At 42.2% G+C, this 53,578-nt stretch overlaps 1 protein-coding gene, 1 long non-coding RNA gene and 2 other non-coding genes across 16 annotated transcripts; all 4 read left to right on the top strand.

Moving 5' to 3' along the window:
• The first annotated feature begins 6,751 nt into the window (after positions 1 to 6,751).
• Positions 6,752 to 26,733, top strand: LOC107306885 (uncharacterized). 13 transcript variants are annotated; one of them, XR_014943750.1, is made up of 7 exons: positions 6,752 to 6,847; positions 8,164 to 8,340; positions 9,771 to 11,699; positions 13,849 to 14,154; positions 20,657 to 20,762; positions 22,404 to 22,509; positions 23,504 to 26,733. XR_014943750.1 is itself a non-coding variant. In XM_085540926.1 (6 exons), the coding sequence occupies exons 3-6, from the start codon at positions 13,944 to 13,946 to the stop codon at positions 23,523 to 23,525; spliced, it is 396 nt and encodes a 131-aa protein (XP_085397052.1). In that variant the 5' UTR covers positions 6,752 to 6,847; positions 8,164 to 8,340; positions 13,849 to 13,943; the 3' UTR covers positions 23,526 to 26,733. The 13 variants fall into 13 exon arrangements, 5 of the variants coding, with proteins under 5 accessions (XP_085397052.1, XP_085397049.1, XP_085397048.1 ...); XR_014943744.1 differs by adding an exon at positions 7,783 to 7,985 and having other exon boundaries at positions 8,164 to 11,699; XR_014943745.1 differs by lacking the exon at positions 6,752 to 6,847 and adding exons at positions 6,930 to 7,563; positions 7,783 to 7,985 and having other exon boundaries at positions 8,164 to 11,699.
• LOC116652593 (U2 spliceosomal RNA) lies at positions 6,961 to 7,151 on the top strand. The gene has a single exon (XR_004305750.2). It is a non-coding gene; the product is annotated as a U2 spliceosomal RNA (small nuclear RNA).
• LOC116653558 (U2 spliceosomal RNA) lies at positions 11,813 to 12,003 on the top strand. The gene has a single exon (XR_004307657.2). It is a non-coding gene; the product is annotated as a U2 spliceosomal RNA (small nuclear RNA).
• Positions 26,734 to 28,811: 2,078 nt separating the features above from the next.
• On the top strand, positions 28,812 to 35,225 carry LOC146761221 (uncharacterized). Its single transcript, XR_014943742.1, has 2 exons — positions 28,812 to 30,078; positions 30,929 to 35,225. It is a non-coding gene; the product is annotated as an uncharacterized LOC146761221 (long non-coding RNA).
• The last annotated feature ends 18,353 nt before the right edge of the window (positions 35,226 to 53,578 follow it).

Raw genomic sequence — 53,578 nt, 5'->3', positions numbered from 1 at the left:
GGCTTATTTCGGCCTCCAACATAGTCAATTCTTGGGAACCCCCAGTCACTCCATGGATATATATTGGTTGTGTCCCTTGGTGACTTGAGGGCATTAGGGTGCATTGTGCACCAGTGTCCACCAAGGCTTTATATTTCTGTGGTCGAGATGTGCCAGACCACTTAATCCACACAGTCCAGTATACTCTATTGTCCCTTTCCCCCCCTGGCTGGGGGCAGGGCCCCTCTATTGTTTACCTCAGTGGCTTGCAGCAACTGGAACTTTCCCTTTCTTGGAAGAGTTCACCTTGGTGGTTGTTTCACCTTGTAATTCTTTCACTCGTGCCTGAAGTGCAGAAGTGGATGAATTACAACACTTCTTCATGTCCTCCCCATGACTACAGAGGAAAAACAACAAGGCAAGACGTGTAGTCTTATCATTGTCATTTGCTTGAATACGAGGTGTCTTATCGTTGTCATTTGTTTGAATACGAGGACGTCTCTTTTTTATGGTTGAGATTTTCGATGATACAGGTTGAGAGGAACTCATGTTGTTTAGCTTTCTCAATAGGCGATCGTGGAAATCCTGGTTTCCATCATCTTGTACCACCGTGGATTCATCTACATCAGGCACATTAGCCAATTTGTCAATAATATCACTTTGTGTTCCCTCCATTTTGTTTAATCTTTCCACTATTTTGACAATGGCTGAAGTATACAGATTAACTTTTGTAGAGCTTATAAATATTTCAAGTTCCTGAAGTCTGCTAATTAGTTCATTCACAAAGGGTTTCCTTTCCCCTTTGCCATATACCAATGCAAGTGCACTGGCATGCTTTTCTGGAACTGCCTTTGTAAAGTCACACCACATTTGTCGTGGAACGCGGACTGCTTCAGGATCATTGGTTTGGATCATTACGATTGAATTGGGGGCTGTATAGCATTTCCACCAGAGCACTTTCTCTCAAAAATTGGATACCTTTCTCTATATCAGTCCATTTCTTTTTCTCAGGCTCCAAGTCCCGTTTAAAGGGGAATCTATCTCTTACCGCTATCAACATCCGCTTCCAGAGGGTGTAGGACCGATTTTGGCATGTGCCAATACCTCTGTCCACACGTGAGTCCTTGGAAATGCTACCCAGTTGGCGAGCTTCACTGCCATCGAGCCACGCACTGTTGGCACCATTGTCCCAGCAGCGAAGTAACCAAGTGACCATATGTTCTTTTGGCTGACGTGTGAAATCCTTTCTTAGATCTCGAATTTCACTCATTTTAAAAGATCGATCAATAATGGTCATAATACTTTGCTCGCCTTTTGCTCTATCAAGAGTCCCAGGTGTTGATGGTGGTAACTGTGTTGATGAGGCTGCCCCATCTAGAAGTTTGGACTCGAGAAATTCTCGTAAAGAAAATCTAACTTTTGGCTCCTCTTCTTCTGACTCTGACTCTTGTATTATTTCCTCCAGGTAACCCTCCTTCTTTTTCCTCTCTCCTAACTTTCTCTCTCCTAACTTCCTCTGCTCCTCTAACTTCTTCTGCTCCTCTAACATCTTCTTAAACTCCTCTAACATCCTCTGCTCCTCCAACTTCCTCTGGTCTTCTGACTCCCCCTGCTCTCCTGAGTCCCCCTGCTCTCCTGAGTCCTGCTCTCCTAACTCCCTCCGCTCTTCTAACTCCTTCTGCATTTTCTCTAACTGAGTTGAAACTCGTTTTGTCTTTCGCCCTCTTACAGGGGCAACCAACATTGTATCTGGTGTCCCCAATGGTTGGTCCAATTGGACTACATGTGCCCCCGGTGGCCGGTCAGATTGGACTACATGTGCCCCTGGTAGTTGGTTAAATACATTCAGCTCACCCCGGAGGGCACATAGCTGGTTTCGGAGAGTGTTCCGCTCGAACTGGACGGCACCGAGCTCTGTCTGGAGGCTGTCGTAGTTGGACTGGAGAGTGTTGTACCCGAACCAGAGGACGTTATGTTCGGCCCAGAGGGCATTGTGCTCAATCTGGAGAGTGTTGTGCTCGGTCCGGAGGGCATTGTGCTCAGTCTGGAGAGTGTTGTACCCAGACCGGAGGGCGTTGTGCTCAGTCTAGAGAGTGTTGTACCCAGACCGGAGGGCATTGTGCTCAGTCTGGAGAGTGTTGTACCCAGACCGGAGGGCGTTGTGCTCAGTCTAGAGAGTGTTGTACCCAGACCGGAGGGCATTGTGCTCAGTCTGGAGAGTGTTGTGCTCGGTCCGGAGGGCATTGTGCTCAGTCTGGAGAGTGTTGTGCTCGGACCGGAGGGCGTTATGCTCGGACTGAAGAGTGTTGTACTCGGACTGGAGGGTGTCGCAATTGGGTTGGAAGGTGTTGCAGAACGGCGGGAGAAAAGCAGACGACCACACCTGTCATTGACATATGATCAGCTATTCTCGTTTATTCCTTGGCTGCGTGTACCTTTATAATACGGATAATTAGCTCATACATATTGCAAAAGTGGAGCTCATCATTGGTTCCCAATTACATACCATCCCCGAGTATCTTTGCAGCTTGTTGTTATCATCCCGAAAGTTACTCCCTTGCCGAGTTCACAAAACCATGGTTAGTTTCTCACCATCCCAGGGCATCCTGTTGATCTCACTGTCCTTTCAGGTGGCATGGCTGCTTGATTAACTGCACCGTGTTTACGACCCTTCTCAGCTAGCTGTAAAAAACACTCTCTACATTTCCCCCGTTTTCTTTTAGGATGAAAAACGGTTTGATTTAACGACCGATTAATCATATTAAACAAGCAGTTCAGTTCATTTGTTCAGTCAGTTCTCATGTAGTTTTATCCTGCTTCATAGCTGCTGTTCTGTGAACTTCTCATCTGGATCCATGACTGACGCTCTGTAGAATTCTTCTTACAAAACTGCCTATAGAATAGCAACACTACTTAAATTAATAACATAATTATTATAACTCAATCAAGGCCTCGATTGACAATACTCTAAAAATGAAAAAGAGACAAGTCAAATACAAGATAACAACATTACTATTAAATCCACTAAAAAGAACAAACATGTTTGTACTGCAACCTAAGTTTCTGCAACCTGAAAATAAATCCGTGAGGGTCCCATTGTGTTAATCTGTAACTGATCAGGAAAAGTCTTCAATTTTCATATACTCTAATATATTGATTTTAATGACCACTAAAATTTGTGCAATAAATGCTTTTAGGATGCTCATAACCATGCTCTACCAACTGAGTTATCCGGGCTAATAATTGATTAATGATCGCACAATTTAATGGAATAACATGTCAAATAGAACCAATTTTAGAGGACAAATGTACTAGAGTATCACTAGGGGCATTAATACTTATTGACCCTTGAGAAACAACAAGCCATGTTGGTGGTGGATGTGACAGGTAGTGATAGCAGGGCGTCCCCTGCTTCAAGGTGCACATTTCCTCTCTCACCCATCACAGATTCTCTCCTGCATTCAGGGTCTGAAGGATTTCTTCCAGTTGTACACCATATCCGCATGGCCAGTGCATGATATAGAGCCCAAGTGGAACACCTGCTTGGAAAACAAAATAAACTATCAAATTTAGTTCTATTAGCATGCACTTTTGTCTAAAATGATGCTTGGTTATATTTTCAGATCCCAATTAATTGGGTGTAAAAGAGGTATCCGTTCTATGATACAGGGTCATCTCTTTGCCTGGGTTTCCTTTCCAGGTTTGTCTTTGCAAATTAAGAAAAGCTAACTAATAGGCTAATAACATCATAACCAAACAGTACTAAAACATTAAAAGAGCTATTCCTGTAGATTCTAGCATTGATTAGATCAAATCCTGTTTAATACACATCTGATCTATTACTAAAATAGAAGAAGCACACAACATCCTAGCTAATGCTTTAAACTCTAAATCTTGAGACTGCATTGGTAAAACAGAAAATCACAGAATCACAGAATTATCAAGGTTGGAAAAGACCTAGAAGATCATCTAGTCCAACCATTAGCAATACTTCCTGGCTAAATCATATTCCTCAGTGCCACATCCAAGCGTTTCTTGAACACTCCCATGGTCGGTGACTCCACCACCTCCCTGGGCAGTGCATTCCAATGCCTGACTACTCTTTCCGAAAAGTAATACTTCCTAATGTCCAGCCTGAATCTCCCCTGATGCAGCTTAAAACCATTCCCTCTAGTTCTATCACTATCACACACTATGTCAAACTATTACTAATATTATCTATAACACAGCAAGTTACAAAGCAATACCACTAAGTAAGAAACACACAATTACAATAGTACATTTCTGTACTATTAGTTGCATTAGTTGCTCCCTCTGGAGCTGCATGCAAATACTAAGTAAGCGTTGCTAACCATGCTTTCAATCTATTATATATTCCTATAACTTCACAGGAAAAAAGGGCTAGCTTAAACATGGTCCAATATGTTTGGAGCATCATAAAAGAGGAACTAATGACATGCAGTACCTTGTAAAGCAAACTTACTAGGGAAAACATTTTTTTTCTTTTCTCTTTTCTTTTCTTTTCTTTTCTTTTCTTTTCTTTTCTTTTCTTTTCTTTTCTTTTCTTTTCTTTTCTTTTCTTTTCTTTTCTTTTCTTTTCTTTTCTTTTCTTTTCTTTTCTTTTCTTTTCTTCTCTTCTCTTCTCTTCTCTTTTCTTATCTTTTCTTTTCTTTTCTTTTCTTTTCTTTTCTTTTCTTTTCTTTTCTTTTCTTTTCTTTTCTTTCTTTTTTTTTTTTCAATAGAGAGGGAAAAAAAGTAAAAAAGCAAAACTCAGCAGTGTTTATAAAATAAACCGGGGTATTGGCAGTCCGCCTGGACTTCCAAGGTCAAGCTCACAGGTGCAGAATCGCAAACCTAAGATAGCTCCTTAACAGGGAAAAAAAAACTTGTAGCTCTGTTAAAAGCTAAAAGAGCAACAGAAGAAAACACAGAAAAACAGCAACTCAATTTGCCCGCATTCTCCACCAAAATCTGTCACGGTTTGAATGGAAAATCCACCTGGGTCTGTGACAGGGGGCCGTGGGCCCCACAGGGGCCCTAGGCTGAAAGGAAAAAGTTAATTAGGAAAAGAAAACAGTGGCAACGATCTAAGGAGGCACACTTATTTACTAAATACTATATCGAAATACAGGATAACACAATATAATACAATATAATTGAAAATTGAGCTAACGAATCAAGCAAAATAGGAGAGAGAATGAGTCCCGTAACCGAGAGGCCTACTGTGAAATTTAGGCGAAACGGTGAAGGCTCCCACACACTCCCCTGAACACCAGAACTCGAAAGACGTCAGTCTAGTCTGCGACTGAGTTAATATAGAGTCCAGGTCCCATGACCTATCGTGTTGTTCTCTGGGAGATGTAGTCTTCTTCTGTAAGTTGCAGATTCAGTAAAATTATTCATGCTTTATATGATGTTATGATGTGGAATACTGATAGCAAAATTACCAAATTATTAAACCATGACAACTTTGTACTATGGTGTGATGTTATGCATTCTGCCAGCATGGTCAGTTGGAAGCAATTAAAACGGAAAGTGGAAACCAACAAAGTCTGTTTCTACATGGAGGCATTAAGACATGTCTCTCTTGCCTTTAAAAACACAAATGTTCACCAGGTCTTGCTTCTTGTAACTTGGCCTATCTGTGACTCCCTTAAAATCCTCTCAGTAAGTTTGCAAGCTTTGGAGAGGCAATTTCATTCTTGTATCCCAGAGCCAGGCCAACCCTGTCCAAGCCGTGCTTTGTCAATGGCAGTGACTACTCAAGCTGCTTGGACACGTCTATTTTGGTGCTCAACTATCCGTGTGATTACAGAATGAAGTCCTGGTATCTAACCTGAGCCATGTCTACTTTGAAGGATTAGTTGCGGAGTTACCTTTCTTCTTCTCATTTCTAAACTCTGTATCAGTTTCCTGAAACACACCAGCATGTTTCGTGTATGCTCAGTGCTGGTGAGGCCGCACCTCAAGTACTGTGTTCAGTTTTGGGCCCCTCACTGCAAGAAAGACATTGTGACCCTGGAACGTGTTCAGAGGAGGGCTACGAAGCTGGTGAGGGGTCTGAAGCACAGGCCTTAGGAGGAGCGGCTGAGGAAGCTAGGATTGTTCAGCCTGGAGAAGAGGAGGCTCAGGGGAGACCTTATAGCTCTCTATAACTTCCTGAAGGGAGGTTGCAGTGAGCTGGGGGTTGGACTCTTCTCTTTCATAGTTTCATAGTTTCGTGCGGGTTGGAAGGGACCTTAGAGATCATCGACTCTTGTGTCATTATTGATAGAACCAGAGGGAATGGTTTCAAGCTGCAGCAGGGGAGGTTCAGGCTGGACATAAGGAGATATTACTTCTCAGAAAGGGTGTGACGTTCAGGGAGCCAGGGTCCAGCCAAGGGAGATCGTGCCCAGTCTCCCCATTGGACTTCCCCAGTTTTCTCTGCTTTTCACTTGGTTTTCCCTGCTTTCCCGTTGCAATCCCTTGTTATCCCTGCCTTGGATTTGCCCACGGCGCTACCGCCCAGGCCGATGATCTGCACGGCCTCATCCCGGGGCTGCTCCGCCGCCTCCGCCATCGCTCCAACGCTGTGTCCCCGCTGCACGACGCATCGAGTCATCCCCTGCGGGACGTCGCACTCTGATGACGTCACCACCAGCGCGACGTCTCGTGGAGTTGAACGGCGGAGTCAGAGCTGGGGGCGGAGCCTGCGAAGTAGCGACCCAATGAGAGGGAGGGACGGTTGGTGGGCGGGGCTTGACTGGAGGGGCGGGTCTATGCTAATCAGAGCCGCGGGGGTCGCCGGGATTGCTCCGCCACGATGAACCGGGGCCCGGCGGAGCCGCTGTCGGGGACGGAGCGGGAGCGGCACCGGCGGAGCGGGGTGGGAGCAGGGCTGGGGAGGAGGCGGAGGGGTCGGGGCGGGCGTTGGGTGCGCGACCGTGATGTGTCGGGGGTGCGCGTGGGGGCGGGTGCTGTGCGGCCGGTGAGCCAGGTATCGCTTCTCGGCCTTTTGGCTAAGATCAAGTGTAGTATCTGTTCTTATCAGTTTAATATCTGATACGTCCTCGATTTGAGGACTTTATATTAAACGGATTTTTGGGTGTGGGAGTTGGACCCGGAGCTTGCTCCCTCCGCTCCGCGCATCGTCCCGGTATGGCAGTATCTCCGGGTACGGTGCACCTCCTCCGGGAGGAGCGTGGTGGTGAAAGGCAGAGCTGTGTCCTGTGCTGTGCGGGGTGTGGCGCCTTGGCTTGGCTGAGGGCAGGGAGGGCACTTCAGTCAGTTCCAGGTGGCACCGAATTGCTGCGAGTGTGGATCTGCCTGGGCGGAGCGAGGCCCTGCACAGGGATCTGGACAGGCTGCAGAGCTGGGCTGAACCAACGGGGTGGTTCAACAAGAGCAAATGCCGGGTCCTGCACTTTAGCCACAACAACCCCGGGCAGCGCTATAGGCTTGGGGTGGAGTGGCTGGAGGATTGTGTGGAGGAAACGGACCTGGGGGTATTGATGGATTCTGACCTGAACATGAGCCGAAAGTGTGCATCTCGTTGGCAGCGTGTGTAGTGATGTGCTGAGGGTGAAGGCTTTGGGCTGAAGGGTGAGCATCTATCATGGAATAGCTCCAGTGTGATAGCAGAGGACTCGGTGGGATGGCATCCCAGCATATTGAGGGTGCCATCACCTAGATGGAGGTCATGCAGATGCTTTGTTCTCAAGCTGTCACTGTCTACTGTGAGCTTGTCATATATGTAAGAATGAAGAATCTGTACCCTGTTATAACCTTACCTACTTCTGCTCTTCCCTGGTACTTTTTCAGTGGCCCCATTTGGGTTTATATCTTTGCCCATGAGAATGCCATCTCCCTCTGGAGATCACTGATGGGACCCACCAAAGTGTTCCGAGCTCTAAACTGTGTCCCAGACTCCATCTGAGGAGCTTATGGCCTCACTGACAGCAGAAACACCACCCATGGTTCAGGTCAGCCTTCTTGGCTGACCATTGGGCAGGAACTGGAGCTCGGTGAGAGTTGATCTATGCTATTTTGTCTGCCTTTGCTTTCTGTTCACAATTTTCTGGCTTCTGCAGACTCCACATGCAGCCAGGCCTGGCACTTTACATCCTCAACTTCTGCCTTTCCTTTTGATGTAGTGCATGTTTTAGGTGCAAGATTAACATCCCACCTCTTTCCTCTCTACAGATTCTCCAGCATCAGCCAGCAGAGAAATTGCCGCCTTCTTCCCATAGTTCAATGAACAGCTCTGGTACCAGCAGGAGGAGCCACGTCTGCGCTGTGGGCAGTTGTGTTACAATGCAGAGAAGCGTGTTCACTGTGTGATCAGGGATGAAGAAGCAGATTTGACATGAGTTACCCGGGGTATGGTCTGCTGAGCTGGACATAGCTGCCAGCCAAACTGTTTGGGTCAGCCCCATAACAAGACACAGAATCATGACGTGTCTTAAGGACTGTGGGGAAAGGAAAAACAGATGAGCATTGTGCTGGGCTGCTTGGGACTGTTGTTTGTGTAGCATTCAGGTGCTGGGACCAACTTCTTCAGTAGCGGTACTCAAGGTCAGTGTAGAGATAAAGCTGTGCACTTCCCCAGCCCTTGTCTGCTTATTTGTGTATGAGCAGTGCAGGTGAATTCCTCCAAGGACTTGGCAGCTGGGGGTGACTGGCTTTGCTGATAATAGGCCCAGATTCTTACTGTCTGCTCTGTTCCCTCTTTCCCTTATGAAGGAAGGAGTTAATGGGATGAAAATGGAAAAAATGCACTGGTGAGCAGTGCAATAGTAACTCTTCTGTTACTGCTTCCCTGGATCCAAGCTGAGAGGAAAGGTGGCCTTCAGACTCATCCCAATTCTTATATTAAGCATCTGGTGGAAGGCACAGTTGGAACTTGTTCTCAGTAGGAAAGCAGTTCCTTCTAGTCTGGACTGACAACCCTATGGCAGATCTTCTAGAAGTGATTGCAGAAAGGTGTGAAGCAGCCCAGTGCCTGTGCAGGATCCTATGTGTTTTGCTTTGGTTGGTGGCTCTGATGGAACCTGATAGTGGCTGTTAGAGCTACGAATATTGTGAGTGTGTAATAAAGGCAAAAAATGTATAATTCAGTGCAGGTACACAGACACCACAGGAGCTCTGTCTGGAGCTCTTTTACATTCAGCCTCGTAACAAAATACCCAGTGGTGGCTCAGAGGCTGAATTGTTTCTGGGTTTGCTGTGAGCCAAAGCATAGAGCTCCACCTCCTTTGTACATTTGTGTTCCAAGTGTTTCAGCTGTCCAGATCATTGGTAGGTTGCTGCGTGATGAGGCACGAGGCCTTGGGTTTGAGTTACTGTGCAAAGTTCTGTGCTCACTTATGTTCTCCTGTCATTTCAAGATCTGCCCATGTGTGGGTTTTTAATCCATTTAAACTGTCCCTTAATTGTTTTTTCCAATACTGATGGTTTCCTTTTTAATCAGAGTGCTGAGAGAGCTTTTTTCATGGAATTCCAAATGCACTGAATCAGGGAATGGACCCTGGGAATGTACTTAGAACAAGTCTGTTTGCCTGACTCTCCCTTCTGACGTTAAGCACGAGTGTCAGTGATACTGAAGCTCTGTTGACTGAGTCCCAAGTTAATTAGCGAGCTGTTCTGTGGATCACAGACAAGTTGCTCTTTGGTTAGTTTAAGACAGACGTGTTTGAGAAAATGTAAGTTGTCAAAGTGCAGCCGTCCAGATTCCTTGGTTCAGTGCACTAATGCTCTTGTTCTTTCCTTGCTATTATAGGAGATTAAACCCAACCATTATTTTGTTTCAGGTACAGATCAAAAGAGTCTGCTGAATATGGCTGCATTTCTGCCTTGCTGCTTTTGTTTTCACCAGCAGTACCCAAAGGTGGATCTGTTCATGACATGAACTTACCCAGACCCAAATTCTTGCTTTCATTAATGACTGATACACTATTGGTTCCCCAAATGCCTTTACCTTGTGTGCTTGTTCTGGTAACTGCTGATCTTTACTATTTTTCTCCACCTTCCTTCTTTACATTGTTTTCTTTTATGATGTTAATTGGGGATGTCATTACATGGTAACTCCTATCTCTTTGTTCATCTGAAATGTTTATTTTTTGTAATCCCTTGAAGGAAACCTTGAATTTCAAGTACTGATCCTCCATCCCAGCATCATGTTTTCATATGCTGTTACAGATCCTGGTTGGCATTGCTCAGGTAGCTGTCAAGTTAGTGCTGATGTGGATAAGGTATTGGTCGAAAGGCTGCAGACAGAGGGTGGTGATCAGTGGTTTTTTGTCAAGGTGGAGGCTGGTGATGAGTGGTGTCCCCAGTGATCTGTCTGAAGACACCAGGGACTGGTGCTCTTCAACATCTTCCTCAATAACATCAGTGATGGAATCAAGTGCACCCTCAGCTGTTTGCTGAGGACACCAAGCTGAGTGGTGCAGTTGATGGAGTGGAAGGAAGGGATGCCATTCAGAGAGGTCTCAACAGACTTGAAAGGTAGGTCTGGGTGAATCTAATGAGGTTCAACACAGCAAAGTGCAAGGTTTTGCACTTGGGCTGGAGGAATCCCAGGCATTTATACAGACTGGGAGGAGCAGTCCTTAAGAGAAGCCCTGCAGAGAAGGACCTGGGGGTCCTGGTGGATAAAAACAGAACATGAGCCAGCAGTGTGCTCTTACAGCTCGGAAAGCAAATGGGATCATGGGCTCCATCAGCAGAGGGGTGGCCAGCAGGGACAGGGAGGGGATTGTCCCTCTCTGCTCTGCCCTCATGAGGCCCTGTCTGCAGCACTGCATCCAAGTGTGGGGCCCCCAGTACACGAAAGACAGGGAGCTGTTGGATAGGGTCCAGAGGAGACCACAAAGATGCTCAGAGGGCTGCAGTATCTCCCATACAAATACAGGCTGAGGGAGCTGGGCTTGTTCAGCATGGAGAAGAGAAGGCTTCGGGGTGACCTCATTGCAGCCTGCCAGGACCTGAAGGGAGCCTCCAAACAGGAGGGGAGTCAGCTCTGTGAAAGGGCAGATAATGGCTGGACAAGGGGAAATGGTTTGGAGCTGAAGGAGAGCAGATTGAGGCTGAATGTCAGGGGGAGACACTATTCACTGTGAGAGTGGTGAGGTGCTGGAACAGCTGCCCAGAGAGGCTGTGGATGCCCCGTCCATCCCTGGAGGTGTTCAAGGCCAGGTTGGATGGGGCTCTGGGCAGACTGGGCTGGTATTCAATGTGGAGGTTGGTGGCCCTGCCTGTGGTGGGGGGTTGGAGTTCCGTGATCCTGGAGGTCCTCTCCAACCTGGGCCATTCTATGATGATTCTATGACTGTATGTCCTTGGTCCACCTGAGTGGGGGAGCTCAGTCCCGTTTCCCCTATCAAGGTCTTTAACCCCCCGCACCCGGAGCTCCCGGCAGCTTTACAGCTCCATCCGTAGGAACCCACGGGATGAAGGGAATCACCGCCTGGGGCTGACGGGACACCCCTGGCACAGCTGCACCGCGGCTGTCAATGAGGGACGGGCAGAGCACGGGGCTGAGGTCAGAGCTGGGGGCGGAGCCTGCGAAGTAGCGACCCAATGAGAGGGAGGGACGGTTGGTGGGCGGGGCTTGACTGGAGGGGCGGGTCTATGCTAATCAGAGCCGCGGGGGTCGCCGGGATTGCTCCGCCACGATGAACCGGGGCCCGGCGGAGCCGCTGTCGGGGACGGAGCGGGAGCGGCACCGGCGGAGCGGGGTGGGAGCAGGGCTGGGGAGGAGGCGGAGGGGTCGGGGCAGGCGTTGGGTGTGCGACCGTGATGTGTCGGGGGTGCGCGTGGGGGCGGGTGCTGTGCGGCCGGTGAGCCAGGTATCGCTTCTCGGCCTTTTGGCTAAGATCAAGTGTAGTATCTGTTCTTATCAGTTTAATATCTGATACGTCCTCGATTTGAGGACTTTATATTAAACGGATTTTTGGGTGTGGGAGTTGGACCCGGAGCTTGCTCCCTCCGCTCCGCGCATCGTCCCGGTATGGCAGTATCTCCGGGTACGGTGCACCTCCTCCGGGAGGAGCGTGGTGGTGAAAGGCAGAGCTGTGTCCTGTGCTGTGCGGGGTGTGGCGCCTTGGCTTGGCTGAGGGCAGGGAGGGCACTTCAGTCAGTTCCAGGTGGCACCGAATTGCTGCGAGTGTGGATCTGCCTGGGCGGAGCGAGGCCCTGCACAGGGATCTGGACAGGCTGCAGAGCTGGGCTGAACCAACGGGGTGGTTCAACAAGAGCAAATGCCGGGTCCTGCACTTTGGCCACAACAACCCCGGGCAGCGCTATAGGCTTGGGGTGGAGTGGCTGGAGGATTGTGTGGAGGAAACGGACCTGGGGTATTGATGGATTCTGACCTGAACATGAGCAGAAAGTGTGCCCTAGTGGCCAAGATGGACGACGGCATCCTGCCCTGTATAGAAATAGTGCTGCCAGCAGGAGCAGAGAGGTGATTGTCCCCCTGTACTCAGCACTGGTGCGGCCGCACCTTGAATTCTGTCTCCAGTTGTGGGCCCCTCACTGCAAGATACTGAGGGCCTGGAACATGTTCAGAGGAGGGCTACAAAGCTGATGAGGGGTCTGGAGCACAATGGGGCCATATGAGGAGAGGCTGCAGGAGCTGGGAATGTCCAGCCTGGAGGAGAGATGGCTCAGGGGAGACCTCATTGCTCTCTATAACTTCCTGAAGGGAGGTTGCAGTGAGCTGGGGGTCGGCCTCTTCTCTTGTATTACTTTTCGGAAAGGGTGGTCAGGCATTGGAATGGACTGGACAGGGAGGTGGTGGAGTCACCGACCATGGGAGTGTTCAAGAAACGTCTAGATGTTGTGTTGATGAATATGATTTAGCCAGGAAGTATTGGTGATGGTTGGACTAGATGATCTCCTAGGTCTTTTCCAACCTTGATAATTCTGTGATTCTGTGATTCATATATAAAAAACTGTGTATGTGCGTGTATGTGTGTGTTTGTATATCTGTGTTTGTGTATATATCTGTATCTGTGTGTATGTGTATATATCTATATGTGTCTGTGTGTATATATGTATGTGTATATGTGTGATGGTGGTTGTGTCTGTGTGTGTATATATATATGTATGTGTGTATATGTTTGTATTTATGTGTGTGTGTAGATATATGTGTGTATATATATGCACACATCTATGTGTGTGTGTGTATATATATGTGCGCGTATATACATATATGTGTGTGTGTATATGAGTGTGTGTATATAAGTGTATTTGTATAAGTGTGTGTATATGTATTTGTGTATATGGGGCTGTATTTGTGTGTGTATTGGGGTGTATATGGGTGGCTGTGGGTGTATATAAGTGTGTGTGTATGTGTGTGCATAAAACTGTATGTGTGTATATGAGTGTATGAGTGTATATGTGTCCATATGAGTGTATGTGTGTCTATATGAGTCTATATGAGTGTATGTGTGTCTATATGTGTGTACGTGGGGGTGTACATGGCGTTGTATATGGGGGTCTATATGTGTGTGTATATGGGTGTATATATGGGGGTGTATATGTGTGTGCGTATGGGGGTTTATATGGGTGTGTATGGGGGTGTGCATTATTGTGTATGTGTGTGTGTATAAGTGTGTATATATAAAGTATATGTGTGCTGCTCCCCCTGCAGTTCCCATATCTGCCACTAGGTGGCAGCACCAGTAGTGGAATCTTCAGTCCCAATCAGTGATGGACAGGATGGGGGAACCGTTTTGTTAATGGGGTGTGGGCATGGAATCGATATGGAACCTAATGGGGGGACCCTATTGATTATGGATTACTTCAGCCTGTATCTATAAGGTAGTTTGTATTTATGGTGCTGCTGCCTTTATTAACCCTACCTGCTTTCCATCCCTGTAGGTTGAGGTTGGATTCCTGTTGTCAGTACGCCCATTCCAGATCCATTTCAGCTCTGAATTCAACATCTGTGTACATAGAACAAAGACAAGGACCCAATGTGTGCAGGATGGATCCCAATGTGTGCTCACATTGCAATGTGGGACATCTATCCTGTTGTCTCCTTACTGGGTATCAATGAGCAACAACATTCTTGCTGGATCTCAATGGAGCTGCAGATCCAATCCAGCCCTCGTGTTCATAATGGATCCCAATGGCAGGTGCTGATCCAACATGGTACCAGGATCTGGATGGACAGAGTAGAGATAGGTCCCAATTGCTTTTACATGTGGCTACATCCTATAATTCATCTTATTATTTGCCCAATTCAGCCTCTGCTGTGTCTCCCTCTTCATCTCCCTCATTGTCTTCCTCTTCATCATCTCCCTCATCATCATCATTCTAATCACTGTCTGTCATTGTGTCCTCATTTGCTGCCTGTTCTGCTCTCATATTTCCTGTGTCTCATTCTCTGATCATTCCTCTGCCTCTCAGTCTAAGAGCTCTCTGCATGTTGTTCTATAACCATTAATTGATACTCAGTGTCCATTCGTTCTGTGTTTCATTCTCTACCCATTCATTGCCACTTATTATCCAGTCATTCTTTGTGTCTTATTCTGTAACCATTCATTGCTCTTCCTTCTCCAATCATTCTCTTATTTTATCAGCTTTCACTGCCACTCACTGTCCAATCATTCTCTGTGTCTCATTCTGTAATACTTCATGGCCACTCACTGTCCCATCATTCTGTGTCTCATTATGTAACCATTCACTTCCACTCATTGTCCAATCATTTTCTGTCTCATTCTCTACTCATTCACATTCATTCACTGTTCAATTGTTTTGTCTCTAATTTTCTCACCATTCACTTCCACTCTTTGTCCAATATTCTCTGTTTCATTCTGTAACCCTTCACTGCCACTCACTGTCCAATCATTCTCTGTGTTTCATTGCATCAGCATTTACTGCCACTCACTGTCCAATCATTGTTTGTGTCTCATTTTCTAGCCCTTCATTGCCACTCATTATCCAATCATTTTTTGTCTGTCTTTTTCTATCCATTCACGGCCTCTCATTGTCCAATCATTCTGTCTGTCTCATTCTCTCATCATTCATTGCTACTCACTGGCCAATCATTCTCTGTGTCTTATTCTGTTACTATTCATTGCTATTCATTGTCACTGTGTCATTCTCTCCCCATTCACTACCATTCATTGTCCAGTCATTCTCTCTGTCTCATTTCCTAACCATTTATAGCTATTTACTGTCCAATCATTCTTTGTGTTTCATTTTGTCACCATTCACTGTCTTTTATTGTCCAATCATTCTCTGTGTCTCATTCTCTACCCATTCACTGTCATTCATTGTCCAATTGTTTTCTGTCTTTCTTTTTGTCAACATTCACATCCACTCAGTGTCCAATCGTTGTCCTTGTTTTATTCTGTTACCTTTCACTGCCGCTCACTGTCCAATCACTCTCTGTTTCATTGTTTAACTATTAACTCCCACTCACTGTCCAACCATTCTATGTCTCATTCTCTATCCAGTCATTGCCCATTACTGTCCAATCACTGTCTGTGTCTCATTCTCTCCCCACTCACTGTTACTTATTGTCCAATCATTCTCTGTGTTTATTTGGTTAACCCATCATTGCCACTTACTGTACAATAATTGTCTGGTTTTTTTTTCTCCAGTCATTCACTGCCAGTCATTGTCCAATCATTCTCGGTGTCTCATTCTCTACCCATTCACTGTCACTCACTGTCCAATCACTCTATGTGTTTCATTCTTTACCTATTAACTACCACTCACTTTCCAAGCATTTCATGTCTTATTCTCTATCCCTTCACTGTCACTCACTGTCCAATCATTGTCTGTGTCTCATTCTGTAACCATTTACTTCCACTCATTGTCCAATTCTTTTTTATCTTTCATTCTCTAACCATTCATTGCCACTCATTACCCAATCATCAATCCAATCCTAACCCTAATCCAATCATTCTCTGTCTCATTATCCATTCACTGTCACTCACTGTCCAGTTGTTTTCTGTGTCTCATTTTCTCACCATTCATTGCCATTCCTTGTCCAATCATTCTGTGTGTTTCATTATTTAACTATTAACTGCCATTTAGTGTGTAATCATTCTGTCTCATTTTCTACCCATTCATTGCCATTCATTATCCAATCATTCTCTGTCTCTCTTTCTCTATCCATTCTCTCCTCCTCATTTTCCAGTCATTCTCTGTGTCTTATTGTGCAGCCATTCATTGCTTCTCCTTGTCCAATCACTCTCTGTATCTCATTCTTTACCCATTCATTGCTACTCACCGTCCAATTATTCTCTCATCCTATAACCATTCATTGCCACTTGTTATCCAATCATTCTCTGTGTTTCATTCTCTCAGCATTTAGTGCCACTCCTTGTCCAATCATTCTCTATGTTTCATTCTTTAACTATTAACTCCCACTCACTGTCCAACCATTTTACGTCTTATTTTCTCCCTATTCACTGCCACTCACTGTCCAATCATTGTCTGTGTCTCATTCTCTCAGCAGTCAGTGCCACTCACTTTCCCATCATTCTCTGTTATTCTCTAACCCTTCACTGCCAATTCTTGTCCAGTCATTCTCTGGGTTTCATTTTCTATCTATTCACTGTCACTCATTCTCCAATGGCTTTTGTGTCTCATTCTCTACCTATTTACTTTTATTCACCGTTCAATCATTCTGTCTTTCATTCTGTAACCCTTCAGTGACACTCAGTATCCAAACATTCTCTCTGTTTCATTGTCTAAGCATTGACTGTCACTCAGTCACCAATCATTGTCTGTGTCTCATTCTCTACCCATTCACTGCCATTCGTTGTCCAATCATTCTCTATGTTTCATTATTTCACTATTAACTGCCTTTTAGTGTCCAATCATTTCATGTCTCATTCTCTACCCATTCATTTTCATTCACTGTCCAATCAGTCTTTGTGTCTCATTCTATAACCTTTCATTGTTACTCTTTGTCCAACCATTCTCTGTGTCTGATTTTGTCACCATTCACTTCCACTCGTTGTCCAATCAGTCTTTGTCTCTCATTCTTTACCCATTCATTGACACTCACTGTCCAATCATTCTCTGTGTTTCAATCTCTCAGCATTCATTGCCATTCACTGTCCCATCAGTCTTTGTCTCTCATTCTCTCACCATTCACTTCCACTCATTGTCCAATCATTCTCTGTGTGTCATTCTCTGACCATTTACTTCCACTCATTGTCCAGTTGTTTTCTCTGTGTCATTCTCTAAGCGTTCATTGCCACTCACTGTCCAGTCACTCTCTATGTTTCATTCTCTACCCATTCACTGCTACTCATTATCTAATCATTTTGTGTTTCTCATTTTGTAACCATTCACTGCCACTCATTATCCAATCATTCTCTCTCTTATTCTTTACTCATTCTCTGCTACTTACTGTCCAATCTTTTTCTCTGTCTCATTCTGTATCTATTCACATCTTCTCACTGTCCAATCATTCTGCGTCTCATTCTCTACCCATTTAATGCCACTAATTGTCCAATTGTTTTCTGTCTCTCATTCTGTAACCATTCACTGCCAGTCATTGTCCAATATTCTCTGTTTCATTCTCTCACCATTCCCTGCCACTCACTGTCCAATCATTCTCTGTGTTTCATCCTTTAACCATTCATTGCCAGTCATTATCCAATCATTCTTTTTTATTCTCTACCCATTCACTGTCACTCCGTGTCCAATCATTGTCTGTGTCTCATTCTTTAACCCTTCACTGCCACTTCTTGTCCAGTCATTCTCTGTGTGTCATTGTGTAAGCATTTAGTTCCACTCACTGTCCAATCATTCACTATGTTTCATTATTTACCTATTAACTCCCACTCATTGTCCAATCATTCTCTGTGTTTCATTCTCTACCCATTCACTGCCCCTCACTGTCTCATCATTCTCTGTGTCTCATTCTTTAGCCATTCATTGCTATTGCTTATCCAGTCATTCTCTTTGTTTTATCCTTTAACCATTCATTGCCACTTGTTATCCAGTCATTCTCTTTTTCATTCTCTACCCATTCACTGTCACTCCGTGTCCATTCACTCTCTGTGTCTCAGTCTCTCACCCTTTACTTCCACTCACTGTCCAATCATTCTGTCTCTCATTCTCTCCCCATTCACTGCCATTCATTGTCCAGTCATTGTCTGTGTTTCATTCTCTACTCATTCATGGCCACTCATTATCCAATCATTTTTTGTCTCTCATTGTCTCAGCATTTACTGCCACTTGTTGTCCAATCATTCTCTGTCTTTCATTCTCTCACCATTCAATGCCACTCAGTGTCCAATCATTTTCTGTGTCTCATTCTGTAACCATTCATTGATACTCATCGTTCAATCATTTTATTTCTCATTCTCTTAGCATTCACTCCCACTCCTTGTCCCATTATTCTCTGTGTTTCATTCTCTATCTATTCACTGCCAGTCAATGTCCAATCATTCTGTGTCTCATTCTGTTAACCTTCATTACTACTCCTTGTCCAGTCATTCTCTTCATTTCATTCTTTACCCATTCACTGTAAACCTTGTTATCCAATCATTCTGTCTCTCATTTTCTCACTCCTTCACTTCCAGTTATTGTCCAGTCATTTTCAGTCTCTCATTCTCTTCCCATTCACTGCTACTCATTCTCCAATCATTCTCTGTGTCTCATTCTGTACCCATTCATTGCCCTTTACTGTCCAATCATTCTCTGTGTTTATTTGTTTAATCCTTAAGGGCCATTCACTGTCCAATTATTCTGTGTTTCATTTTGTAACCATTCATTGCCACTCATTATCCAACCATTCTCTATGTCTTTTTCTCTATTCATTCCCTGTTCCTCATTGTCCAATCATTCTCTGTGTCTTAGTCTGTAACCACTCATTGCCACTCACTGTCCAATCATTGTCTGTCTTTCATTTTGTACCCATTGATTGCCATATCTATTCCATACAAATCCCTGTCGAGAACAAAACTCCATAACCTAACTCACTATTATTTTATTAATTTGGAGAAAAATGGCTAAACTGCCCAAAAAAGGCAAACATGCCAGCGGTGGAGGGGAAAGGCAGCGCTAGTAGGGCATCCCCCACATCAAGGTGCACTCATCCTTTCCCAGCCGCCACAGCAGATTGCCCTTGGAATTCAACTTCTTTCCATGTGTGCTCTACACATGCATGGCCAGTGCACGATATAGAGCCCAGATGGAAAACTTGCTTCCAGAAAGCCTGGTTAAGGTAGACAGAAAAAGGGTGCCCACACTGTCACCCCATTGCTATGGGTTGTTTGTTCTCATCCTTCTGCATTCTCTTTGCCTCTGCAGTCTGTCATTGCCCAGCATTTCCTGCAGTGTTCTCTTTGGTCTCACTTTTGGCGTTCTTTTCAGCATTCTATTCAGCCTTGTCTCTTTTGGTGCTACCTCCTGTGTTCTCTTGGGCTTTTCCTCTTATTATCTTAGAGTGCTTTGCAGCTTTCTATGGTGCCTTGCATTTCATTACACTGTTCACTGCAGTGTTCTCATGGGCCATGCTCTCCAACATACCCTCCTATGGTGTTTTCTTGGGCCTTGTCTTCCATCTTGATCTTCATTGCATTGCCCTTTTGGGCTTTATCCCCCATCTTTATGTTCCCTGTAGTGCACTTTTTGGATTTGCCTTACATTTTGATGTTCTTTGCAGTGCCCTTTTGGGTCTTGTCCCCCATCTTAATGCTCCCTGCAGTGCCCTTTTAGGCTTTGTGCTCTGTTTTAATGTTTCTTGTTGTTCTCTTTTGGGTCTTGCTGCACATATTGATGTTCCCTGCACTGCCTTTTTGGGCTTTGTGCTCTGTTTTAATGTTCCCTGTGGTGCCCTTTTGGGTCTTGCCTCCCATATTCATTTTCCTTGTGGTGCTCTTTTGGGCCTTGTCCTCCATCTTGATGTTCCATACAATGTTATCTGGTGCCTTGCCCTCCTTCTAAGTGTTCCCTGTGACATCCTCTTGCATTTTGACTTGTTTTATTTTTCCTTGCAGTGTTTTTTTGGTGCCTTGCTCACCATCTTGATGTTCTCTGCAGTGCCCTTTTGGGCCTTGCTCTTCATCTTGATGTTCTCTGCAGTGCCATTTTGGGCCTTGCTCTCCATCTTGCTGTTCCCTGCCATGTTCTCTTGGGCCATGCCTTCCTTTTTGTTGTTCCTGCAGTGTTCTTTTGGCCTTCCCATTTGGCCTCCTATGCTGCCTTCCCTTTGGCCTCTGTTCTTGGTGTTTCACACCATGCTCTCCTTGCTGTTGCTTTCCCTTGTGCTTTCCCTTGGCTGTTCTCTTGCTTTTGCCCTTGCCTTCCTGTTGGCTGCTTGCTTTGCTTTCCTTTTGCTGGGGCTTTCTGTGCTTGTTCTGCCTTTGGCTCTATGGGATTTGCTGGGAGGTTCATGTTAATGTTGACCTCAAGCTGCACCTTAATGGGAGCTTTAGTGATAACTGCAGTTGTCTGCAGAGTATCTGTAAGTAGAACCCTTCGGTTTTATTTAAGTAACCTTCATTCTAATCATAGTTCACAATTCTACTTTGAAAGTAACTGCACCTTTAACCTTAGAAATAGCATTAGTTATATTCCTACTATCATTACTTCTATCCCTAATAGCATGAATTATATCCTACTGCTCCCTTCCATCACAGTTAGTGTAATGTTCACAGTGTGGTACCTGCAGATGTGGGCAGTGCCTTCATTGCCATGTTGTGTCCAACAGGTTCCAGCAGAGCACGGAGATGTGCGGCTCCTGATGAGATCAGCAAGGAACAGAAACCTGCATTGCCTGGACCCAGCTTTGCTGATGGTAACTCTCAGCCCAGCAGGTAAGGGCAGCACATATCCATTGGTTTTTACTTGTTCCATACTGAGATGCAAGGTTAGTGTTCCTGAGCTCATTTTGCACTGCAGGGTGCCCTATGGGCTGTCTGTGCTTGTCCTTCTGCATTCTCCTTGCATTTGCGCTATGTTATTCCTTGACATTTCTTGCAGTGTTCTCTTTGGTCTCAGTTTTGATGCTTTGTTCAGCATTCTATTGCATTTGTTTTCTGTTTTGGCGCTCCCTGCTGTGTTCTCTTGGGCCTTCCCTTCCATATAGGAGTCCCTTGCAGTTTTCTATGGTGCCTGGCATTCCATTATAGTATTTATTGGACTGTTCTCATGAGCCATGCCCTTCATCTTAGGCTTTTGTGTGGCGTTCTCTTTGGCTTTGTGCTCTGTTTTAGTGTTCCCTGTAGTGCCCTTTTGGGCCTTGCCCCTGTGTTGGGTTTTCCTGCAGTGCCCTTTTGGGCCTTGTTCCCCATCTGGATGTTCTCTGCAGTTCCCTTTTGGGCCTTGTCCCCCATTTTGATGTTCCCTGCAGTGCCCTTTTGGGTACTGTCATCCATCTTGATGTTCCCTGCGCTGTTCTATTGGGCCTTGCCTTCCATGTCAGTGTTCCTTGCATTCTATGGGGCTTTGCCCCGCCTCTTGGTTTTCCCTGTGACATTCTTTTTGTCCTTGCCCTCTATTATGTTGTTCCCTGCAGTGTTCTTTGGGGCCTTGCCCTGCATATTAGTGTTCCATGTGTTGTTCTTGTGGGCCTTGCCCTCCATCTTGGTGTTTGCTGCAGCGTTCTCTTGGGTTTTGCCCTCCATCTGGATCTTTCATGTGATATTTTATTGAGCCTTGCCCTCCATCTTGATGTTCTGAGTGATCTTCTCTTGGGCCTTGTCCTCCATCTTGATGTTCCCTGCAGCATTTTCTTTGGGTTTACCATCCATCTTGATGTTCCCTGCAGTGCTGTTTTGGCCTTGCCCTGTGTTTTGCAGTTCCATGCAGTGGTCTATTGGGCTTTGCCCTCTGTTTCAGTGTTCCCTTTGTTGTTCTCTTGTCCTCCCATGCTGCTTTCCCTTTGGCCTTTCTTCTTGGTGTTCCCTACAATCCTCTCTTCCCTTTGCTGTTGCTTTTGCTTTGGCTTTCCCTTGGCTTTCCTTCTTGCTTTTGCCCTTGCCTTACCATTGGCTGCTTGCTTTGCTTTCCTTTTGCAGTGTCTTTCTGTGGTTGTTCTGTTTGCATTTGGTCTTTGGGATTTGCTTGGAGGTTTTGTTTGTGTTAATCTCGATCTGCTCCCCTGGCTTAATGCGGGCTGTAGTTATAATTACTGTAACCTGTAGTGTATTTGTTCATATAAGTCTTAACCCAATATTAAAGATGTTTGCTATGGTAAATGTAGGAATAAAAATTGATGTCCCGTGTTTTCTGTGAAAGTTACTTTAATTATGATCATAGTGTGGAATACAATTGTTAAACTTACTGCAAATTTAAACTTATAAATAGCATTAATTTTATCCTTAACACTATTAATTATATCTGTACTAGCATTAATTCTATTCCTAATGCTTGTTTCCATCCTTGTTAGTGTAATGCTCACAGTGTGGTACCTGCAGATGTGGGCAGTGCCTTCATTGCCATGTTGTGTCCAACAGGTTCCAGCAGAGCACGGAGATGTGCGGCTCCTGATGAGAGCAGCGAGGAACAGAGACCTGCATTGCCTGGACCCAGCTTTGCTGATGGTAACTCTCAGCCCAGCAGGTAAGGGCAGCACATATCCATTGGTTTTTACTTGTTCCATACTGAGATGCAAGGTTAGTGTTCCTGAGCTCATTTCTGCACTCCATGGTGTCCTATGGGCTGTCAGTGCTTGTCCTGCTGTGTTGTCTTTGTGTTTGCTCTTTGCTGTTGCTCAGCTGTTTCTTGCAGTTTTCTCCTTGCCCTCCATTTTTACATTCTTTGAGGCATTCTCTTGGGCCTTGCCCTACATTTTGGCATTCACTGCAGTGTTCTTTTGGGCCTTGCCCTCCATTTTGGCGTTCCTTGCATCGTTCTCTTGGTCCTTGCCCTCCATTTTAGCATTCCTTGTGTCGTTCTCTTGGGCCTTGCCCTCCGTTTTGGCATTCTTTGCATCATTCTTTTGTACTTTCCAGTTGATTTTGGCGTTCCATTTGTAGTTCTCTTCGGCTTTGCCCTCCATTTTGACGTTTCCTGCATCCTTTTGTAGGGTCTTGCCCTCCATTTTGGTGTATCTTGCATCATTCTCTTGGGCTTTGCAGTCCATTTTGCCATTCATTGCATCATTCTTTCGGGCTTTGCAGTCCATTTTGGCATCCACTGCATCATTCTTTTGGGCTTTGCAGTCCATTTTGCCATTCCTTTTCTTGTTCTTTTGGGCTTTACCCTCCTTTTCAGTGTTCACTGCATCCTTTTGTAGGGTCTTGCCCTCTATTTTGGCATTCTCTTGGGTGCAGTCTTCCATTTTGCAATTGCCTGCATCATTTTGTTGCACCTTTCTGTCACTATTCCTGTTCTCTGCAGTGTTTTGTGTTGTATTATGTTCTGTTTTGATGTTTTTTGTGCTGCTCTTTTGGGCCTTGATGTTCATTTTGGCATTGTTTGCATTCTTCTTTAGTACCTTTAGCTCCATTTTGGTGTTTTTTGTAGCAAATTTGTGGGCCTTGCCCACTGTTTTACACTTCCATGTTCCACTGGCTTCAGCCCATTGATCTAACTATCTCCTTTTCTTCCTTAGGGCCCTTATTTTCCCCGGCTGATGGATGTTCCCTTTTGATGCAGCAGTCCATGCTGCCTTGCAGGCTTTTAATAAAGCTTTGGGGGGCTGACGATCCATCATGACAGCACATCAGCTGCACATAGCTGGATTTGGTGCCGGACAGCAGGTTGGGTTGTGGGGTTAGTTCTTCATTTAGGCAGCAGCTCAGCTCTGTCCTACAATGAACTCTATGGGAACATGTCAGACTTGCCTCCCCTTGTGGCCAGTCTCAGAGCTGCGCTGATTTCAGTGTGCGCAGTTTATTGTAACTACATTGGTTTTAGCTTTAGAGTCAATTAACCTCCATTTAATTGGAATTAGATTTTGAGTTAAGTTCTGTTCACCGAATTGGTTTAAGCTTTGTGTTCAGTTAACCTTACCCAAATTGGTTTTAGGTTTGACATCCCACAAACAAATTGGTTTTAGCTTAGTAATCTATTAACTTCACCCACATTGGGTTTTGTTTTGTAATCATTTAAGTGCAACTAAATTGGTTTTTGCTTTGTTATCAATTAATCTTAATCAAATTGGTTATAACTTTTCAATTAATTATTTTAAGAAAATTGGCTTTAGCTTTCAATCATTCATTGTTCATCAAATTGGCTTTAGTTTTGCCATTATTTTTAATCAAATTGGCTTTAGTTTTGCAATCATTTAATGTTACTTAAATTGGTTGTAGTTTTACAATCATTTAAGTTTAATCTAATTGGCTGTATCTTTGCAATCTATCTACCTTAATTGAATTGGCTTTAGCTTTGCAATCATTTAATCTTAAACTAATTGGCTTTAGCTTTGCTATCATTTAACCTTAACCCAATTGGTCTAAGGTTTGATTTCAATTAATATCAGCCAAATTGGCTTTATTTGTCCTTGCTTACGGGGCTGGGCTAGCCCACTTGTTTCTATTAGGGCTAACCCAGCCCCGTAACCAGCGCCCACAGCCTGAGGGAGCCGAGTTGCTTCCCGGCTACTCTGAGACTTGTGCCCCTTTGTGGCCATTATGAGAGTTATGCTGATTTCAGCGTGTGCAATTATTTTTTGTCAACCAAATTGGCTTTTGTATTGGAGTCAATTAATTTCAACCCAAATTGGCTTAAGTTTTCATTCAATCATTGTCAACCAAATTGGCTTTAGCTTTGGAATCAAATTATCTAATCCAAATTGGCTTAAGTTTTGCATTCCATTAATCTCAACTAAATTGGCTTTCAATTTGGCTTCAATTTAACTCAATCAAATTGGCTTTATTTTTGAAATCAAATTATTTTAGCCATATTGGCTTTATTTGTCCTTGCTTACGGGGCTGGGCTAGCCCACTTGTTTCTATTAGGGCTAACCCAGCCCCCTAACCAATGCCCACAGCCTGAGGGAGCCAAGTTGCTTCCTGGCCACTCTGAGACTTGTGCCCCTTTGCAGCCATTATGAGAGTTACGCTGGTTTCAGCGCTGTGCTGTTATTTTGAAAGTGCCACATTGGCTTTAGATTTGTAGTCAATTATTCTTAATTAAATTGGCTTTAGTACTGGAGTCTATTCATGTTTGCGTTATTGACTTCAATTTTGCCTTGCTGTGTATGTAATGTGCTGATGCTGTAATTGTAACCTGTGCCATGCAATTTACTGTATATTTGGATGCTGCACCTGTAAAGTGGTTTCTGCCTCATCCTGTGGATGCTGCGTCTGTCAACTGCGCTGTACCCCGTACTCAACATGTGGATGCTGCGCCTGTAAACCGGCTTGGACAATGTGTTGTGTATACGGATGTTGTATGTGTAAAATGTATTGTGCCCTGTACTCAAAGTATTGATGCTGTGCCTGTAAACTGTGTTGTGCTCCGTATTGACTATGCTGATGTTTGTGCTCTCTGTTGCGCCTTGTACTCAATCCTGGGATCTTGTATCTTGTGCTATTTGTACTGCATATCTGGATGTTGTGCGATGTATTGAACTGCTGTATCTACTTTGTGCTTGTAAATATGCTGTTGTTGCTGCATTGTGTTTGTACAATTGTATTAGTTGTGCATTGTGTTAATGGAGTTGTAATACAGAAACAATTAAGCTGCATGGTGTGTCTTTAATTGTCATCCGCAGGCGATGGAGCAGAATCTAAGGTAGGTGTGACAGGTAAGTGGGGGATGGTAGCACTATAAGGGCTGTTAGTTCAGTGGATCAAGTTGTTGTAGTTGATCAGGTTGATTCTGAGTTCAGTTGTAGCTGCAGTAAGTCAGATTGTGTGTGTAGACTGTCATGGTCAGTGCAGCTGGTCATGTTGGTGATGAACTTAGTTGGTCAGTGTAGACGTGCAAGGTGTTAGTGAACTTGGTCTTGATGGTTGCCTTATTGTAGCTAGTAATGTTGTAGAAGAACTCAATCTGCTGTCATAGCCAGATTGAAAGCATCATTAGTGAGCTTATAGTACAACAGAGATTGCAGGAGAGTTGAGAATTTAGGGTTAAAGTTGAGGGTTAACGTGAAAGTTGAGGGTTAGGGTTAGGGTAGGGTTAGGGGTTAAAGTTAGGGTTAGGGTTAAGGTTAGGGTACCGATTAGGGTAAGGGTACCGATTAGGGTTAGGGTTAGGGTACCGATTAGGGTTAGGGTTACTGTTTAGGGTTTAGGGTTAGGGTTAGGGACCCCGATTAGGGTTAGGGACCCCGATTAGGGTTAGGGACCCCGATTAGGGTTAGGGACCCCGATTAGGGTTAGGGTTAGGGTTCCCGATTAGGGTTAGGGTTCCCGATTAGGGTTAGGGTTAAGGTTACCCATTTTTCCCCAGTTAAAAGATAACCTCTCGAAACAGTGCTAGGAGTTGTGCTTTCAGCGAGAAAAGAAGTTGAGGACAAAAGTGCTCTTTTCCGGGCTGCGGAGAGGACCCCCCCCACAGCGAAGAAAGCAGCCTGCTAAAGTCGCTCTTTTTCGGCTACCGATTTGGCCGCAACCACTCTTTTCTCGCACAAGTGGCAGTCGCAGGGAATCGTGATTCCAACATCTCCGTTGCACTTGGGGAGTGTGTCTTCAGCCGGCTTCTTCCTTCAGAGGAAAAAGCTTATCCCTGCAGTCCAAAAAGGAGCGATTGGATAAGCATTGGGATAAGTATTGAGATTCCTGTGAAATTCTTCTAATAATTGTCAGAAACTGCTGTATAAGTTGTATATGTCCATAATCGGTAGAGGAAGATAGGTATTCTGGAAACAATGTGTCATATTTTGCTAAAAAGCATTGTTTTGTAGTGAAAATGCCTTCTTTTTGGGACAGTATCTACTTTTTTTTTGTGTAGAAAATGCTATTTGTAAGGATGAAATGTTTTGTCTCTTAAAATGGGGGGGTCTTTAAATTGGGGGGGGGTCCTTAAAAGGGGGTGCGGTCCATAAAATGGGGGGTAGTCCTTAAACTGAGGTGGAAACAATAATGGATGGGGGGTGGTTAAAATGGGAAGGTCCATTAAAAGGGGGGGGGGGGAATTTAAAGGTGGGTGTTCTTAAATGAAGGAGGACATTAAAATGGAGGGGTCTTTAAATGGGGGGGGGGGGGCTTTTAATTGGAAGGAGTCCTTTAAATTGGGGGGGGATCCATATAAATGGGTAGAGGTCCATTAATGTGGGTGAGACCATAAAACGGGGGAGTCTTAAAAGGGGGGGGGGGGGGGGGTTTAAAATGGGAGGAGTCCTTTAAATGGGGCAGGTGTCCTTAAATGGGTTGAACCCTATAATGTGTGGGGGGTTAAAATGTGATGGTCCTTTAAATAGGGGGGGGGGGGTCTTTAATTTGTGGGTTGTCCTTAAATGGGGGGGGGGGGGGGGGGGGGCTATAATGGGTGGGGATGTTAAAATGGTGAAATCTTTAAATTGAGGGGATCCTTAAAATGGGGGGTCTTAAATGTGGTTCATTGGCCATAAATGACCTGGAGGTGCATCAGCGTCAGGAGCTGCAGGAGGCAGGTCCTTAAAAGGGGGGGGTACTTAAATGGGGTGGGTCCTTAAATGGGGGGGTGTCCTTTAAATGGGGGGAAGGCTTTAAATGTGGGGGGTCCTTTAAATGGGTGTTCCATGGCCATAAAGTACTTGGAGAGGGACATAATGGGGGTGGTGGGGGGGGGGTTCTTAAAATGGGGAGGTTGCCTATATTGGGGGGGGGTCCTCAAAGGGGGGGTGGTTCCTAAAATGGTGGTGAGAGTCTTTAAAATGGGGAGGGGTCTTAAATGGGGGTGAGGGTCGTTAAATAAGGAGGGGGTTTAAAATGGGGGGACCCTATAATGGAGGGGATTGTTAAAATGGAGGGGGGTACATAAAATGTGGAGGGTCCTTAAATTGGGGAGTCTGTAAATGGGGAGTCAATGGCCATAAAAGACCTGGTGGAGGCAGGTTGGGGAGGGTTGTCCTTAAATAAGTGGGGGTCCTTAAATGGGGGGGCCGTCCATAAAATGGGGGGTAGTCCTTAAATTGAGGGGGAGCCAATAATGGGTGGGGGGGGGGTTAAAATAAGGGGGTCCTTTAAAAGGGAGGGGCATTTAAATGGGGTGGTTCTTAAATGGAGGCAGACATTAATATAGAGGAGTCTTTAAATAGGGGGGCGGCTTTAAAATGGGAGGAGTCCTTTAAATTGGGGGGACCCATATTAATGGGTAGGGGTCCATTAATGTGGGGGGGACTATAAATTGGGCAGTTCTTAAAAGGGGGGGGGGTTTAAATTGGAGGAGTCCTTTAAATGGGGCGGGTGTCCTTAAATGGGGGGGGACCCTATAATATGTGTGGGGGGTTAAAATGTGATGGTCCTTTAAATGGTGGGGGGTCATTAATTTAAGGGTGGTCCTTAAATGTGGGGGGACCATATAATGCGTGGGGGTGTTAAAATTGGGGGGTCTTTAAATGGTGGAGTTCCTTAAAATGGGGATACTTAAATGTGGTTATATAAATGACCTGGAGGTGCATCAGCATCAGGAGCTGCAGGAGGCAGGTCCTAAAAAGAGGGGGGGTACTTAAATGGGGTGGGTCCTTAAATGGGGGGGGAGTCTTTAAATGTGGGGGGTCATTTAAATGGGGGTTCCATGGCCATATAGAACTTGGAGAGGGACATAATGGGGGTGGGTGGTGGGGTTCCTAAAATGGGGGGGGTTGCCTAAAATGGGGGGTGGTTCCTAAAATGGGGGTGAGGGACGTTAAAATGGGGAGGTGTCTTAAATGTGGGTGAGGGTCCTTAAATAAGGAGGGGGGGTTAAAATGTGGGACCCTATATTGGTGGGGATAGTTAAAATGGGGGGAGTCCATAAAATGGGGGGGGCCTTTAAAATGCGAGGAGGTTTTTAAATTGGGGGGGGATCCATATAAGTGGGTAAATGTCCATTAATGTGGGGGGGACCATAAAATTGGGAAGTCTTAAATGGCGAAGGTTTAAATTGGGAGGAGTCCTTTAAATGGGGGGTGTGTCCTTAAATGGGGGAGAGCCTATAATGTGTGTATGGGGGTTAAAATGTGATGGTAGTATAGGAGAAGGTAGAGGCAGAGTGAGGAAAGAATATTAAGTATGGAGAACACTGACGGCTACTATTTAATTTGCTACATGTCAGAGTAACTGTAGGATACATTCTTGCTCCCTAGTGCAGAAGACCAGACAGGTTTCCCTTTCCAGCAAGGGAGATCTTGTACTCTACACAGATGTTCTGTATTACACCTGACTTTACCCACTTTCCCCATTACAGTAGGTATAAAATAGGTTAATCTGGAGGTTCTGAGGTGTGCTTCTGTAATGATGCTGCTGGATGGGCATGCATACCCCTCAGCATGCTGCTCATAGATGAGAGAGAAGGCTGTGTTTTAAGGTGAAAGAAGACTTGTTTAAATGTATCATGGGAGACTTTTCAAAAGCAGGGTGGCAGAATTAACATCACTGGGAAGAAAATGAAACTGCAGTGCAGGGTGAAAGAAAATTTGTCACCCATTTGTAGTAGACAGTGACAGAGCTACATAAGAGATACATTCATCCTACATAAGAGTCTTGTTCCAAAAGAACTAGGTCTGGTCCCCATTTACTGGGAAGCTAGGTCAGATTCCCATAAGGCTTTGCCTGAGGTAAAGTTTGTATGTGATTGTATTTTTGAGTTATTTTACCTTTTTTCTTCTGACTCACCCATGACCACTCAGCCTACTTTCAAAGGTGTAGTTAGGCCATCACATTACTACAGCACATAAATAAATAAATAAACAAATAAATAAACAAAAAAGAAAATGTATTATTCAACATTTATATTTTGATTCAAAAGTTACAGTCAGTTTTTGAAATGCTATTACTCCATACTATTCAAGCCTTTCATCTATATGAGGTGCAAGCTGATCTTGATCCCATTCGGGGTGCTGAGGTATAGATGAAATAAGAGGCAGATGGAGAAGCTAGTGAGGAGGCTTCAGACAAGTCCCTGCTTAGCCCTGGGGCACCACACTGCCACTTCTCAGCCTGCAGGAGGATGACTGAGCACAAGCAGATGAAGGAGATAAAGTTGACTGACAAATAATGAATCATCTTTATTCATAAAGTCTCAACCTGTTCAGCACTGTTTATCAGTTGTTAGGTAAGTGTGAACATGCTCTGTATATCACAATGAGAATATACTAATAAGTACAGGACAAATTTTACTGGGATGCCTCCAGGCACAAGTTGTAAGGTACTGAGGATCTCTTACAAAGATTTTACCCAGAGAGCCTGACTCCAGGTGTTTCAGTAAAGTATGACAAAGTATGAGCCTCATAATAACTTTAATTTTCAGATGGAAAATGAGAGAAATGTGTATATTTACCAGTTTGTACTAACAAGATTGCTGCTGCCTTCCTGCTCTATGAAATACATTTTTATCACCTCCACTCTCTCTCACGTGACTCGTTTGGTCTTGTTCAAAAGTTTTAGGTTTTCTTCCAAATTGTCAGATAGTCTCCTCTACCTCATGGGTTAGCAATACCTTCTCTTGAACACTGTCTTTTGTGTTGGAGAGCTGCAAAGTATTTCACAGCCCCGTGCCAGCATCTGCTCTTCCACCAGCAAGAATGCAGTACAGAACTAAGTGAATGGAGAAGTTGGTTCTGTCTGTAAAAAGGTGTCTTCACTTATAGCCAAAAGCATGAACATGATGGATGCTGTGTGCTGCCAAGTCAGCTTCCACACTCTGTAGGCAGAAGTAAGACATAACCTGCCTCAAATGGAAAGAATTTAAATGCTGAGTGCTGGGAGGAAGACAGCTGAACATTTTGCTAGGGCAGTTGTGCTAATACCTTTGTCATGACAAAAGTGCTAGAAAATTCTTGACTGTAATTGGCATTACTGCACTTTTATGTCACCAATGTTTTTCTCTCATGGATGTAAAACACTGAGGATTTGGGTTTGCATTTGGCATTTGACCTTTCTAACACACTGCTTTTGAACCTTAGAGGTTCTTCTCCCTGCCCCCATATTTCACTCTTCAGCTACAAGACTACAAACCCCTTTCTGCTGTTTCAAATGAGATCTGAACTTCTCACATCACAACTTCCCTTATGGATCTGAGACTACAAAAGAAACATCAAAAGTCAATGTACTGTGGAAAAAAAAACTCGCAAAGAATGACTCCATTTTTATACTCAGAAGATTTAATATTTCAGAAAAGATTGCTCCAGAGATCAATACTGCACTGGGGCAAGGTAGGAGTGTCCTTGCTTCCCCCTCTGAGGCTGCTGACATACCTGCTTTCTATTTTACTTCCATTTTCCCTTGCTGTAAGGCTTCCCATCATGGCTTATTTTCTTTCTAGGACTGCTTGCCTCTTAATAGAAAGACTGTCTTATGAACCCAACTCCTCCCAAAGACAATGGAGTTATTCCAGTAGATGTGATTAGAAACCCACATCCTTAAGCGGTATTTGTAACAATATCCTCTGCACATCTCTGTAGATTATGTTTTCCCAGTTTGACCTTTGTGTATGAAGGAAATTGCTCCACTTGCTCCATTCTCAATGCTCCAAATTTGAATAACAGGATCTTGTAAAGGAATTAAGCAGTTAGTGCTGCCAAAGGTAGCAGCTCAGCTCCTCATTGTGATGGTGGAATAGTTACCTCATATGAGGGATGCCTGGGGCTATGGAGTACCTGCAGGGTTATCAGGAGGAATACACAGACAGGATGTTTAGTGTAGAGACAATGCATATGGCTAGATAATGTAAGCAAATGGTCTCATTCAAGAATATATGTAAATGATTAAAATCTCAGAAGGCTGAGAAGGATTGTGTTCTTAAATAATAATCCAGCTAACTAGAAGTAGGGAATGTCCTAGAGTGCACTTCTGTACTACTCTGTAATGTTTTTGGAAGTTAATTTTCTGTGGCCTTTACTCAAACTCCAGATTTCTTCCAAGTGCCATAAAACTGTTTATTCAAAATGGAGGCCGGGGGGCGAGGGAGTGGGGGTGGAAATAGTAGATAACTGCACCCATTCTCTTTGGATTAGAAGAAGATTGAGTTGCTGAAAGAAATAGACCATAATCAGACAACAACCTGATTTATTTAGTACAGTACCATCTCTGTAGAAAAGATAAATTGAGCTTTCCCTCCATTGTGGGAAAGGCACAGAAAGTGTATTTCTAGAAAGTCTTCTTCTCCAATAAACAATGAGTATTTGAGAAGTGCTTTGTGGTCCTTAAGGGCCAGCTTTAGTAATCCCCTAGATAATGTTAGTTTTTTGATCAAAGCTTCACAGTGTGGGGCCTGTCAGTGAACATGAGGGCAAGAGGGCAGCGCGCTGGGACAAACAGCTGCACACCAATATGGTTAGATATAGCTGAGTCAACTTTATTGCCCAAAAAGCCATACTTTTATAGCAGACAAATTAACTGAAGGAAAGCTACTGCAGTAACAACCCTAAAACCCCCCTTCAAAGCTGTGAGCCATTCATTCTTTTCCTAGAGATGTCCTTGGTTCTCATGCTGTTTATCCTGCTCCATAGCTGCTGCTCTGTAAAATTGTTCTTGTATTACCACAGGAGCCTTTTTTTTCCGCAAGGCATATTCTGAGTTTGGTAATTCTTTTTAAGTGAAAACAGACCCTAGAGAATATTATGAAACTTTCTAATGTCTGGAAAGATAAAGCGTGTAGTTACAGTAAGAAGTGTGGTCATGCAGCATTAGGACTGCATTTTGGCAAATGTGACAACCAGTACTATGCCTGATTGCAGTTATTGGGTGTACACAGAAAGAAGCTTGGTGTTGCTTTGATATGGCCATAACTTGCCTGTCTATTACAAATCTCCATTGGCAGGGCATGAGCATCTTGCAGGTGAATTGTGATGGGTAACTTGGGTAAATTGTGGAATCCTTCATTCTGAAGCAATGCTAAGATTGTAGCAATGATTATCTGGAACATAAAAGCAACCACTGTCATGAGCCAGCTGCCAGCAATTGGCCATTACAAAAGAGCTTTTCTTCAGGTATAGTCTCTTAAGAATATAAAATAAGATTTTGTTGCATCTTCCTCTGAACAACATATCTGTAACTATATAACTACATAATTATATAACTATATGTATCTAGATCTATAACTGCCTGAAGGGATGCTACAGTGAGGTGGGAGTCAGCCTCTTCTCTCATGTGACTAGCAGTAAGACTAGAGAGAATGGCCTCAAGTTGCACCAGGGAGATTTAGGTTGGAGGTTAGGAAATACTGCTCCTCTGAAAGAGTGGTCAGCCACTGGAATAGGCTGCCCAGGGAGGTGGTGAAGTCACTAACACTGGAAGTGCCCAAGAAAGACACTGTTGGTTTAGACACTGTTGGGGGGATATGGTTTAATGAGAACTATTGGTGATAGGTGGACAGTTGGACTGGATGATCCTGTAGGTCTTTTCCAACCTTGGTTATTCTATGTTTCTATGATTCTATGATGTTGGCCGCTTTGTGTCAGGACACTATACTGAGACAACGTTCCTGCTTCATAATTGTCCTATGATTTTTATGGCCTCCTCTGAGCTACCAAGGAGTAATGTTTATTCAATGAAATAATAATAATAATAATAATAATAATAATAATAATAATAATAATAATAATAATAATAATAATAATAATAATATATTGAAAAGGCACATAATTATCTTTGTTTTCTTGTTGTCCGTATTTGTTGCTTTTGGGTTTAGTCTGGGAGGCAGGTCCCTTTATTTCACCCCCTCTCCATCTTTCCTTTAATCTCACTGTCCACTCTGTTACTCACTCCCTAGGTTTGGTGATGTCTTGCAAGCTGGCTGTGCTATACCTGTGACTTGTGTCAGCTGTTTGCCCAGAACTGTGGCAGTCCTTGTGGCTGGGGCGATGACAGATCAGCCTGTGCCAGTCAGCCCTGGGGAATGAGCAAACTCTCACAGATATATTTTCCCCTATGTAACTGGTGTGATGTGTGATAAGCCTTCCTAGTGCGGGCTTTACGGTAGCCATGGACAAACCAAAATTAGAATTTAAAAAATATGTTTTTTTTTTAAGGGAAAAAAGGAAACAAACAAACAAAACTCATGAAAATGGTAATATATCAAAGTTCATGAGGTCTTAAGTTACCCTGAGCCTGAGCCCACAGATTGAGACTGCCAGTTCAACCCAAGAGAAACTGAAGTCCTCCTCCATACATTGCTCATGGCACTAAGACCAGAAGGTAATGATCATTGTTCTGTAGAATTGCATGTGCTCTCCTGACTAGTGGGCAAATTCCTGTGTTCTCCAATATGCTGTAACAAAGAATGAAAAGCCCAGAGTCAACTAAAGGGATATTCAGGATTTCCTCTGAATGTTCAGAAGAGATTGGTCATCTAAGATTTGCTCAGTTAAATCTTCATTTAAAAAGTATGGTCTCAACTCCTAGATCACAGCATGCATCTTAGAAGATAACTGGCCTGTTATTGAAAATAAGAGCTATTAATTTTTCTATTCTTTTGAATATCTGCAAAAGCTACCTGGCTGCAGGGATAACCAATGTAGTTTTTACAGGGGCTGTAGTTACTAGAAAGGGGACCTAGTTAGTGATGTTGAAGAAAGAGAATTTCTTGTAGAGACTGTATGTTCTAATTAAAATAATAATAATAATAAATTGATTATACTCAAATGTTTTTTGAGTATGGAAGAAATCTGGCATAATTAAAATGAAAATGTAAGGAGTAAGGCCAAGAGAATATAAACCATTTCACATAATGTGTTACTACAGTAAGTCCAAAGTAAATTACTTAAGATATGAACCTGTGTGTAGTATGAAACTGGTACTCTTGGAAGTATTTATAGATTAATAATTGATCTAAGTTTGGAGAGTCCTCAACTTGATTCTTGGCTCCAACAGAGTATTTTTCTGTGATACTAAAGAGGCACTTAGATCCAGATCCTCAAATATATAGATGCAGTGCAAAAATAGAGCAAGAGGCAGCCCCCACTGTGAAAAACAGTCTGCCTCTGCTGGGGAATAAGGTCAACTGTGGGATGGACCTGAATGAAGAACTGCTAAGCCAAACAGCCAAAGCAGCTGAAGTGGAACCGTGGAATGGGGATATGAAGAAGTGCTTTACCAGATGCTCTGTGATGACATGATTTATGCAAGGGAGGACTCTGGGAGTGGGAAGAGTCATGTGTGTGTGGGGTTGTGTAGCAGATGTACGGGATACACATGTGTGGACGACATGCTAGTATATAAACCGTGTGACACAGCATTAAATTGAGAGAAGACTCCATGGCATCCATGACTGTGTCTCTCTCCACAGGGGTACAGCCCGGGGTCAGTTGTTGGTAACAACAGCCTGCTTTTCACTTTATGTATCACAACTGCAGTTCAGAACTGAGAGAGAGGCTTGCATTTTAGAAATCTGAAGTCTTTGGATGCACTTAATGTGTATGCAGGCAGAAATTAACCCAGCCACAAATAGTATCCTACAAGAAGAACTGGGGACTCTGTTTCCTTCCTTTTACTTAGGAACTGAGCTATATCTGGATCTCATCCTTTCTCAGGGCAAAGGGATTTAGTCTTACATCCCACAGATCCTAAAAGACTGGTCTAACCTCTAGATTGCTTTTGGACATCATATAGCCAGGGTTGTAAGTGGACTGGAAGGAGAGCAAAATAAGTAAACTCCATAGGTGCAAATAATGTGGTGTCTGCTCCATGAAACTGTTTTCATTCAGTGCTTGACTATCTAATGTTTAACTCCCTGGAGAGTTAAACTTCTCTCCAGGGAGAAGACTCAAAGGGGATTGCTCAACAGGTAGGTGGCTGTCTAAGGAATGGCAAGGTGGTTAGAATCTGTAGGAAAGGAATCTGAATCGTAGTCCCCTCATGGGTCCTTTAACCATGATAATCTCTATCTCTGACTGTTTTGCTTTTCAACTAGTTACTTTCCAAGATGGACTTCATACTCTGGATCAGGATTTTATGGAGGATCCTGAATGCCAGAAATAATAATCCTAACCTAGCTCAAGCATTTTTCAGAAGCTAGCTTCCAGAATATGTCGTGAATATGTTGTGAACATCCTGGACCTCCAGTGGTTTTGTCTCTGTTGGCTCTTCACTGCTATGAGTTGGGAAGGAATACACAATACCATGATGATGGTTTCATCACTTTTTCTAAGAGAAAAGCAGCCTCCTTTACTTTCTCATCAGCAACTCTATTTTCCTGTGCTAACAAAGAATTTCCTTTTTGATGTCCCCTTATATGTACTACAGAAATTTCTTAGAGTAGTAACAGGTTTTGCAAGATCTGTCTTCATGAGCCAGCTCCTTCTTTCTGCTGCTTATTACCACTTTCTTCCCATTTTTTTTTCCAAGTGTATGTACAATTTTATATAAATAACATGTCTCTGTCTATGTAATTCCCTATTGTGAAAGTTTTAATGTTTGATTCAAGGCATATCAATCATTTCCCCCTGTACTCTACCCACGTGTGGCCTCACCTGGAGCCCTGTGTCCAGTTCTGGGCTCACTGGTATAAAGGACAGGGATATCCTGGAAAGAGTTCAGTGGACAGCCACAAAGATGATAAAGGGCCTGGAGCACCTCTCTAATGAGGAAAGTTTGTACAACCTGGGTCTGATCAGCCTGGAGAAAAGAAGACTTGGAGGGGATCTGATCAATGTCTGTAAATATCTATGTTGTGGGAGGCAAAGGGATGAGGCCAGAGTCTTTTCAGCAGTGCATGGCAAAAGGACAAGGGGAAATGGCCACAAACCGAAGCATAGGAAGTTCCACACAAATGTGTGTAAGAAAAACTTCTTGGTAAGGGTGACAGAGCATTGGAACAGGCTGCCCACAGAGGCTATGGAATCTCCTCCTCTGGAAACACTGAAGACCCACCTCGATGTCTACTTGTGCAGTCTGGTCTAGAGAGCCTGCTTTGGCAGGGGAGTTGGACTACATGATCTCTAGAGGTCTCTTCCAGAAGTCTGAGCTGACCAGTAATTCGTGAATCTTCCCATTTCTGCTACCTTCCCATCTGTTCCCCAGTAACTGCACAACCATTACACTGTTTCCCATTTACGACTCTGGGAGATTCATCTATTAACAAAATTTCTTCTGCACCTAAAGGTACATTCTGCATTTCTAACCTTATTTCTATTTGGTAATTTCTTAAGTCAAGAAATATGTTCTATGTCTATAGCATCTTTATTAAGAAGGAAGCAGAATTCATGATAGCATCAGAGATAACAGTTAAATAATCTTTTTCAATCAACATTGCATTGTATTTAGGTATTCTGGAATCCATCAGCCATCTCTTTTCTTTTTGAGTGAAAACTGCTATTACCTGATGAGGACTAACAATCAATTGCCCCCTGAAAGTTAATTTCCTGCTTTCTCCCACCAGGAGTGTAGATGCTGCTACTGCCTGAACACACTAGGACCACCCTCGAGATACAGGGTATACTAACTTTGACAAGTATGCATTCATTACTCTTGCCAACTATGAGAAATGACTATCACAGCTGTCGTGGCATTTAGGTGACACGGTCATAGTGGTGACACTATGTTGTCCCTGTGAACAGTCTTGCAGGGAATGCTGCATCGCTCTGGTTTCAGTGTGAGCAGGAGTTTTTGGACAGCTTTGTCATTGTGGACTGCTAGTACGGTGAGGCGCAGTCAAGATCGGAGCCTGTTGTTTTGGCGACGATGTGACTCCGTGTCTGAGGATTGCAATTGCCCAGCAGAACTTGCCGGCAGGGCTTTCGGAGCTTCGCAGTCTGTTGCCGAGCCCTGCCGTACCGGCGGCGCTAGAGGTCAGTCCAACACTACAAATCGTCCTCACATGGGCTATCAGAGAAGTTCGGAGGGCTCTGCTGACAGGAGAAAGTGCGAGCTGTGTCCCAGCTCTCCTGAAGTGCGCGGCTCCAAGCAGTGGTAAACCTTGGTGCCTTGCCACTTTTGCTCTGAGGTTCCTTTTAGTCCCACCACGTAGATGCAGAGCAGGAAGGCAGGAAACACTTACTGCTCAATGTTGTATGCTCCTACTAGCTCACACATCCACCCACAGGGGTCTAAGGAGACTGAGTGGAAGTAGTGCAACCTGGATATGCTCCTTTGACTCAGGCTTGGAGGGCATCAAACACAAAAGCCTGTCTCTGCTTATCTACTGTACCCTTGCTGGAATGTGAGATGGTCTCTGTCCCCCAGTGCACAAGTTTTTCCCCATGTTAGAATGAGGACTGAAGAAAATTCCCTCAATGCTAAGTGCCATAATAATAACACAGGTCCTCAGTGTCTTTTATAGTCTCCTTTGAACACGCTAAGTCTGTTTTTCACTGGTCTTTCATGAGGGGGTTTGGAAGGGGCTTCCCTTGTGCACTTCTCTTTCTCTCCCTGCAAGTTATTCTCTGAAAGCCAAACTGAAATTGTCCTTAGGCTGGTTTTTAAGGGGATAAATAAAACCAGACACAAGCCTAGGAGCTGCATGGCAGGGTTTGGAGTGAGACTGGTAGCCTATCTGAAGTGCATCTATTCCACTGAATATAGCATTGGCAACAAACAGGAGGAGCTAGATGCCATTGTGTTGCAGAAAATGTATGACATACTTGCCAATACTGAAACATGGTTTTGTTCTTCAGTGACCGTCTGTAAGCTCTAAGGGACAGGCAGGGAAGCAGGAATGGTGGGGTGGTTCTGTATGTGCAGGCTGTTTTGGTCAAGTGGATCTCACTAGTGGCCATGGTAAAGAAGCTGAATCTTCATGGACAACTATCAGGGGAAGGCTTTTTCAGATAGGTAAAGATTGTTTCAAATCAACATGAGATAACCAAAAGCACTTTTTTGGACAGTTTTCCATTTGAAAGTTTTAATGTATAAGCGCAGTTTTCTTTCAAATGGGGTGACATAGGAATTTATTCTGGCTGAAGACTTTGACTGGGAGTAAATGATTCCAGCTTTATAGAGAATAATAATTCTTGATATCGCTATATTCTATGAAGGCATGATACAAGTAGGTGTCTCCCTGCTTCCTCTTATCTGCTGACTTAAACTTGCATGGCCTGGAAGCCATGAAAAAAAAGAGATTTACTGATGAGATTTTTCTAGTCTGAAGATGTCATTTAAAAAATATCAGTTGACTACTCTGGAATATTAGCAAGTAATCCATCATCAGCTGATCTCCACAGTCATGAATGAAACAACAGTACCAAAGATCAGCACCACCACAATTTGCTGTATTGAGGGCAGATGAACTGCTTTTCCGTGTCTGTATATCTGCTTGTTTTTATGTGTCTCTCCCTATCAGTTCCCTATACTGAACTTTGCTTGTTCAGTTTGTTTCTCTTCCTACAGCTCTTTGTTCTTTCTATCTTTTTTTCTTTTTTTCTTTTTCAACTGAAAGTTGGATTTCAGAAGCTTCTTCTTAGCCTTCAAGCATTTATTCCCCCTCTGGAGGAGGAGGTAAAAGACAGTGGGGAATGCTGTTTTACATTTTCTTTTACTTCTCAGTTCTCTGGTGTGTTATATTTCTATTGGAAATTTCTGTTGGAAATGTAATTCTTTTTTAGATGAAAAGAGTTATTCTGGAAACAATGTGTCCTATTTGGCTACAAACGCTAATTTTGTAGAGAAATCCATTTCTTCTGGTGATGAAAACCACATTTATGTTTATAAAATGCTGTTTGTAGAGATGAAAAACATTATTTTGGTAAGAAAACCATATTTTTGCAAGGGTAAAGAGTGGTACCTAAAAGAGACCTTTTTATTTCTGGTGTAAGTATTGATATTCCTGTGAAATTTTTCTCAAATCTGTCAGAAAGGTATATATCTGTTGAAAATGTCCTTATTTTGTAGAGGAGCAAAGGTATTTCTGTTAGTAATGTCCTCAATTTGTAGAAGAGAAAAGGTATTCTGGAAGTAGTATCTAGGTACAACAAAGAACAAAATACTACTGAAAGCAATAAGGAATATGTTGAATATACGAAGGAATAAATTGAATGAGAAGTACTAAGGACATTATGAAAGACTAAGGCAAGAAAAAGAATGTGCTCAGATATGTTTCTCAGGGAAGGTGATGTAATATGCACTGCAGAAAATACCAGTAGTTGACATAATTTACTGTTTTTCTAAGCAGTTGTGGCTGCCAGCAGACCAGGAGAAACAAAATATACAGCTAGGAATACAGCTGATCAGATTTTTTTTTGTCTAAAAGAAATACAGTAGATATAAAACTTGTTTTCAGAAGATGTCGTTGAAGTTCAATGGAATAGTGTCCTATTAATAAAGACTAATGACTGACAGATGAAAGTCTCACTTCTGTTGGAGCAATCCGTGTAACATTAAATTTTACATACAAACTTTTTAACAGCTATTTTGAAAATGATCTGGCTTTATATTAACTGATTCTCTACTTAAGCCCGGTTTCTTAAAGAAGTGAGACTTGTGGTAATGTTACAAAACTTCACCTGTAGTTTTCCTTGGAATTTACTGGACTCCCTGTAAGAGAAAGTTTCCCCAAACTAAAATCCTGGTGGCTGTAGTCTTAGGGGAGGAAGGGCAGTGAAGGTGTTTTCATTTTGCAGAGAGATGAAAATCAGCTGTTTGTTCCAGCTGGCCTTTAGGCCAAGGTTTGATAAAAGCTTGTTCCTTTGCTGTTCACACCAAATCCTTTCTGGTGTCACATACATAGCTTATTCCCACTCCTGCATAATCTCAATGTGTACTACTTCTTATGAAAGTCCATTTGTGGCTTGAAAAGCCCATACCAGAAACAAAGCAATTTACAATCTTTCATGGTTTTTTGCTTATCACAGAATCAAAGAATCGTATGGGTTGGAAGGGACCTCTAGAGATCATCAACTCCAACCCCCCTGCCAAAGCAGGTTCCCGACACCAGGTTGCACAGGTAGGCATCCAAGCGGGACTTGGAGAGAAGTCTCCAGAGAAGGAGACTCCACAACCCCCCTGGGCAGCCTGTTCCAGTGCTCTGTCACCCTCACTGTGAAGAGGTGAAGTTCACAGAACACTGTGAAGTTCTTGCAAACATTTGTGTGGAACTTCCTATGTTCCAGCTTATGTCCATTTCCCCTTGTCCTGTCTCCACGTACCACTGGAAAGAGACTGGCCTCCCCACTATGGCCCCCACACCTCAGATATTTATAAATCTGGAATATTTCATCTTCTTTTAGGTTCTGAGAACAGTTGCTAGAAGTCTGACAATAGTTGCTGCTCTGACCTGAATTTCTTCCCCTTCTCATCGCTAAGCCAGGTGATGTTTTTAGGTTCAAATTATACAGAAAGCACATTAACTATCACAGCTGAGAAAAACAGTAAACATGCTGCAAACAAACCAACTATTCATATTAAAAAAACAACATTGTTTATTTGTTTGTTTGTTTTGCTTAGCGCATGATGAGTCCATCAAAAAGCTACCTGGGAGATGGAATGTATGCCTGCCTAGTTTGCTTCCTGTTAGGTTATTAACACTTACTTACTGCAACTGTAACTGCTGGTTATTGAAGGAGGGGCTTAGCTTTCTATCAGAACCCTGGGACTAATTAAAACATTGCTATTAATGTTTAATGAGCAAGTTGTTACTTTCACCAGTAAATTGCCTTAGACTCTCAGTCCTGTAAATGAGGAATTGCCCATAACTGAATTGTAGTTAACAAGCTGATTTGAGGAAGAAAGGCAGTTTGGGGAGCACAGCTTGCTGCAGATGTTAGAAATGATGGGTTGTTTTCTTCTTGCTTTCCCCGCTAGTACTGGGTATTATATATGGCAACTAGTATTCATCTCTCAATGAGGTACCCAGACCTTGTAAGGCCAGTTCTTTCTTCCAGTAAGACCTTTGCATCATAAAAAAGACCCAGAAAAACATCCCCAGGGGAAAATCCTATGCTTATAGGAACTCCCAAGCCAGAATATAGCATTGATTGCTTGCCTGGCTGCTGCGTGGAGGAGAATGGCCTTTTAGAAAGGAGTGCCCAACTCAAATGAAGAATAAATAAGACACTCAAGGATGTATCACAATGTAGAGGACACAAAAAGATGAAGTTTTTTCTCCTTTTCTGTGCTAGCCTTGTGCAGAGGAATGGATCTGATAAGTTTTATCTCTGTATAGCTGTCAGCCAATTTTGCTCTCATCATTTGTACATCCACAGAGTAAGCAGTCCCATCCTATCTTCACTGATAGCCATACTAATGTTATAAATGTTAAGAAAAAAAATTGTATCTGGCCATTTCATAAACTCAGCAAAGTCATTATGTTGTGTAAAACTCAATAAAAGAGTGAATCTTGCTATCTCATTCAATTCCATACAAATACAGCAGTACATTTAAAAGCAATGCAAAATCAGAGCAGAACAGTAAATCCATGCCCTAAATTTGGTACAGATCTTTTGAGTAAAATTTCCATTTAAGTACCCTGAATAATACAGCACTAAGTCACCGTTTCCTTTGGTATAAGGTTTAGTCCGGGTTTCTATTTTTTCATTCTCTTTTATTCTGTTTTCCCAGAAAGAATTTTATATATATATATATAAATAAATATTTATATATATTTGGAAACAAACCACATTGATCACATGGTTGACTTCTGGGAAGAAAACTTCAAAGACCATGTATTTGATATATATTAAAAGACAACAATCCACAGGCTTCAGTTTTGAAGCTCAGTTTTTATGTCTATCAGTGTTTTATCTTCTTCACCATTTATCTGCATACTAGAAAACACGTGGCCTTAAGAGGTTAACATTAAAAACAAATTACCTAGGAAAATAATTTTTTCCCTTATGAAAATTACGTGTCCTATATTTGTGAAATGAATTAGTCACATAACACACCTTTCACAACCTCGAAAGACTTGGATTATGAGCTATATGAGCTATATTTTCCCATGTATAACAGGAGCTCCTCTGGATGTTCTTCTCATGGGAAGGCTATCCATTCTTCTTTGTACATGCACCACTGTCACTCCAGTTTCTGACTGTGTTTTATTTGGATATAATCATAAATCACTCGCAAATGAGTCCAAGACATAAAATTAACATTACCGGTTCATATTTTTGAAGTGAGCTATTCTATTTGCACTACTCTCCAGATTAAAGCATTTCTTATGACATGGAAAGATTCCAGGTATGTGGTGTTCAGCAGGGAAAGGTGACAGAATGACATTTTAGGACATATGTGTGGGGAAGGGAGGAAAAGCAGCAGTGAAAGAAACATCCTTTTGATTTTGAGTCAATCAATCCACAGAAGTAAGTCAACTGAACAATAGCTACAAAATTCATCCTTTGTTTTAGCATTCTACTTTCTGGAACTGTTCAGCCTGGAGGAAAGAAGACTCACAGGGAAACTTAGAATCCTAACGTGGTTTGAGTTGGAAGGAGCCTTAAAGATCATCTGGGTCCAACTCCCCTGCTATAGGCAGGGTCACCTCCCCCTTGACCAGGTTGCTCAAAGAGCCATCTGGCCTGGCCTTGCATGCTTCCAGGGAAGAGGAATCCACAACCTCTCTGGGCAACCTATCAATCTATATAAATACCTGAAGAGAGGGTGTGAAAAGATGGAGCCAGGCTGTTTTCAGTGGCGCCTAGTGCCAAGACAAGTTGGTGCCAGGCAGCACTTCTGTGCAGTGTGAGTGACAGTCTCTGGCAGATGTTGTGGAGTCTCCTTCTTGGAGATCTTCAGAAGCTGCCTGGACATAGGACTGAGCACCCAGCTATGGATGTCTCTGCTGGAACAGAAGTTGGAGCAGACAGACCTAGAGGTACCTGCTCATTCTTGGATTCTGCTTTGAACTCTGTCTGTCATGAGTTCTTTCGGAACTTCAGTATGGTTATTGCTTATGTAAGTAATCTCAGCAAGGGCTATTTTCTGCTTTTAACCTTTCTGCCTGCATATATGATATTGCTGATGTGCTAAAGCTGTTAGAGCCATTAAGCCAGTGATGTATAATTACAGCTCCTCAGGCTCAAACCATATGTTCCAGACATATGTGCTATTTTTGACATATTCCATGTGTTTTTTGTATTCCCTGTTTTGTTTGTTTGTTTGTTTTGTTTTGTTTTTTTTTTGTTTTGTTTTGCTTTCAGGGTGAAAGCAGTGAGCAGTAGGTAACTCTAAACACCAGTTTTGGAATATAGTGCATCTTAGATTCGGAGTTCCAGAAGACCTTCTTCTCCCAAATCACTAAAAATCTGTTTTCCCTCCTCCTGGCCAACTGAGTGTTCCCTACCTTCTGTAAGCTCCATCCCTCTGGCTGCTTGACTCGCTATATGCATAGAAATTGTTAGAAAATGAAGCATCTCACCAAAATGCCTCTCATATCTGCATCCCTAAAGCTTCTCACCAGCTTTTCTACTGAAAATGAACTTTCTACCCAACAATTTCAGCTGCTGCAATCAGACCATGCCTGTATTTTTCTCTTACTCCCTCACTTTTAGATTTCTTCAAGTTCCTGTTCCAATTATACAAGTTTTTTGTTCTTCCCCAGCTCCTCTCTGCTCAGTACCTTCTCTATTGGTGCATGCTTTCCTCAGTTCTTTTCCAGTAAACCATTTGAAAGCCATTCTTTTGCAGCACTGAATGGGAAATCACAGACAGCAACCGTCTCTTTGGCAGAGGAAGGGTGTGCTAGACTCCTTACAACACAATACCTCTGTGTTGTGCAGAACAAACTGACCAGAAGCCTGGCTAGTGCCAACCACTGAACAGGAGCAGCAAACCAAAAGCACTGGTCAGCTACTGAAGCTAAGGAGACAGCCTGTACAAACAGGGTTGCAATGACCTGCAATCTCATGCACCCTGAACTGAAAAGAAAATCCACGTGGAAAACAGACATTCATGTTATGAACAGCAGATGAAATACGGTTAGTATTGAGAGCTGGTATGTAATGAGAAAATCGGAGGAAAAAAGAGAAAAAACAAACCCCAAACACCCCTAAAGTTTCTATTTAATTCTATTGGTGTTAATATGTTGTAATATGTAATAAGTTAAAGAACCAGAAACATGGAAGATGGGAAAGAAGCCCCAAGTCTTGTAGACTGCAGGAAGGCACCAGGAAGGTAAGATAGGTAGAGCAGAAAGAACATATTGCTGAAATGCACGAGTGAGCCTGTGGCAAATGAAATGAAAATTATTCTTCAACAGATTTCTGATGCAAATAATCATGATTTCTCACAAATCCTTTCTTGTATTTCTGAAATTTTTTTCTTCTAAAGCTTCTGCCCTTGGATGAACAACTAGAGAAGAAAAAGAAAAAAGCTGAGTGACAAACATTTTTGCACTTTTATTTTAGTAAACCTCCAGCATCAAATATTCACCAGTCATTAGCTCATCCAAAGCTAATTTCAAGCAGGATTGGAAATAGTGATGTTCCTTTACTTTTACTTGACTGGAACTACATGATCCTTGAGGTCCCTTTCAACCCGGGTCATTCTGTGATTCTGTGACTTAAAAAAGAGTCAAAGTTTGTTTCCTCTTGTTTCAACATTTTCCTAGGAACAGTTAGTTAATTCAGATTAGTGTCTTAAAGCTTAGTTCCCAGAAAGGCTAGTATTAAATAAACAATAAAGTTCACATATAAAAATACAGATATCTTTCAGGCCAAACCGAACATTAAGCAATTCCAAAAGCCCCTGAAATGACCAAGTAAACAGGCATGAGGATGGTGTCAGAAGTGATTCAAAGTCTGAAAAGCTTCTGAGCCCTTCTGACTGACCCTCTCCATTTAACCCCTCCCTCCTTATTTAAGGACCCTCACCCCCATTTAAGAACCCTCCCCATTTTAAAGACCCTCACCTCATTTTAGGAACCACCCCCTATTTAAGGACCCCCCCCAATTTTAGGCAACACCCCCATTTTAGGAACCCCCCCATCCCCATTATGTCCCTCTCCAAGTCCTTTTATGGCCATGGAAACCCAAATTAAAGGGCCCCACCCATTTAAAGCCTCCCCCCCCATTTAAAGGACCCACCCCATTTAAGTACCCCCCCCCCCCCCCCCCCGTCTTTTTAGGACCTGCCTCCTGCAGCTCCTGACGCTGATGCACCTCCAGGTCATTTAAGACCAATGAACCCCATTTAAGTACCCCCATTTTAAGGACCTCCCCCCCCCGTTTTAAAGACTCCCCCCTTTAAAGAACCTCCCCCCCACCATTTTTAGAGACAAAACATTTCATCCTTACAAATAGCATTTTTTACACAAAAATTAATTTAGAGCACTTTGCCAGTCTGATGCTTATCCTGTGTATGGGAGATTGGTAATCACAGCATGAACCACTGATTAATCAGCTGAGGCAAGTATGGGGTCAGCTGCGGTAGCACAGGTGAAAGTTATGTAGCTGTGCTCCCGGGAGGGGTGGAGTTCGACTCCACCTCCTCTGAGACCTCATTTAAGGGCTGACCCTAACTGAGGCAACATCTCTTGGAGATTGCTTGCTAGTGAAGATTGTCCCTGCTCCTAGTGTCATCACTGGTGAGTTTCCCTTTTTTTCTTATACCTTCTGTACTTCTACTATCATCCTTGTAGTTACCATTCTTGTTAACACCTGTATAGTTACCACCAATACATCCTGCAATGACAGCTAATCACATTCTTTCTCCTTCCCCTAGCAATTCTACCATAACGGCTCCCTTTCAGCTGTGGGATTGTTCTTGATCATGTTAGATGAGCCACCAGACACCATAACTGTTGTCCCCTTCTCAGTCCCTGCACTCTCCCAAACACACAGCTTCAGCTCAGAGTTAGCAAGGCAGAAACTCCTAAGTGCCTCAAACCTCTCAAAGACATTAAAAACTGCTTTTATGCATAAATCCATGCTGGAATCTTGTTAGCCAGTTCTAATATGAATCAGTTTTACATTACTGTATTTCCTCCATAACATTTACTTCTGGGGCAACAATGCTCACAGTTGTATTTGCTTTCAGTCTGTACATCTGATAAGAAATGGCATAAAGCAGCAGGCTTCCCATATCATAATACACAATGAACCACATTTTCACCCTTCCTCAGGGCAGCTGAGTTCATTCTGAGGCATAATGCTCATCCCCTAAGTATATCAACATGTTGCAATGAGAAAGAAAATATAAGCTTAGCTTTCTCATTTCACAAACATAGAAGTACTTGTTTCTACATACAAAAGGCAGGCACAAATAATTTTCCAGCAGCCTTCAGAGCAGAGAATCTATTATCTCCTGATGAATATTGGGCCTACACAATCCAGCCACGGCTAATTTCCAGAGCTGCTGGTGCAGCACTAGACCATCAGTACAATGAAAGGTAGAGTAAAATACTCTACTGAACTAAAACAAGGCTGGTAAGGTCAGGATTGGAAGCCTTACATCAGACAATAGGAAAAATGTTCTGGGATAACATATTCCTTATTGCTTTCAGTAGTATTTTGTTCTTTGTTTTAACTAGATAATGCTTCCAGAATACGTTTTCTCTTCTACAAATTGAGGACATTACTAACAGAAATACCTTTTCTCCTCTACAAAATAAGGACATTTCCAACAGATATATGCTTTTCTGACAGATTTTAGAAAAATTTCACAGGAATATCAATACTTATACCAGAAAGAAAAAGGTCTCTCTTAGGTATCACTCTTTACCCTTGCAAAAATATGGTTTTCTTACCAAAATAATGTTTTTCATCTCTACAAACAGCATTTTCTAAACATAAAGGTGGTTTTCATCACCAAAAGAAATGGATTTCTCTACAAAATTAGCGTTTGTAGCCAAATAGGACACATTGTTTCCAGAATAACTCTTTTCATCTAAAAAAGAATGACATTTCCAACAGAAATATCCATTTCTGACAGATTTTAGAAGTAGGTCACATGAATATCAATACTTATCCCAGAAATGAAAACTACACTCTTAGGTAGCACTCTTCATCCTTGCAAAACTATGGTTTTCTTCCCCACCTAACGCTTTTCATCCCTACAAATAGCACTTTCTCCCTAAATTACTGGTTTTCATCCCCAAATGAAGACACATTCTCTTTAAAATGATGCTTTGTAACAAATTATGACTCACTGATTCCAGAATATCTGTCTTCCCCTACAAAATAATGACATTAACATAAGAATTATCCATTTCAGACAAATTTCCCACGTATTTCACACTAATATCAAGTCTTACACCAGAAAAAAATGTCTTCTCTCTTAGGTATCACTCTTGAATCTTGCAAGAAATTCATTTTCTCACCAATACAAAGCTTTTCATCATTACAAGTAGCATTTTCTACCCAAAAAAGTGGTTTTCATCCCCAATAGAAAACCTTTTCTCTACAAATGGTCCCTTGTAGCAACATATGAAACACTGGTATTGGAATACCTCTTTCCCTCTTCAAAATAAGGACACCTCTAACAGAAATATCGATTTCTGACAAATTTTAGAAGAATGTCACACAAATATCAGTACCTATCCCAGAAATATAAAGAATGATTCTTAGGAGAGAACTTTCTCCTTGCAAAAACATGGTGTTCTCACCAAAATTATGCTTGTTATCCCTTTAAAATAGCGTTGTTTCCCAGAAATACTGGTTTTCATCCCCAGAAGAAGACATTTTCTCTACAATATGAAGCTTTGTAGCCAAATATGACACATTGCTTCCAGAATACCTTTTCTCTTCTACAAATTGAGGACATTACTAACAGAAATACCTTTTCTCCTCTACAAAATAAGGACATTTCCAACAGATATATGCTTTTCTGACAGATTTTAGAAAAATTTCACAGGAATATCAATACTTATACCAGAAAGAAAAAGGTCTCTCTTAGGTATCACTCTTTACCCTTGCAAAAATATGGTTTTCTTACCAAAATAATGTTTTTCATCTCTACAAACAGCATTTTCTAAACATAAAGGTGGTTTTCATCACCAAAAGAAATGGATTTCTCTACAAAATTAGCGTTTGTAGCCAAATAGGACACATTGTTTCCAGAATAACTCTTTTCATCTAAAAAAGAATGACATTTCCAACAGAAATATCCATTTCTGACAGATTTTAGAAGTAGGTCACATGAATATCAATACTTATCCCAGAAATGAAAACTACACTCTTAGGTAGCACTCTTCATCCTTGCAAAACTATGGTTTTCTTCCCCACCTAACGCTTTTCATCCCTACAAATAGCACTTTCTCCCAAAATTACTGGTTTTCATCCCCAAATGAAGACACATTCTCTTTGAAATGATGCTTTGTAACAAATTATGACTCACTGATTCCAGAATATCTGTCTTCCCCTACAAAATAATGACATTAACATAAGAATTATCCATTTCAGACAAATTTCCCACGTATTTCACACTAAGATCAAGACTTACACCAGAAAAAAATGTCTTCTCTCTTAGGTATCACTCTTGAATCTTGCAAAAAATTCATTTTCTCACCAATACAAAGCTTTTCATCATTACAAGTAGCATTTTCTACCCAAAAAAGTGGTTTTCATCCCCAATAGAAATCCTTTTCTCTACAAATGGTCCCTTGTAGCAACATATGAAACACTGCTATTGGAATACCTCTTTCCCTCTTCAAAATAAGCACATCTCTATCAGAAATATCGATTTCTGACAAATTTTAGAAGAATGTCACACAAATATCAGTACCTATCCCAGAAATAAAAAGTTCTCTCCTAAGAATCATTCTTTATCCTTGCAAAAACATGGTGTTCTCACCAAAATTATGCTTGTTATCCCTTTAAAATAGCGTTGTTTCCCAGAAATACTGGTTTTCATCCCCAGAAGAAGACATTTTCTCTATAAAATGAAGCTTTGTAGCCAAATATGACACATTGCTTCCAGAATACCTTTTCTCTTCTACAAATTGAGGACATTACTAACAGAAATACCTTTGCTCCTCTACAAAATAAGGACATTTCCAACAGATATATCCTTTTCTGACAGATTTTAGAAAAATTTCACAGGAATATCAATACTTATACCAGAAATAAAAAGGTCTCTCTTAGGTATCACTCTTTACCCTTGCAAAAATATGGTTTTCTTACCAAAATAATGTTTTTCATCTCTACAAACAGCATTTTCTAAACATAAAGGTGGTTTTCATCACCAAAAGAAATGGATTTCTCTACAAAATTAGCGTTTGTAGCCAAATAGGACACATTGTTTCCAGAATAACTCTTTTCATCTAAAAAAGAATGACATTTCCAACAGAAATATCCATTTCTGACAGATTTTAGAAGTAGGTCACATGAATATCAATACTTATCCCAGAAATGAAAAGTACACTCTTAGGTAGCACTCTTCATCTTTGCAAAACTATGGTTTTCTTCCCCACCTAACGCTTTTCATCCGTACAAATAGCAATTTCTCCCAAAATTACTGGTTTTCATCCCCAAATGAAGACACATTCTCTTTAAAATGATGCTTTGTAACAAATTATGACTCACTGATTCCAGAATATCTGTCTTCCCCTACAAAATAATGACATTAACATAAGAATTATCCATTTCAGACAAATTTCCCATGTATTTCACACTAAGATCAAGACTTACACCAGAAAAAAATGTCTTCTCTCTTAGGTATCACTCTTGAATCTTGCAAAAAATTCATTTTCTCACCAATACAAAGCTTTTCATCATTACAAGTAGCATTTTCTACCCAAAAAAGTGGTTTTCATCCCCAGTAGAAATCCTTTTCTCTACAAATGGTCCCTTGTAGCAACATATGAAACACTGGTATTGGAATACCTCTTTCCCTCTTCAAAATAAGGACACCTCTAACAGAAATATCGATTTCTGACAAATTTTAGAAGAATGTCACACAAATATCAGTACCTATCCCAGAAATATAAAGAATGATTCTTAGGAGAGAACTTTCTCCTTGCAAAAACATGGTGTTCTCACCAAAATTATGCTTGTTATCCCTTTAAAATAGCGTTGTTTCCCAGAAATACTGGTTTTCATCCCCAGAAGAAGACATTTTCTCTACAGAATGAAGCTTTGTAGCCAAATATGACACATTGCTTCCAGAATACCTTTTCTCTTCTACAAATTGAGGACATTACTAACAGAAATACCTTTTCTCCTCTATAAAATAAGGACATTTCCAACAGATATATGCTTTTCTGACAGATTTTAGAAAAATTTCACAGGAATATCAATACTTACACCAGAAAGAAAAAGGTCTCTCTTAGGTATCACTCTTTACCCTTGCAAAAATATGGTTTTCTTACCAAAATAATGTTTTTCATCTCTACAAACAGCATTTTCTAAACATAAAGGTGGTTTTCATCACCAAAAGAAATGGATTTCTCTACAAAATTAGCGTTTGTAGCCAAATAGGACACATTGTTTCCAGAATAACTCTTTTCATCTAAAAAAGAATGACATTTCCAACAGAAATATCCATTTCTGACAGATTTTAGAAGTAGGTCACGTGAATATCAATACTTATCCCAGAAATGAAAAGTACACTCTTAGGTAGCACTCTTCATCCTTGCAAAACTATGGATTTCTTCCCCACCTAACGCTTTTCATCCCTACAAATAGCAATTTCTCCCTAAATTACTGGTTTTCATCCCCAAAAGAAGACACATTCTCTTTAAAATGATGCTTTGTAACAAATTATGACTCACTGATTCCAGAATATCTGTCTTCCCCTACAAAATAATGACATTAACATAAGAATTATCCATTTCAGACAAATTTCCCATGTATTTCACACTAAGATCAAGACTTACACCAGAAAAAAATGTCTTCTCTCTTAGGTATCACTCTTGAATCTTGCAAAAAATTCATTTTCTCACCAATACAAAGCTTTTCATCATTACAAGTAGCATTTTCTACCCAAAAAAGTGGTTTTCATCCCCAATAGAAATCCTTTTCTCTACAAATGGTCCCTTGTAGCAACATATGAAACACTGCTATTGGAATACCTCTTTCCCTCTTCAAAATAAGCACATCTCTAACAGAAATATCGATTTCTGACCAATTTTAGAAGAATGTCACACAAATATCAGTACCTATCCCAGAAATAAAAAGTTCTCTCCTAAGAATCATTCTTTATCCTTGCAAAAACATGGTGTTCTCACCAAAATTATGCTTGTTATCCCTTTAAAATAGCGTTGTTTCCCAGAAATACTGGTTTTCATCCCCAGAAGAAGACATTTTCTCTACAAAATGAAGCTTTGTAGCCAAATATGACACATTGCTTCCAGAATACCTTTTCTCTTCTACAAATTGAGGACATTACTAACAGAAATACCTTTGCTCCTCTACAAAATAAGGACATTTCCAACAGATATATGCTTTTCTGACAGATTTTAGAAAAATTTCACAGGAATATCAATACTTATACCAGAAATAAAAAGGTCTCTCTTAGGTATCACTCTTTACCCTTGCAAAAATATGGTTTTCTTACCAAAATAATGTTTTTCATCTCTACAAACAGCATTTTCTAAACATAAAGGTGGTTTTCATCACCAAAAGAAATGGATTTCTCTACAAAATTAGCGTTTGTAGCCAAATAGGACACATTGTTTCCAGAATAACTCTTTTCATCTAAAAAAGATTGACATTTCCAACAGAAATATCCATTTCTGACAGATTTTAGAAGTAGGTCACATGAATATCAATACTTATCCCAGAAATGAAAAGTACACTCTTAGGTAGCACTCTTCATCCTTGCAAAACTATGGTTTTCTTCCCCACCTAACGCTTTTCATCCCTACAAATAGCAATTTCTCCCTAAATTACTGGTTTTCATCCCCAAAAGAAGACACATTCTCTTTAAAATGATGCTTTGTAACAAATTATGACTCACTGATTCCAGAATATCTGTCTTCCCCTACAAAATAATGACATTAACATAAGAATTATCCATTTCAGACAAATTTCCCATGTATTTCACACTAAGATCAAGACTTACACCAGAAAAAAATGTCTTCTCTCTTAGGTATCACTCTTGAATCTTGCAAAAAATTCATTTTCTCACCAATACAAAGCTTTTCATCATTACAAGTAGCATTTTCTACCCAAAAAAGTGGTTTTCATCCCCAATAGAAATCCTTTTCTCTACAAATGGTCCCTTGTAGCAACATATGAAACACTGCTATTGGAATACCTCTTTCCCCCTTCAAAATAAGCACATCTCTAACAGAAATATCGATTTCTGACAAATTTTAGAAGAATGTCACACAAATATCAGTACCTATCCTAGAAATAAAAAGTTCTCTCCTAAGAATCATTCTTTATCCTTGCAAAAACATGGTGTTCTCACCAAAATTATGCTTGTTATCCCTTTAAAAGAGCGTTGTTTCCCAGAAATACTGGTTTTCATTCCCACAAGAAGACATTTTCTCTACAGAATGAAGCTTTGTAGCCAAATATGACACATTGCTTCCAGAATACCTTTTCTCTTCTACAAATTGAGGACATTACTAACAGAAATACCTTTTCTCCTCTACAAAATAAGGACATTTCCAACAGATATATCCTTTTCTGACAGATTTTAGAAAAATTTCACAGGAATATCAATACTTATACCAGAAATAAAAAGGTCTCTCTTAGGTATCACTCTTTACCCTTGCAAAAATATGGTTTTCTTACCAAAATAATGTTTTTCATCTCTACAAACAGCATTTTCTAAACATAAAGGTGGTTTTCATCACCAAAAGA

Source organism: Coturnix japonica, chromosome 3, assembly GCF_054131305.1.
Source record: "Coturnix japonica strain WE chromosome 3, WE-NBRP24, whole genome shotgun sequence".
NCBI lineage: Eukaryota > Metazoa > Chordata > Aves > Galliformes > Phasianidae > Coturnix > Coturnix japonica.
Note: the sequence above shows the minus strand (reverse complement) of the source record. Positions and strands in the feature narration are given on the sequence as shown.

Excerpts from the sequence above, each read along its gene's own strand:
- LOC107306885 (XM_085540926.1), top strand. The coding sequence starts at position 13,944 with ATGTGTGCAGGATGGATCCCAATGTGTGCTCACATTGCAATGTGGGAC. Across the intron at positions 14,106-20,656 it reads ATAATGGATCCCAATGGCAG|GTTCCAGCAGAGCACGGAGA; the intron begins GTGCTGATCCAA and ends TGTGTCCAACAG. Across the intron at positions 20,763-22,403 it reads GGTAACTCTCAGCCCAGCAG|GTTCCAGCAGAGCACGGAGA; the intron begins GTAAGGGCAGCA and ends TGTGTCCAACAG.